At 39.1% G+C, this 72089-nt stretch overlaps 1 protein-coding gene across 2 annotated transcripts; it reads left to right on the forward strand.

Annotated features, from left to right (window-relative positions):
* Positions 1–42628: 42628 nt before the first annotated feature.
* On the forward strand, positions 42629–49463 carry LOC129248044 (uncharacterized). 2 transcript variants are annotated; one of them, XM_054887456.1, is made up of 2 exons: positions 42629–42817; positions 44565–49463. In XM_054887456.1, exon 2 carries the CDS (start codon positions 45059–45061, stop codon positions 48116–48118), a length of 3060 nt encoding a protein of 1019 aa, XP_054743431.1. In that variant the 5' UTR covers positions 42629–42817; positions 44565–45058; the 3' UTR covers positions 48119–49463. The 2 variants fall into 2 exon arrangements, with proteins under 2 accessions (XP_054743431.1, XP_054743432.1); XM_054887457.1 differs by having other exon boundaries at positions 42631–42707.
* Positions 49464–72089: the final 22626 nt, after the last annotated feature.

Consider the following 72089-nt stretch of genomic DNA (forward strand, 5'->3'; position numbering starts at 1 on the left):
GCGGACCGGCTAACTGCGAATACAACCATCTGGACGGTAGATAAGGCCATCCATTCGCATAGTGACCATCTGGCTATTATGATACAAACGTACAGCATAGTACGTAGATACAAAACGAGTGTCCGCAAATGGAAAAAATCAGCTTTCAACACTGAAACTTTTAAAAATGCTTGGGAAAGTGTTCATATTGACGGAGTTAATGCAGAAATTCTGGCGGAACAAATTGCCTCTCAAATGGAAGCTTCCTGTGACGCAACCATGCCCAGGTGCGGAGTCGGTAGGCACAAACAAGCAGTCTACTGGTGGACCGATGAAATTGCATCAATCCGGAGGAAATGCCTAATGGCAAGAAGAAAGGCACAAAGAGCACGGCGCCGATCATCGTATGAAGATCTTTATGCATCCTATAAGGCTCGTAAACGCGATCTGAAGTTAGCAATCCAGCAAAGCAAAATCAGAAGTCTTAGAGAAATGGTAGACGCGGCAAATGTAGATCCATGGGGCTTAGCGTATAAAACTGTCATGCGGAAAGTGAAGGGACCGCAATCATCTCAACCAACGTGCCCACGGCTATTACAACAAGTGGTTGTAACGCTCTTTCCGCCGCAGAAAGACAGTGATAACTCAGCGGACAACTACGAGTTAGAGCCGAATATACCTTCAGTAACAACAGATGAAGTTCTAGGTACACTGAACCGCATTAAAGACAGAAAGGCCCCAGGACCAGATGGTATACCTAATGCTGCCTTTAAGACAGCTGTACAGACGAAACCACACCTTTTTGCGAGCTTGTACGAAAGTTGTCTTAGAGAGGGAACTTTCCCAAATAGATGGAAGATTCAACGACTTGTGCTGCTCCTCAAACCAGGAAAGCAACCTGATGAACCATCAGCGTACAGACCGCTGTGCATGCTCGATACGATAGGAAAAGTATTCGAACGTATCATATGCGACCGACTACAAGCCTATCTCGAATGCCCATCTGGTCTATCGGACAATCAGTATGGTTTTCGAAGGGCGAGGTCAACGGTAGATGCAATCAAGACGGTGACAGACATTGCGCACGAAGCAATCAGCGGTGGGCACTTGCATATGAAGTACTGCGCTATCATCACATTGGACATCAAAAACGCGTTCAACTCTGCAAAGTGGAGCAATATTTTAATGTCTCTCAAAGAATTAAGAGTGCCGGGTTATCTACTGTGCATAATCCGTAGCTACTTCACCAACAGAATTCTGCAATACGATACAGACGGTGGCCAAAAAACATATCAAATCACTGGCGGGGTCCCCCAAGGATCTGTCCTTGGTCCAACACTATGGAATGTCATGTACGACGGGGTCCTCAAACTAAAACTACCAGACGGTGCTACTATCGTAGGCTATGCAGATGATATTGCGCTTGTAGTTACGGATAGAAATATAGACCACCTGGAAGCAAAAAGCAATGACGCAGCAGCAAGGGTAAGGCTATGGTTGGCAAAATCCGGATTGGAATTGGCAGCCCAAAAAACCGAGGCGGTACTCATCAGTGGGCGGAGAAAAAAGGAGGAAATAAAAGTACGTATCGGCACCCATGAAATATCCTCTAAGGCGTCGATAAAGTATCTTGGCGTGATAATAGACAGGCGACTTAGCTACAAGCAGCACCTATCTGCAGTAAGCGCAAGAGCTGATGCCATCAATGGAGCGCTAACACGAATGTTGCCTAATATTGGTGGCCCGCAAGGCAGCAGAAGGCGTGTCTTATCGACAGTGGTAGACTCCGTACTCTTTTACGCTGCCCCGATATGGGCAGGAGCTAAATCGTCCAGCATACATTATGCAGCACAGGTACTTCGCCGAAGTGCAATAAGGGTAGCTTGTGGCTACAGAACGGTCTCGAGAGACGCGATAGGCGTAATCGCGAGCAAACTACCAGCTGACATTCAGGCAAAGGAATTGAGCCGTCTCTATGGCAGGCGACGGGCTAAGCCGTCATTAGAAGAAAAAGCTGAAGAGAGACTTCATTCGATAGAAGAATGGCAAATCAGATGGGATTCGTCAACTAACGGACGTTGGACTCATAGGCTTATCTCAAATATTAGCCAATGGGTGACCAGGAAACACGGAGACGTTGACTATTATCTCACTCAAATACTGAGTGGCCACGGTTGTTTTTTGGAGTACCTCCATCGGTTTAATCTGGAGGACACCCCATTCTGCCCAAACTGCAACAACGCGATAGAAAATGCGGAACACGTATTCTTCTACTGCGATCGTTTCAGAGAGGAGCGCCTAACGCTTGAAGCATTTCTGGGTGGACAGCTGTGCCCGGAAAATCTGATCACCAAGATGCTCGCATCAAATGCTTGGTGGAATGCAGTGACAAATTTTGCAACAATGATAGGGCTATATCTTCAACGCGCAGAGTGGCAACGCAACATGCAGCGAAGAATTCACCAGCAGCTTTTGACCGGAGGTTGACTGCCTACGAACTGACGACAAATCACAGACGCCTGTGCTTAGTGCTCAAGACGGTATCAGACTACGACATGTCGGTAATACTTACGACACCTTTTCCGATGTTCCATTTGCTGCAGCACCACTTGTGATGTGAAAGCAATGGATATTATCGATAGCGTATAACCTCCATACGCCCATGAAAGAGGAACCTGGACGCAGGTACCTGTTGTGTCAATAGACATACACGCGGCTCCACCTTGACGTAATGTTACCACGGTCCCAGGGTGGAACTCAGCCGATAAGGAGGGTTGTTATAGTGTTAGTGGGAGCATGCCCCACATACCACTGGTGCGACGGCACCTGTGATGATGTTTCTGACATTTTGATTTTAACCTCCCTAAAAAAAAAAAAAAAAAAAAAAAAAAACCCTTTTCAAGCCATTGCTTCGCTTAAAATGGTATTTTCCCCATCAAGAAGCAGTGCAAAATTAAAACACGAAATTACTTTTGATGCATTGTTTTGAAAATAACAAAAGTTGGCTCCCTCTTAAGAAAATAACTAATGAAATAACTTACTATGAAGGAATTTTAACAGCTATCTTCTTAAGGTTAGTACTAACTGAAAAAGAGGTGAATCCAATGATACTAGGTTTTTCAGCGCATGTGTTACATAGTCACAACTTATCAATATATGCTTTACCCCCTCTTTTGTCGCTGACTGTACTAAATATAACAAATAAGTAATGCATTGAGGTTGAATTTAAAAAAGAAACATGAATTCGAAAGGCCCTGTACACACATACATATTTAATGGGCAATTTCCACTACAGTTTATCAATCAAGCATTTAGGTACATTTTCTATGGCACTTTCACTGCTCCCTTACATCGTAAAACTTAACAAACACTATTCATAACCAAATTGTTTTTGCCTTTACATGGCCATTGTAGAATTTGTGAAACAACGGCAAATTTAATAGCGTATGAAAATTTTTCAACTGTAAAAATTGAAATTATTTTCTGATTTAACAGCTTCATTCAAATGGGTTGTTTCCTTTCAATACTTGTTTTTGCTTCGTTTTTTTTTTGGCTTAGCAAATTTTCCAGCAATTTGCACAAAACTTTCACTTTTCCTAATTTCTTAAAAACAACAACAAATAATATATGTAAATACATACATATGGCTTTTGTAGCGCTATTAGATGCATATGAAAATGCTGATGCCTGTGTGTGTGCTTGTGCATGTTTGTGTATTGCTAATGCTCATTTTATGGTTTCTTATGTTATAGCTTTGCTTTATATTATATGAATGTGCGCTTCTCTTTGTTATTGTTTTTCCGTTTTTTGTGCTCTTATATTAATTATTTGTAAGCATATCGTTTTCTTGGTTTATTTTTTTTTTCTTATTTTGTTATTTATTCCATTGCTCAGGGCGTTCTCCGTTTCCGCGAAGCCAGTCATCATGGTCACGGTCTGTAAATTCGTATAACTGACCTTAGTAAATTGAATATGAAGTGTGTAGTGTTGCGAAATCTTTTTAAATTTGTTAAGTAGTGAAAATATAAACTACATTATAAAAATGAAGGTACAACAAAAACGAAAAAGCTGGCTTGGATATAATTTGTGTAATGATGCAAAGGGTGTAGCTGGTCTATGTTAAGTTTAAATTATGCTATTTTAATTCTTAATCAACTGTGTGTATGAACAAATCTATAAAAGAAAAGTCAAGAAGGAGAAAAAATTTACTTCACTACACCCATTTGAAACAGAAATTCCTGCCAGACTCATATAACAGATTCTGGATATTCCAATATCTGCTAACGCAAAATAAAAATAAAAAACAAATTGCTGATTGTGCGATTCTGATTTGTTCTTCTTTTTCTTAGCAGTCCTTGGTAAACCATTGCTTCTTTCACAACCTTGCTCTTTTGTCTCTAAGACTACCTCCTTCTACCGCAGAACGTTTAGCTTTTCAAGGTCAACTTCGACGTCTTCGAGCCATTTCTTCTGTTCTTCCATTTTTTAACTTCGACCCATCAGTAAACCATGTCTGGGAGGCTCTGGGAGGACGTATGTTCATTAATAAGAACTTGAAAGTTCCTGAAGACAATGGGTTTGAGTGAGAGTATATCAACTCTATGAAGAATAGGATTATGTCTAAAGTTTTCTTAGATCTTGAAGTGTCCTTTCATATCCCCACTGTTTAGATCGGATATGCCTTTTAATCTTAAAGCGCTCAAGCGAGCTTCTTTTTCAATTAAAGTGGGAAACGGGGATATGCTTAAACGTACATCTAATGCATCAGTTGGGCATATTTTTCTTTTCTTTTGCTCTTTTTGCAGTTAGGGATGGTTTCCTCATGCCAGCCTACTATGTATACTACCAGGTTACCACCTCGAGTGTAAAATTCTTGATTGTTTAGTTTGTAGAGAATTTCATTGAGAGAGGGTAGTACTTATTTTTTTTGTTTTTGTTTTAAGAAGTCAAGAATAATGAAATTGTATACTTAATTAAATTTAAGAATTACGTCTCACTAAACTAAAAGATAGAGTTCAATAGTACAGAAAATCCTTTCATTGAAACTGAGAAATATAGGAAGTAAAAATTGGAGATCTCATTAAAATCACGAAGTTACGTTCAACAGGAGCACTAGGGGGATTATTTGTAATGAACTTTAAGCCACAAAGAAAAAGCGTTACGAAGAATTCGGGAAGGTATAAGAAAATTTATATTTTGAAGCAGAAATGGGCAATCAATGTCACCTTTTATAAATGCCTCAAGTTGATCAGTAGTAAATAGGATGTGTAAGAGGGGATATGATCAGAAAATTTTACTGATCTTGGCATAAATTTCAGGTACACCTTTTGCAGACGCTCGAGTCTACCAATTAAACATTTAAAAGCTCATATTAGAAATAAAATCTCGGCCTAAGCAACGAAATGGTTCATTAAGGTCTTAATTAGCCTGAGTGTTTTAAATGTTTTTTTTTTCAAATTTCAATTCAAGGTCTTAATTTCTTTTACATTCTTCTGACTAAGGAGCCTTCATAGTGGAGATTACCTAAAGAAAAATACATTTATCAAAAGATACAAGCTACAAAAAAGTTACTTTATTTTATTGAAGAAAAATTCCACACTCAAAAATTAAAAATTAAAATTTTTAAAATACCTCTCTTTGATGCAAAATATTCTTACATTCATGTATAATCACAATATGGGGGAAAAAATGTTTGCTGTCACCAGGGCAGGCCAAAATACGCTCTGAAAACATTAGCGCAACCTTGTACGTATAGTGAGTTCAATAGTTCTAGCGAAAGGATTTATTCCCGGTTTTGACATTTTATTTTTTTCTTATTTCGTTTTAATAATTTTTTATGAAAACGTAATTCATTCTCTTGCAAAAACTATATAAATGCAAATTTTTATAATTTTGTGCATAAAAAGTAAAATTAAAAAATTAAAGAAAGGATAAAAAGAAAAAAAATCAACAAATCTGCATTAAAATTTGAAACTTTTTTAATCAGATCAATCAAAATTTCGTGTGAGCGGATTACTAGGCAATTAAATTTTCTTACAATAAAGTGTTGAAAATTTTTAAAGTTTTTATTTTCACTTGGGGAAATTAACAGGCATCATAAAATTAGCTAATTACCTAGTTTTCTTTCAAACAAGAAAAATATAAAAATAGAAGTAAACAAAATAGAACATCTTAAAAATTATTATCATCTCATATGTTTGTGTATAGCACAAAAATAATCGTCCAATTTGGTTTGCGCTGCCTAAAAATTTCACTAAATTTATTTTCTAAATAAAATTCTGTATTTATTTTCTTTTTGCTTTAAGTCATTAATTTTACGGTTCGCAGTCACACTTCACCATTTATTATTGTCGAAGCAGTTTTTTCCCCTTGGCTAACATCTTTGAAAAATTCTTACACAACCTTATTTTTAATGGATTTTGCAAGATTTTTCCATTTTCGTATTACTTCCTGGCTTAGATCTAATGAGCAGATTTAACATTAATCTGCTTTATCTTAATTATTTAAGCCACTTAAGCAGCCGACATTTGCGACCTTGCTGTTGCATCTCTTCCTTACCTAACTACACACCTACCTACATACCTTAAATAACACCAGACAATTGTTGCGCTCTTGATTTTATACTCATTTGCAGCGAATTATCCAACATCTTGGCCGGCGCTGTGCTGAACAGATCTTCTCCAATGCCAGCGAGTATTGTTTCCTTTTGTTGCGTTCACTGTTGCCGTCGCCTTCGAAGGCTGCGCAGCTGTCAGCCAGATAATTTGATTCCCTTTTACTGCTGTTGTCTCCATCAGGTCGTCGCTCGTCGTGTCCGCCCACCTACTCAGCGTGGCTACCAGCGTCCGGCTGCTGACGATTTTCTAATTATTCAAAGCATCTAAATTGGTTAATTGCGCCTTGTGATGTACGATTTCGCCGTAAATGTTGCTGAGTTAAGCGAAATTGCTGTAAATGCGGTGCGCGGCTGGATGCGATGGCCTGGGTGCTTATTTGCCGACCATTTGTGGCCTTGATTAATTGTCCTTTTTCGAGGGCGTTTGGTTACCGCTAAAAGGGATGGCAAAGTTCGACCATCCGTGGGCAGCTAAGGTGTGGGTCAGCTACTCTTTGGCTAAGATCACTTAACATGTCAGTTTTGGCTTTACTCCTTGGCTGTTGGCTGTTACAAATTTATTTTCTCTTCTGACTCCGTAACGGATGTTAACTGACCGCTAACGCTGGCTGTGTGCATTTTATGGTAAGTTGTTGAGTGATGTCAAGGCAGGCTTGATGAATGGATGAGAAATGAATGAGTTGTTTTCCTTAAAATGTAATTAGTCATTCAAAATACACCGTTTCAATTGATCAGTTTTGTGAGCTACTTTTGTCTATGTTGTATGGGCAGTAAGTTTTCTTGTCCTTCTATTAGAGGGAATGTTTGCATGCCACAAGAGAGGCGATTGCTGGTTATTTCACTTGTTTGTGCCTGCTAATTTTCTATAAAATAATTTACATAAAATATCGAATTAAATAAAAATTTAGTAGGCAACTCTTATATTATCATTACTTATAAAGTTTGTTGAATTCCAAATTAAATAACTATATTTAGAAGGTATAAGAAGGATGGATGTGAGGTTAGTAGACGAAATCGTGGAGGAAAAGGAAATGTTAAACTAAGTGATGAGATTTTAAACTATGTGGAGAAATTAATTGAAGAAAATCCATGAATTACTTAAAAAAAAATTTTTTTAAATAAAAACCGCCACAATCAACCCGGACCGTTTATACTCAAAATCAACAAGTGAACAACGCAAAAATTATGCACTAAATTTTTCACAAAATGCCACACAAACACATGAAAAAATAATAAATCCTATTCATGAATCCGATTTCAACCATCATCTTCGCAGAAATAAAGCTCGATCGAGGATAAGTACTTCAGCCCATATAATAGTTCCAACAACAAGAGGAAGGAATATTTCATTAATTTTAGCCATCAATGTATTATATGTACATTAGGCCGGGTCGATTTGTGGGGAGGCAAAAAAAATCGCCCACTGCTCTGTGAAAATCATATTCTAGGGATCAAAATAAGAAACTTTGCCGAAGAAACCATACCTCTGAAACGAATTCTGATGTCCCCCAGAAGCAGAAGATAGAAGAAGGTTCAATATTTTAGAAAAAAGTTCCCTGAATAACTTGACAGAAGCAGCCAATATAAAAATAACAAGTCTGGTTAGATATATCAAAGCCACAGGTTGGTTCAATGACGACAATGTAGAGTGAGGAGAGGGGACAGCCCTGGTGGTATCGCTATAGCAGGTCTAGGGCAACCTACCTACCTACCTACATCGTAGAAGCATGGTTGGTTTTGGGCAATGCCAGAATCCATAAAACTCGAGAAGTATGCGAAAAGATTAGTGTGACTAATCATACGTTAATTTTTCCATCACCATATTCCCCCATAGTAAATCCTAAAGAAAAGGTAAATTTGCTGACCGATCCATAAAATAATCAAAATTTGGTACAGATTATTGAAGAATTAATGGCCACTGTTACTTCTACTGATTGTAACAACTATTACGTTGACATGTCTAGGAAACTACCGTTGGCTGTAGCAGAACAACCGTTGCATTAAATGCTTTGTCCAAATTGTTTTATTTAATTTTCTTGATTCTTATTCTTGTTAGTATTCATTTTTTATTGTAAACATTCAATGTTACATTAAAAAACTTTCATTTGAAATTAAAAAAACTTCAATGTGCTTTTAAAAAAAATTTAATTTGAAATAAAAAAACTATATGTTATTTTGCGTTATAATATTTTCTGATATGCTGTGAAGTTTTGTCTCGTTCAAGTTTATACTACGTTTGTGTTATATTGTATTTATGTTTTGTTATGTTTCATTGTGCTCAGTTATGTCTATGATTTGCAATGTTATATTATTATATAAAATTATGCTATGCTAATTTTTTTATTTATGTTACGATTTCATGTTAAGCTAAACAAGTTTTTTTTCGGTATTTTATTTTATTTATTTCATTTGATTATCTATTACTTTATTCCATTTAATTTTATCAAATTACACGTAACTTTATTACATTTTCTTACTGCATTTGCTTCATTTCCATAGTCTGTTCACCGTTGCTTTTGACAAACTGCACTGATTCAATCAGATTAATCGCTAGGGTATACGATTTCCGATGTTCTTTAATAGGATACCAGTTACGTGAACGTAAATTGCCACACGAATGAGAACACATGCACATACATACACACATATAAGTACATGCGTACCTGTAAACACAGCCCATGGGCTTAACTGTGTGCTGAACCTGAAGTCCATTGACATTTAATAGCCAAGGCATTGATTATATCCGATGTTCCCGCCAATGATTAGCCGCAGTGTGGTGGTGATGCTAACAGAGAGTCAAAATAAAAAATCGAAACAATGCAGAGAGACGACTAAGCCATAAGCCGGTGTAGGCAATCGCCGCCACAAAGCAAACGGCTGACGGTGATATAACAAATTTATTTTGTTTTATTTATTCATTCATCTTTCTTAGGTTTTTGTTCTTATTGTCTTGCTACGTCCGGGGGCACTGACGAATGAATATCCAAAGTAACAAAAACAGCTGCGAAAAATGGTACCGGGCGGTATTAAGTATTGTAATTTAAGACGCACGCAAACAATGTGGCGAGCTCGCACCTAAATGTTGCATGAATGAATAGCCAGCAGGTAGTGCAGGTACCTGCAACCCGAAGCCGGTGAATTGTGGTGTGTCACAAGTGGTAGAGCGGCAAAGGTGTGCGCACATGAGTCAACAATGGAAACATACAAACAAACAAGAATTAGCACACACACACATGCACGTTTGAGTGTTCAAATGTTGCTATGCAGTTCTATTCAGTAAGCTACGAATTCATGAAATGTGAAATTTATTTGAACAAATAAAAAGTGGATGAAGAATATCAACAAATAAAATCAAATACAAGCTGAACAAATAAAAGATGTGACTATTTATGTATGTGTGATAATGTGTGCAACGCTGTATGTATGTATGGGAGCATGTAGAAATACACACAAAGGTCGCCATAAAAAACGAAAGAACTAAGAGCCGAACAAAAAAGCGATTTATGTACATGCATCTGGGGATTTAAAGTGTGAATGTGAAATTAGAAGTGGAATAAACAAAAAAGCAGTAATGGCCGCAACAACAGCAGCAGTTAGAGCAGTAGCAAAGGAAGTGGCCAGCAATTCTAATAGGATTATGGCGTTAACATAAATTTGTATTTATGTATGTTGGTGCTTAAAGATCAGGTGGATTTCAGGAGATTTCAAAGCGCGTTTGCTCATGCATTTGCTGCTCCAATGAGCTGAACAAATTTTTGAATAATTACCAAAGATCACGAGTTCGGGCATTCATATTCTAATAAGGGCAAGCAGGAAAAATGTGTATGCAAATGGAAATAATAATAGATAAAAGTATATTATAAAATATGGCACACAAGTACATAAATAGCCAGATATTTGGTGAGTAAAGTTTGAGAAACGACACATTTCTGATAGGAAGTAAGCAGCTGGCGGTGCTGAAATCGAATGCAGGGACATAAATAAATAATAGACTGATGGATTATTGTCACTGAGATTTCATAAACTTTTATATTGGAATTTCATAGATACATTCATAAAAAACAAATAAAAAAACATCTTTGCATAAAAAAAAATAAAAAATATATATTATTTTTTTGTAATAAAGAGTGGTTAAGTTTCAAGGGCCGGTATTGATTTTGAATCAAATACAATGTTTTTAGAAAATTATTGTCATTTCCCCTTATTATGATAATATTGGTATGGCTCAATTACGTATAGAACAAAATATTTTCCAAATCGCCGCCGCGGCCTCGGCAGCACACATCCATCGATAAGCCAAATTTTTGATGACGCTGAGGCAAAATTGAGGTTCTATGCTGTTAATGTGCCAAATTATCTCATCTTTTAGCTGTTGAATTGTTGTTGGCTTATCGACGTACACCTTTTCTTTCAAATAATCCCAAAAAAAAAGAAGTCACATGATCTTGGCGGCCAATTGACATCGCCGCGACGTGAGATTATTCGGCCATCAAATTTTTCGCGCAAAAGAGTCATTGTTTCGTTAGCTGTGAGACAAGTGGCACCGTCCTGTTGAAACCACATATCGCCCAGATCCATATCTTCCAATTCGGGCCATAAAAAGTTCGTTATCACCTATCATTATCTATCACAATAGCGAATACTAATCACAGTAACTGCCTGGCCGGCCTCATTTTGGAAAAAATACGGCCCAATGATGCCGCCGGCCCATAAACTGCAATCGGCAATCACTCTTGGATTATCATTCGCCCAAATGCGGCAATTCTGCTTATTGTAAATCCACTGAAGTGAAAATATGCCTCATCACTGAAGATGATTTTCTTCACGAAGTGCGCGATATGCATTTTAATTTGAACGCCCGTTTTCATAATAAGCCTGAATAACTTTAACGCGTCGCTCGATTGTGTGTCTTTCTATGGTTCAAATTGAGTTAATCTGAAATTGAAAAATGTCTATTGAAATGTTGAAAATAACTGGACGTTTAGGTGTGGTTAACATTCAATCTTATTTTCGAATTTATTCTTTATTGTAATTTTATTTTATTGCATTAAAAATTAATTTGAGAGACGGAAATCTTCATGTTATTTATTTATTTCTTTGGATATTTAATCTATGAAGCAATAATTTCTTACAGACTAATTAACAATACTACTCAAACTATGACAACAATTTAAAAATATAAATAGTAAAAATTGTTTTAGCGTAAAAAGCCCTTCCAATAGGTAGGTCATCATTTGTTCTATCATCTACTGCATAGAAAGGCAACGAATACGAAGATACTTTTGAAAATATATCATTAAAATTTATTCTTTCTAAAAGCGATCGACAGTCATAAACTCCAAGGATAATGCAAAAAAATAAAAGGTAAAGATTGACCGAGAGATTGAAATATTGACCTTCTTTTGTCGAACGATTTCAAATTGAGCAGCGCTAAACGTGCAATATACACGTGCAATGTACGAACGCATAGCATCCGAGTAACCCAATGAACCTAAAGTAAATTTTAGGAACACCTTCTTCACGCGTTCCTTGCTATCAATGTGCAAAGGGCGCCACATTATTGCAGCGCACTCCAGATGCGTGCGAACAAATTAGTTACATTTCAGTGGCACACAATGGACGTTTCAACAAGACTCTGCACCATCTCATAAAACTCGAGTGAACCAAGAATGGTTAAAAAATAACGTTCCGAACTTCACAACGTCCACACAATGGCTCTCAAATGCACCAGACGCGAATCCGATGGATTATTCTCTGTGGGCAATTTTGGCGACCACCGTAGCCGAATGGGTTGCTGCGTGATTACCATTCGCAATTCAGAGAGAGAACGTAAGTCCGAATCTCGGTGAAACACCAAAATTAAGGAAAAGATTTTTCTAATAGCGGTCGCCCCTTGGCAGGCAATGGCAAACCTCCGAGAGTATTTCTGCCATGAAAAAGCTCCTCATAAAAAAAAATATCTGCCGTTCGGAGTCGGCTTGAAACTGTAGGTCCCTCCATTTGTGGAACAACATCAAGACGCACACCACAAATAGGAGGAGAAGCTCTGCCAAACACCCAAAAAGGGTGTAGACTGCAATTATGTTATATATATAATATTTATATACATGCCTTGACAAGTGTTTTATCTAACAACCACCTTTGTTGGTGTTATGTTTTGCAGAATTAATTAACGAAATGTTCTTGGCGCCTGTCAACTCTTTAAACATAATTCATACTGACGCCAAATTGCTTCATCTACAAAATGTCTTACTAACTTTGTTGTTGTCTCTTTGCACTCTATGTTTAAAGAATAATAGAATTTTTCATAAAGGCATTAAAATACAGCCAAAAACTTATGTAGAATTAGCATTCAGTTAAAAAAAAGTTATTTTATGTTAGTTTGCCAAAAGAAACCACTTCAGTGCGCTGCGACAGGCACTAAAAAAACAAACAGAAATGTGTCCAAAATGAAGTGGCGCTGCCATGCAAACTGGATTACTCTCATAAATACTATGTAGACGCGGCATAGAGTGAGAGTAGAATACCCTTAATAGTGGCGGCTGTCACACGGTTCGTTCCTCTAGCTGGTGGCCGAGCGCTGTCTGCTTGGCACTTCACAAGCACTTCATTCGCTCATTTATTCATTCATGAAAATGAAAATTAAAAACAAACAATAACAAAAATATTTTAATAATGATACCAAAACCAAACACGAAAAGCGAAATAAGAACATGCCACAGAGAAAAAAAAATCTATTAAAACACTCAGGTTGACTACTTTCTGCCTCGGTCGAGGATATTGTCACGGCTGCGACCTCTTTGAATTCACTGCAGGCTGCTACAATTGCCGCCTGAGCTGTCACACTGACGGGCACTTCCCTTTCCATTTTATTTGCTGCCTTTAACGCTTCTTAATGCCTGCTCAAGTCGAATCGTAGCAATTCTCGAGCAATGCAGGTTGTCGCACTCATCTTTGGACTTGAGAAGCTGACCTGACTGGACACAGACGTCACTGCCACCCTTCGGTGCCATCATTTGTGCTGCTTTGCACTGCTTGGTGTGGCGCCGCCTTGGCCACTACTTGTGTATCATTGTCAGCTTGACCTTCTCCCTTTCTCCCTCTCTCTCTCTCCAACTGCATGCGCTGCTATCGAAAGTACTTACATTAATTTACAAATTTGAGCAAACCGACGTACAGGTAGTAGTCGTAAAAATCGAAATTAAACATAAAAAAGCAATGAAATGAAAAAAACGAAATGCATAAAACTACTATGCGACTTAAAATGAGAAGATAAAAACCAAAGAGGAAGAGGAAGAACGAAAAAAAACGGAAAAAACAAGCAACTGACATTGGCATTGTGGCATCATTTCTGCACAGAACTAACTAATGAAGCAAAGACGCAAGTGAAAGCCAAACAACTATCAAAGAAACAACAACTTACATATGTATGTATGTGTGTATGTATGTAGCTATAGAATTGCCATCACTGCAAAAAAGTGGAACTATAAAAATGAATTTTTATATAGCTCTTAGTTTGGACATTATTGCTGTTGTCGTTGTTGTAAATGTATCTGTTTTAACTTCTTTTCGGCTTTGCGTGAATCTTCCGTACTTGTTTTTGTTTGCTTGTTTATGTGCTTTTTGTTCTATCAGACCGTGAGACCGAATGCCCATGCCCACTCTACTGTTCTACTTCATTTGACTGACGCTCTGTTGGGGCCACCCATCCGGCAGCGGAACATTCGCTGACTCTATTTTATATTTCTATTTATTACCGCGTGCAAGTTTGGGTTGTGTGTACATTGAGATCTGCGGGCACAAAAGCTTCCACAGTCATAACAAATTCAAGTGTTTTTTACACTGGAGTAAAAATTGAGACAGCCTTATAAATTAATTAGGCCTGCACTATGCTTGCCTTGGCTGTCTTTTGGGTCGTTGCAAAGCCAAAGCAAAACATGGAAGTAGTGGAATTAATACGAGTATTAGCGCCTAATGGAGTCCAGCTCGCAACTGTTAATGGATAGATGAAATTTTTAGTGTTTGGCAGAGCTAATGACATCAACTTTTGAGGTGGGGAATATCTTTGGATATATGGTTTGATTCATCACTCACTACGGGGAAATTCATAGCACTTGGACTTGATGAAAGGGCAAAGAAGCTGTCTGGATCTGGTAAGAATATAACTGACAGAAAAGAAGAGGCAGCTGCTGACAGTTTTGTGTTTAAGACCTTAAAGCCGGATAATAAGCAGAAAAAGCAGAGGTATTTTATATAACGGGTGATTTTTAAAGAGCTATAGGAAAGTTTTTCAAAAAAACACACGTAAAATTCAGAAAAATGCATGAAATTTTTTTTTAAATCGTTAGTACAGTCCAAATAATTTAATGTTTGAAGATTTTTTCATGCAAATGTTGACCGCGACTGCGCTTCAAATGGTCCATTCGCTTGGTCCAATTTTTGCATACTCTTTCCAATGTTGCGGCCGGTATCTCACATATAAATGCTTTGATGTGGTCTTCCAATGCGTTAATTGAAGCAGGCTTGTCTGAATAGACATGAGCTTTAACATGGCCCCACAAAAAATAATCAGAATGCGTTATATCGCACGATCTGGCTGGCCAATTGACAGGTCCCGAACGCGAAATAAAATGTTTACCGAACTCGCCTCTCAACAAGTCCATTGTTACGCGTGCTGTGTGGCGTGTGGCACCGTCTTGCTGAAACCACATGTCGTGCAAGTCAAGATCTTGCATTTTGGGCAAAAGAAAGTTGGATATCATTTCGCGGTAGCGCTCACCATTCACAGTTACGTTACGATTCGCAGCATCTTTGAAGAAGTACGGCCCAATAATACCTCCAGCCCATAAACCGCACCAAACTGTGACCTTTTCTGGATACATTGGTAGCTCTTGCAATTCTTCTGGCTGATCTTCACTCCAAAATCGACAATTCTGCTTATTTACGTATCCTACGTACCCATTGATCCAAAAATGAGCTTCGTCGCTGAACAAAATTTTTCGATAAAAAAGTGGATCTTAAACTTTCTTAACAGAACACGCATTTTTATAATAGAGTTCAACGATTTGCAAGCGTTGTTCGTTTGTAAGACGATTCAAGGTTAAATTATAGACCAAACTGAAAATGTTTGACAGTGAAACAAAACACGAAACGTGCGTCAGCTGTTTAAATCAACTGTTTAAAAAGATAATAGCTAAAAAATATCCCGTTATAATAATAATTTAAAAATGATAAATGAAAATATATCTCTGGATTTTTATTCAGCTGATGAAAGTTTTTCTGCAGCCCAACATTAAAATGTTAATAAGTAAATACTTTCCTAAATCTGCCGTAAAAATAAGCGCTTTTAAGTCTACCACCGCTACACTAAGCAATACAAGAGGAAGCTGATATGAAGAAATATGCAAACCAGGAGGTCTTACTGGACACCTCAATAGGGTTGAACATGCAGTATGCATGACTCAGATAAATGACCACATAGATCCCGTACTCAATTTTACTACCAGATACAAGGTTATCTTTCCGTCTCGGGAAGAGTGGAACACTAACCCAACATTGCTGTCAGTCATCATGGCAAAAATGGATGGATCCAAAATGCTCCCAGAGGCAGAATCAGGCATAGTGGGGACTAGAACACACACATCTTTAACACTGAGTACAGATACTACAATTTTCCATACGGAGCTTTTCGCTGTAATGGAAACAGTGGAAATGGCATCCAAACGAGGGTTCGAAAAAAGTAAAAATTAAAACGCTTTCGAACAGTTAATCAGTCCTCAAAGCCTTAAACAGCTTTACATTTAACTCAAAAGTTCTTATAGAGTTAATAATGCACTCAACAGGCTGGTGACTCTCAATAAAGTTTCCCCGGACATGGAGGAAACAAGAAGGCCGACTTTTATGCCAGCTTTAACAAAAACAACTAAGAAATGGACCCAAATTAAAACCAATGAACACTGAAACGGCACAAATGGCCTTAATCATTTCAAAAAGTTCCTGAACTTTAATACCAACAGAGCAAAATCTGTTCTAACCCTAGCCTCAGATTACAGGCCAGTTACAGGCCACTTTGCCTGCAATAAACATTTCAATGCAATTGGACTTTCTAGCGCTAATTCATGTAGGTTCTGCTGTGATAAAGAGGAGTCCATGGAACACTTAACCACCAATTGTGAGGCATTAGGCCACAGGAGGCACAGAACCCTGGCTCGTACCTACGAGAGGATAAGTAAGTTGCCTCTAAAGTCTCTGCTAAGGAGTTGGTTCGATTCCTCGCATTAATAAATAATTAAAATTAAGCACTTAGGGGCGCACAATAAATTGAACTGGCCGTAGTGCATAAAGACCTCAGCCTAACTCGTACAACCATTACCATTACCATCCCAAAACCGCTGAAAGATACTCGAAACTCTTCTCCATTATTTGATACAGAAGGCGAACTTTGTTTAAACTAATTTGCTTTATGTTCATTCGAAGGAAATGCCTACATATTTACGTGATTTATATTCAACTATTTGAAATTATGGTGAAGCCAGTTAACCTGACAGCCTCTAATTGACTCACCTCAAATTTCAATCAGTTCGCTGGAAGAAAGCGTCCAACTCCGTTTGTTTGATGGAAATTCATTTTATGAAACTTCTGGTTATTTTCACACGATCAGCATGAATGACTTCAACTAATGCATTAGATGCATTACTCGTGCAACAACAAATGTATGTGCATGAGACCGGTTTGCAATGGATGAATATAAACAACTTTACACTTGAATTTCCGCTGCCATTCATGCAACACTAAACCGTTTCTGCAGCGCACACAAACAAAACAAAACAAAACATAAAAATAAGACCAATTGCGATAAATACCTAACTAAATACAATGAATGTACACATTAAATACACATACACACATATTTACACACACATGCGAGTACATCGACCAGAGGATGCTGCTCGAAAGATGTGTTCCATTACGCCGAGCTACTGGAGTATACACAGATGGCATTCTGGGAATTTTCTAAGCGACTGGACTGCTTAGAACTTGAATGTGACACATAGGAAACTACACACACAAGCGCACACGAGGAACGAGCAGTAGTTAGCTGGAATTACTGAATGCCACTGCATGATGCCACACAGTGTGATGACTCTCTCTCCGCATAACTGTCGCCAGGTAACGCCAAGGGTGTCGGACAGCGAGTGGGACATTCACAAATATGCAGCTGGCAGTGTATTAAACAAAGGCTTGAGTGGCTTAGAATGAAGAGGACACATTCTATTGCCACTCTGCTGCTGCTGCAGTTCACCCTTAATGATAAAAGCGAAGACGCTTGTCGCAACAATAGGATGGTCTGGCAACAAAATTAACACGAGCACTAGAAGAGATGAAAACAATGGTAAAGTTCAGCACAAACGGCTGCGGATTTCATAAACTAAACACAAGACGCACTTAAAGATAGCCACGCTAGACGATACTCGTACAACTTTTGATGCAATTAGAAATGTGATGCTGCCAGAGTAGAGGCTGTGAAGCAAAATTGTTGCAACTTCAGTCCATCTGTGGCAATAAAGTTGATTTAACAAAAAAAAAGAAGGAAAATGAAGAAAAAAAAAACACATCGCAAAACAAACAAGACAAACGCACGAATTAGAGTACGAAACGAGGACCGGTAAAGTGTGCGTATATGGATGTGTGTGTGTTTATATGTATACCTATATGGGAAAACACCAACTGTGAAAATTACTTTTTACAATGAGAAACAAGTTACTTGAAGAACACAAACACTAAAGTTGCTTCGGTGTTGCAGGAGAGCAGCTCGAAGCTTGGTTCACATGATGCTGCAACTTTAACGGGCCGTATGTGTATGTATGTAAGGATGTAAGTATGTATGCTGGTGGATGCATGTGCTCGTGTGCAATAGCATATGCGTTCAGTAGCGCAGTTATGCCTCAGAGGTGATTAAAAGGGCTTTCGCATTTGAAGTCAGCCAGCTTCATTTTCAAATTCATCATTCATTATCATTCATCATAAATAATATCGTCGACTTCATCATCGGCATCAGAATTATCTACATCACTAAAACTGTTATCATCAACTTTTTCATCACCATCATCAGAATCATCATCAGCTTCATCATTAGAACCACGTCGTTAGCACCATCGCGCAACATCGGCCTTTGCCAAGTGATATTTGGCACACAAAGAACGAGACTCTGCTCCCTTGCGGGTTACAGTTCAGTGCCACTCTCGTGATGCTAGTGGTGGTTTTCTCAGCGTGTGACCTATGCATCGCCACTTTCTGGGTTTGATTTGTCATAGGATGGGCTCCACATTCATTGATCTGCACATGGTGAAGGTGTTCGCCCAGAATAATATAGGGATGCTGCGGAGGCATTTATTGACGAAAGATTGTAGACTCTGTGAGTTGGAGTGTTGGAGACCAGCCATGTTTCACTCTCGTACAACAATACTGACTTCCCACATGAGCTGAATATTCGCAGCTTAGAGCGCCTGGAGATTTGCGAGCTTGCCCCTACTATATGCTTTCCGCCTTGCTTTGTTTAACCTGCAGTTAACATCTTCATTTACTCCGCCATCAGCCAAGATAGCGCAGCCGAGGTAGCAGAAGCTTTCGACAAATTCCACTCCTCAACCACTATATGTCTTGCTTTATTGTGGTTGATTCTCTTAGTCTTCGTCTTGCCGATTTTGATCTCCAGTCCGACAATGCGTACTAGCATGACTACTCTGTCTGCCTTCACTTGCATGCCAGTGAGTTTGTAGGAGAGGAGGCGAAGTCCAGGTCGTCAAAATGTTTGGTGAAACTCCATAAGATGCCTCTTTTGTGCAGTGTCAATTGGCTTATAATGACGTCTGGAACAATGCTTTACGCCTGCGTTGGTGGTGAAAGGGTCGCTGATGTTGCCGTTGTGCAGTTGGGCAGTGCTCCGCCAGTTCGGAGTTCTCATAAAGGGCTTTGATGAAGCGGTCATATTGGATCTCATTTGATTGTGTCGAATGTTTTCTGAAAGTCGACTTACAGCAAATAAAGCGGGGAGTGCCACTTAACTAGCTGCTCAACTATGATGAGAAGAGTGTTGGTTGGGTCAAAACAGCTTCGATGAGGCTTAAATCTAGCTTCTTAGTCCCTTAAGCAGCATTCCCTCCATTGGAGTCTGCCTTGAATGATCGTGGTTAGAATTTTGTAGATGGCGTCGAGCAGGGTTAGTCCTCGCCAGTTGGCGCAGCCACGCAAATCGCCTTTCTTGGGCAGCTTCACGGCGATGCCTTTTGTTCCAGATGGCGGTGATGCAGAATTTCCATTGAAATTTGCGGGTCGGCCGTCGGTAGTTCTGGCTGGATGCCATCCTCGTTCGCGGCTTTGTTGAGCTCCAGCTTATTTATTGTATCCTATGGAAAGATGTTGTTATGTTGCTGCTGATTGTTGTACTGTCCACTTCGCAGCTAGATTCACTGCTAAGAACGATGTTGCTAATTGTTTTAATGTGTTCTTTCCATCTGGAAAGTATAATTAAAATAGAAAAAGAAAGAATTTTGAGAAACTAAGTTAAGTTAAACTGGGAGTTAATTACTTGGGGTCTAGTTTGTCTCAATACAGGTCGCAAGCTTAAAAAATCGTAAGAATCGGAGGCGGGGAAAGAGAGCTTCAAAACCAGCCAGGTATCCGAATACTCGAACTTCGGTGCGCAGCCTCGCCATACAAGTATTCGGAGTTGTATCTTCGGAACTATTCCAAATTAGTATCCTTAACCTGGAGTATATATTCCACGATGCCTGAAATGTAGATTTAAGCAAAGAAAGAAAGAGCAAATAAACCAAGAAAGAGCTTAGAAGCGAAGAGCTAAGGCTACGAGATATAAAGTGACATAAAATTATGAGACTACACCGAGCTAAGTTCTTATTGGGAGGGTACAACCTAAGGAGATTGACTCCCTAAACTGGCGTTCTCACAGGCCATTACAGAGTACGCAGCCAAACTACCGATTCCTGACGTTTCTGTGACCAATGTGAAACCATTGTGAAACACGGTAGCCTCAGTATTTATTTATTCTGGAACCATTTAGACACTCTTATGAAGTACAGGATTGGTTTTATCCCAACATCGGATAGTTCCGTAAGATAGTCAAAATGGTACTTTCCTAACAACCTGGACCTACTCCTACCTGAGTCTGATCCATTACAGAGGAAGAGTTCTACTGTTTCTTCCACTTCCTCGTCTCTAGAACTTCTGCCGTATTCATGAGACAATACTCATAGCCCAGAAGAGTGCCTACCTAACAGCCAATGACAGGTGACACAAGCCACGACCTTCGAGATGATCTCCTTTGAGAGGCTGAGCAGTTCGTCTACCCTTTTCTCATCTATTTGCGACCAAATCAGCCTGGTTGTAACACAAGTATTTTCTTCTCTCCATGAGCTATTGGACTCCTTGAAGAATATTGTCTTTTATCGTTAATTAGCAGGTTTTCATAGGGAATCGCGTAGTGCCAGAGACCCCAACACAGCTTATTTTCGAATGCGATGGCATAGCGCGAAAAAAAGCGGACACATACGCCCAGCTTAATCCAGCTGAACTCTAAGCGTGTAGCGTGGACAGGGCTTGAATGAGTTTCCGAGATAAATAGCGAGCACTAAGGGTATTTAGGTCGAAGTGCAAAACTCCCTTCTTGATAGTAAAATGGAGCCGCAAAAAAAGGAAAAAATCGACCCAGCATGCAAAGGGAATGGGCGACGATCGGTTGGCAAAGTTTGTGATGCAAGGTCAGCTTAAAACGCCGCGATTTCCAGGAAGCCCACCACAGCGTTGACCCGTCCAGAACCCGATCAGAATTATGCAATAATTATATTTCTGTTTTAAAATATTGTAATTTTTTCGTTGCAAAAACTGGACTTAGTCCCACAATAAAAATGAAGAAGAGTAGCTAAACTCCCACGATTCTAATTCTATTGCTCTTCTTCTAGAGTACTTTAAAGTATGTTTGGGAAAGTTGAAAGAGGCTGCTCCACACTCCTATCCATTTATTCGACAAATGATTGATTCCTCAAATATAACTTGAAAGTTTCTGAAACCAAATGCTTACTCCGTGAAACCTACGCAAACACTCAGTTTAGAGATCCCCTCAAATTTCGCCCATTCACCCATTCACTCAAGCATTCACACACACACACATGTCCATCGTAAGATGCCAGTTCGTATGTCCATTTATTTTGTGTATAACAAGAAGAAGAAGAAGAAACAAGTTATGCTATACCTTAGAGTTACTGGCTCGCAACAATTGTGGCACATTCTAATCCGAACTAACTAAGCGGCAATGTGCGCAATGCGAGCTGCACCAAACAACCTGAAATGCTATCCGAGATATCCAAGATTTCCAAGACACTGCGCTGCAAGTGCAAGTGCTGTGGGCAAAGTTATGATGATATGCCGACATGCCACACAACGTACATTGCACAATGTTGGTTGCATGCTGTGCGTACATACCTACATACAAACATACGCATGTGAATGCGGCACAAAAGTGAGCGGCGCAAGGCGGACAGGCTCCAATTGCCGCTACGTCGCTGCAGTTGGTCGTTTAATCAGAGCTGCCAAAGCAATAAGATGCTCTGAATTTCAATGCACACCTACCTCTGCGCTTATCCGGTCCAACGTCTTGCACTTTCCGCCTGCTGCGCCAGCCAGCCAGCCAGCCAGCCAACGGATGTTTGCTTGTTTGTTTGTTGTGTGCCGCTCTATGCGCTAAGGTAAGTTGCAGCTGCACAATGTTTGGCCTTTATTTATTTTCATTTTCCAGCTCATATGCAGTTCCGCGAACAGGCAAACTCACTTACAAGCGAGCCACCACCACCACCACCACCACCGATCTCTATGCAACTGAAGTGCACGTACGTGCAGTTATGCCAGTCAGTAGGGAACCGTCAGTAGTCAGCTGTGAGTTGCAAGTGGCGAGCGCAGAGTGGAGCGCAGTGAGCTGGATGCTCGTGTAATGGCTCAGTCAGCATGCAACAAGAGCATTGCCGCAGAAAAACAACATCAACTGCATCCGTTTGGCTGTCTTCGTATCAGCCGCAATCGGCTTGGTTAGTCTGACTCTGCTTGTTTCCATCGGCTTAGTTGGCACAGAGCAAAACTCAGCTGTACATAGTAACGTTGCCATTGTGGCATGCACTTCAATAGCTGGCACAACGGCACCGGTAGCAAGAGTGACAATGCGAGCAACCTGAAATGTTCTTTCATAAATTTGCTGCGTCTCTATAATCAACCGCATCCTCTTGCGCTTGCCACTTACGGTGTTGCTAACAAATTTATGAATCTTTGCGTACATTTGTGCATTAATAGTTATTTTAAGACACATGCATTCACATGTGCTGGTGTGTGTGTGTGTGTGTGTGTGAGCGTGTGGCACGTTGTCTGCATGATGATTTGCTATTTCTGGTTGCACTGACCCTTGATGAGAAATCTCGGTTAGTTTTGTTTTCTTTGGCACTTCATTTATTGCTTCATTCTTCTTGCCACCTCTTGCTCATACAGCTGTGCATGTGCATGTATGCGCGTGTGAGTGTATGAATGACTTGCAGTGAAAATAAATAAACTGTGGGTATTTTATTGTTTGTAAATGATGTTATTGTATTTGCGTCTGAGGTGTTGCTATTGCATTACACTCCATAAATGAGCAGAGATATGTGCGTGTGTATAGTATGTTCTTTATTGTGAAATATGTGGCGTGGAAAAATGAGGAGCGAGTAGGTTTTAAAGAAAACTTATCGTAATGGAATGAATATTTAAAATTCTTTCAAATCATACCAAGTTAGGTATTTTTGAAATTATTTACTCAAACGCGCAGTTATTATTACTTAATAAAATTATAATGGAGGCATTCACAAGGAGTGCGTATGTGTCGCATTTATGTATATCGTAAATTTTGCATGGCTTAATATGATGTATAAGAAAGATTCGCAAGCAACCATAAAAAAGAGTTGCTTGTAGTTTCGAATCACCTACACACTTATTAAGACTTTAAGATACAAGAGAATACCCTGGTGAAAAGATTTTTAGAGGTGTGCTATTTAGCGGACCATTATTCGGCTCTGAGCGAATTTGACAGAATCAGCTGGTGCGCTGACGTCACTTGGGATGTGTTTAACAAAATTTTGCTTGTGTTAGTGATATACGAAAAAAATCAACCAATGACACTTTGTTGTCCTCTGAACAACGACTGCTAGGACGAGTGTATGAATACATGTGAAATGATCGAGCAGAGATCGGCTGCCCAAATTCCCGAAAGACATGGCAGTTTCCCAAAAGACATGGCAAGTTCCCCTCACTTTGATTTTCCTTTCACCATAGCTAAATAACAAACCTGGTAAACTGTCATTCTGAAATACCTAAGTAACTACCCAGTCCATATGCCAAAATACAGGTAATTAGAAAGGTCAAATTGAAGTTCATGAAAATACAAACAAGTAAAAAACACAATTTCTCACTTTCTTCGTAAAAATGGCGCGCAAAACTTTATATCAATTACTCTGCAACTGGCAATCCTCTAGATCTTTTAAATCTTCTACATCGATCCGCATTTTGGCCTAGATTCCTCCGCCATCGGTTGAAATATACGAGATGTGTTCAAAAAGTATCGCGAATTTTGTGTTTTTTCAAAACTTATTTATTTATTCATTAATATCTATTTTGTCCCCTTCAAATTAATCCTCATGGAATATTATGCACTTGTGCCAACTTTTTTTTCGAATCTTCGGAGCACTTCAAAAAATCATTTTTTTTATATTATCTCGTTCAGCTCTTCCTAGTCTTTATCTCGTCAATCGTAGCGTAGCGTCGTCCTTTCACGGGCCTCTTGAGTTTCGGGAATAAGAAAAAGAGTCACAAGGGGCCAGATTTGGGGAATACGGTAGCTGTGGCATAATTAGTGTGTTGTTTTTGGCCAAAAAGTCGCGCACAAGCAACGATGTGTGAGCAGGAGCCAATTTTTGTTCTTCCACAAATCCGGGCGTTTCTGGCGGATTGCTTCTCGCAAATTGAGCATAATTTGCAGGTAATATTCCTTATTTACCAGTTTACCTTGGGGCAAGAACTCATAATGCACAATGCCCCTACAATCGAAGAAAACGGTAAGCACAACTTTTACATTCGACCGAACTTGGCGCTCTTTTTCCCATCTTGGTTCGTGCGGAAGCTTTCATTGAGATGGTTGAGCTTTGGTTTCTACGTCATAACCATAAATTCACGATTCGTCACCAGTTATGACCTTCTGGAGCAAATTTGGGTCGTCGCGGACAGAGTTCAACATATCATTAGCGATGTTCATGCGATGCTGCTTTTGGTCGAAATTGAGCACTTTTGGTACGATTTCTGCGGCGATCCGTCTCATGCCATAATCACTGAAAAAAAATCGAATGGCTCTATTGGTAGCCAATCGATATGTCTAGGTCCTCAGCAACTTCTCTAACGCTGATTCAACGATTGGCCAATACCATTTTCTTCACTTACACTTTCTTTGATCCATCTTTTTGAATAGATATAAATCGAAGACGAGCCGAAACCCGCGCAAGCAAAGCACCTGTCAACAATTAACTGAACATTCAAAATGGCCGAACTCGTAGGCATTAGTGAGAGACATGAGTACCAACATATCGCCACAAAAAAATCGAAATTCGAATAAACGTAACCTGCGAAAATTCAAAATTCGCGATACTTTTTGAACACACCTCGTATATGTCGTAAAATAAATTTTAAGTTGCTAAAAATATCTATAGAGGATTCTCAAGGTGCTACAAACATGAGGATATGAAGTTTCTCACAGTTAAAAAATAGTTGGATATAAAACAATTTGACACTTATGACACCTCGATAATCACTTAAATAACTAGGAATACCCGGTGCAGGTGCAAAAATATGTAACTAGAAATTGTAAGTAAAATCTTTTATTGACGAAAATACGAGAAAGCAAAAAATTGACTTTTCTTCTTTCTTAGTAAAAATTTTGCAAAAAATTGTATACCAAAGCTGGTAGGTTGTTCAATAAGTTTTGTGGTTCTATAAGAAAAACATGGTTTAAAATACACTTCATTATTCACTATGGCCTCCCTGAACATCAACCCGCTTCTTCCAACGAGCTTCCAATTTATGAACTCCATCCCCGAAATGAAAATCTGGAAACAGTCAGAGGCCGCAAGAGGCCAAATCTGGTCGATCTCCAACAATTCGAAATGTCATTCATGGGTTTTAATCATTGTCAAGCCGCTCTTGTGGCGCGGTGGAACATCCTGATGAAAAAGAAATTTTTTCTTTTGCAAACTGGGTCTTCCCTTACGAATTTTTTCCTTCAGCTGATCATTATTTTACGAGTTTGCAAGTAATAAACGTACGAAATTCGTTTCGCTTTCTTATTTTTTCAACAGTTTCCTTCTCTAAAAGGTACCCACAGCTTCTGCAATCTGGAATAAATGGAAAACCTAGCTTTTCTACGTGTATGTTGATCGTTCATTGAGCAGTAAGCGCAGGCAGCTACAAGCTTAGAAATCTAATTGCGTGGAGCCCCCATGAAGCTCATAAAGAAGTGGGGTTCCATCTTTTTTGTGCTTTCCTGAGAAATAACTGGTGCAATTCTCCTTTAAAAATAGTCTGGGTGACGCCGATGACCGGGAGGGATATCTCTGAGGCCAATGTAGTCCCTTTCCTAGCAAGCTTCTTAGCAATTCCAATTCCGTCTATGTTCTAGGTCCTGGATCCCACATCAGAGAAATGTTACCTGCACACCCAAAAGATTTGATCTCCTCCTTACAGAAGTTGATCAATTTAGATCGGCAAAAAAGCATCGTCAGGGCCTTGATCACGGCTTGACTATCTGAAAAACTTTTAATATTATATCTCCCTCGCTCTCACGTTCTCCAAGCATTCTGCATGCCTCGCTGGATGGCCAGGCCTTCTGCCTGAAAAACACTAGCAGCACTTGAAAGTTTTAAGGAAAAATATGTATATATTGACTGATTTAGATATATTCACTCCCAACTCTATCTTGGAGCCGTCAATTAAGGCAGGGATGCCAGCATCGCTACAGATTTTCCCCTCGTTCCAACCCTGCCTACTTGAAATGACTGCGCTGGCATAACCCTCAAACTCCAGTGTGCGAATAGAGAGATCTGTCCGAAGTTCGGAGAAATACGATGTGAACAGCCTTAAAAAGCTGCCGTGTCCGTTGAAAGATTGTCTCCAGAGGCCAGCCTTCTTTGACATGATTGCAGTTTGAGCAGCGAAGGAAATAACGTGAAAGATAGATGGCGAAAAATTCGGAGCTTTGCCGAGATCAAAGTAAATGAATGGTTTTAAGTTATTTCTTCAGAAAATAGTATGTAAAATAGTATTGAAATAAATCTGTCGCATCTAGAAATTCTTCCTTAGATTTAGACTCGAACAATGTCTTGTTCATATGAGGTTAATCCTTTTCCTAAGTCCTCTAAGTCCTTTTCCGCGAGCGAAACTTGCGTTTATTTCTCCTAAAACCAATGCGAACTTTTAAAAGGATTTTGGAAGACCCTTGATTTCCACAGTCCTGAGAAGTTCTAACTCCCTCATGTAGTGAATCTACATCTGGGTAGATCAGGTCAGTCGCACAGGTGCGAGCATTAAAAGTGGGCCACATAATTGTGAGACGATTCGGCAGGTAGTTTCATGATGCCATCTCTCATCCGCTGCTCTTACAGTTTCTCAAAAATAAGTATTTTACAAGTCTGTAAGGTTATGCCTATGTCCTTAACTGTGCTGGTGTCAAACGTCGCAAGTTCATTGGTCCTGCAGTTCCCTTTCATGTCGCAATGGCCAGCAACTGATGTTACTTTTGGGTGAAATGACTTAGCCAACACGTGAAGAGAAGTTGTCGACTGCTTTGTGAGAAATATTAACGCCACTTGGCTATCAGTGCAAATGTGGATATCAACTCCAGGTATCGCATCAAACTTCCAGCCTGAAGGGCACTAGAGTAGTCGGAGAGCCAAAATCTAAAGGTAATTCCCAGATGTTCGGAATATACACCATTGTTCACGCTACCCTCGAGCTTTGGAGCCATCTGTCACACATTGTGGCATTCCCATTTTCTCTTTGAGGGTAGAGGGGTGGTGGTTATTGAAGGCACACGGTGGTGGTAATTGCAGGCGAGAGTGAATAGTCCACCAGTCCGGTAAGCTCCGAAATACCAGTTGGTATCTGACTGTAAAGTAGATCGTGTTTATTTGTCCACTTACTTAAGATGTTCAGTGTTATTGCCGCACTGCTAGCGATATATTTTGCATGCAGATCTAGTGGAACGAAGTTTGTGTCGCATACTACTGTGGGCAAAAAGTAAGGGGAATTTATTTGTCAAACTTCGCGGGATTAAAATTTCGATCTAGTTATTTTTTTCATGAGTTGGCAGCACTGTTAATAACATCTGGGCCAACTTTCATGTGATGTCATTACGAGTATCAGTAATATATTTTCGCTTGTGTTTACCAAACGACCAAGAGTACATTTTTCGATTTTTACAATGTCTGATTTGATTGAGCAGAGAAGTGCCATCAAATTTTGTTTGCGGAATGAAATTTCGGCTGCGGAAACATTTAGCATGTTGCAGAAGGCATTTGGTGATTCGACCATGTCGCAGAAAAATGTTTATAGGTGGTACAAAGACTTCAAAGAGGGTCGAGAACGTGTTGATGACTTGGAGCGCTCCGGACGACCATCGACGTCAACAGTTGACCAACACGTCAATAAAGTGAAGGAGTTAGTGCTCAAAAATCGTCGGTTGACTGTTAAAGACCTTACTGATATGATCGGAATAACAGAAGGATCTGTGAAAGCCATTTTTAAAGACCATTTGGGCCTACGAAAAGTCAAATCTCGTTTGGTACCGAAAACTCTCAATTTCTTGGAAAAAAGTCGTCGCGTTGATGTGTGTGAAACAATGCTTTCAGACTATCAGGACAAGCTCAAGTGCATCATTACGGGAGATGAGACTTGAATTTATGCTTACGACCCTGAAACAACCGACCAATCAAGCGAATATCATGCTAAAGGCGAGGCCAGACCGAAAAGAGCTCGTCAAAGTCGTTCAAAAATAAAGGTCATGATGACAGTTTTTTTCGATTTTCGTGGTGTGGTGCACTATGAATTCCTTTCATCTGGCCAAACTGTTAATAAGGAATATTATTTGAGCGTTATGCGTCGTTTATGTGAAGCAATTCGTCTAAAAAGACCAGAATTATGGGCCAACAACTCTTGGTTTTTGCATCACGATAATGCACCGTCTCACACTGCACTCGTTCTTCGTGACCATTTCGCCAAAAATTTCACGCATATCTTTCCGCAACCACAGTATTCACCTGATTTGGCTCTGTGTGACTTCTGGCTATTCCCAAAGCTCAAGAGACCACTCCGGGGAACGCGTTTCGAGTCGATTGAGGAGATAAAAGCTGAATCAAAGAAGGTGCTGATGGCTATATCGGAAATTGACTATTTGGCATGTTTCGGGGATTGGAAAAATCGTTGGCATAAGTGTATTTCCTCGAGAGGGGATTATTTTGAAGGGGATGAAATTGATTTACAAGAATAAATAAAGATTTTTCATTTTACAACCAAATTCCCCTTACTTTTTGCCCACAGTAGTATAATACTTTTGTTCAACGTTGGATGAAGCCACTTCTTTTCGTTAAATCCCCCTATTTCTCTCTTCTCTAACCTCGAACTGTATCTAACAGTGAACTACATAGGAAGGCTAACCAATCCGGTGCGGCAACAGAAATCCCCGGAAGGAAATGGTAATGGCTCGGCCACATCCTGCGGAAGAGTGACGACAACTTCGCCCAACATGTGCTTGATGGAACCCCTTCCAACAGGCGGGACGAGATGTAGACAGACCATCAACTACCTAGCGCCGGTCTTTGAATAAGACTTGGAATGAAATTGGACGAAATTGGAGCCCTTGCACAAAACCGTGGAGTTAGAGGATCTTATATTCCTTAGTATTTTTGAAACATTTGGAAACTAAAGTAATAACAAAAAATATTCAGAAATAAGAAAGAAATCGAAATGCTTTTCCGCAAGGCGCGGCAGATTTGCTGTGACACTTTATTTGTTTGCTTGGCAAGAAGCTTCGTCGGAGGCAAGGATTTTAAGGAAAATGTGTGGCAACTATTGTACTTTTCCCATTTCGACACAATACTGGTAATGAATTTTAGTTATTTTTATGCGGTTATCGAAAAATATTCGGATAATTTTAATAAATTTTTAATTTTCTGCTTCTTTTCTGCTTTCTATCAAAAAAGACGCCATCCAATTATAACAGCGTTCGAAGCGAAAGACTTTTAAAATAAAATAAAAAATAAAAACTAAAAAAAATTGAAAAAACTTGTACTTTTTGCCAGCCGCTTGTAAAACTTTGAAATCTGATATTTTAGTTTTGCAAAAATTTTATATTTTCTAATTTACTCCCTTTTTAATGCAAATTCTGTTTATATTCATTTGAGGAAAATATAATATAGTTCATTGTAATCGATGTGAAATTAATTTCCACAAACTTGTCTAAAAAATTCCTTACTTGAAATCTCCAATTACTGTCAAAACGAAATTGGTCTGCTCAAAAATACAATGCAAGCATATTTCGGTCGTTTCAAAGCAAATGCACGTGTATGTGTGTGCATTTGCATGCATGTTCGTGGTAAAACAGTTATTGCAATCTGTAATCTATCTTAATTAATTAATGAAGAGACGAATTCGAAGCTAGCAGTCGGTGCCCTTTCGAGGCATCTTTGCCATTTGTTTCATTCAACTTTTGGCAGCAAAGACTGTAATTACTCGGCTTTTCGTGTGTGTCTGTATGTTGCTAGGCATTGGGCTGCCAAAGAGCTAAGCCGAAAACTATACATACATACATACAAACAAATATTTGTATGTATGTGTAACCAGCTATGCACCTATGTGGAGGTATGTGTAATGCTGCCAAACGAGCGGCTTAAATCAATCAATGATTTGTAGACTCTTGGAAAAAATTGTAAAAAATCACCATTAGAGCGCAGCACATTGAACCCAGCCGCTTACCTGTGCACCAAGCCACACATGCACTAGTCATTACCTGCATAAGTCTATAAGTATATGCACATATACATGCAAACCCACGTACGAGTATGTGTAGCCGCGCCAGCCGGCAGGCGAATTAGAGCCAAAAATCAAGATAAGCCTTCGTATTCATTCATGGAAAGGCACAAGCTAAAATAATCGAGCTATTGGCAAGAAGAAAATTAGGAATTTTGCATGGAAGCAGATTAAAAAGTAAAAAGAGATTAACACACAAATATATGGAGGTACCAAGAAAATGCAAAATTCAATGGAAAGTGAAAAAAGTGTACGGGTATAAAATGAAAATGAACTGCCGGCTGAGTTGGTTCGTTGCAGATAATTCGCTTGCATTGTAAGTGAACTTTTGTGAACTCATCAAAGGTTGGTTGTACTTTGGCTAATAGCTATTTTTCTCTAAGCAGTTCACATATGCAGCGCACTCTAATAGCTACATATGAGCCTCGAAGCATGAAAAACTAGCAGAAAATTGGGGGTAGAGAATGAGATTAAAAAAAAAAATGGAAAATAGAGTAACAATAGAGAAATTTGAGAATTTGTTCAGGTGATGTATGGCAAAAGTTTCAAAATACGTTGGAAAAAATATGTATCTCTTGCCATGAGGCAAGTACAGAGTGGCTTACATTGCAGCTGAACATTTATGCATACAAAGCAGTGTAAGAAAATCAGAAGTTTGATTCAACACGCTGTGGTCCACGCGAGTGAAAGGAGTGATTGATTGCCGTGTATACCTTGGAAGTGGTCAACGGGTATTGCAGGTCTGGGCCAATTCAGTATGCGATTTTGGGCAAGAGAAAAAAACGTTGCCCATGCAAGTTATAACCTCTCTATAATTCACTTTACAGCGAAGTTCGTCAAACTCACGATTAATCGCTGCTTCACACAGTATGACTATGACCATGACTGTGACTGTGACTGCGCCTATGACTACAACTTTAATTTTGACTATGATTACGACTTTGACTGTGATTATAAATTTGATTATGACTATCATCATGACTACGACTGTAACTTTGACTATAACTATGATAATGACTGTGCCAAAGAATTTGACAATGACTTTGATTTTGATTTTGATTTTGATTTTGATTTTGATTTTGATTTTGATTTTGATTTTGATTTTGATTTTGATTTTGATTTTGATTTTGATTTTGATTTTGATTTTGATTTTGATTTTGATTTTGATTTTGATTTTGATTTTGATTTTGATTTTGATTTTGATTTTGATTTTGATTTTGATTTTGATTTTGATTTTGATTTTGATTTTGATTTTGATTTTGATTTTGATTTTGATTTTGATTTTGATTTTGATTTTGATTTTGATTTTGATTTTGATTTTGATTTTGATTTTGATTTTGATTTTGATTTTGATTTTGATTTTGATTTTGATTTTGATTTTGATTTTGATTTTGATTTTGATTTTGATTTTGATTTTGATTTTGATTTTGATTTTGATTTTGATTTTGATTTTGATTTTGATTTTGATTTTGATTTTGATTTTGATTTTGATTTTTACTCTGACTTCGACCATTCCCATGACTATAACTATGACTGTGAATTTGATATTGAATATAATTTTCAATCTTGGTGGCCACGATGTAGAATCCCAGAAGTATATAAAATATCTTGGAACGTACACTGATTCCATACTAACATTCAGGTAGCATCTTATGTACAGCTGTTAGTGTGAAGGCAACAAAGGTTAACACTGCACTTATGGGTTATTTTTTTGTTGGAGGATGGAAAGTATCAAAAGCCTATGACCGAAGCCGTGGTGTGGGACTTTAACCCAACTAAATCCCCCCTCATGTCTTATGGTATATCCTTCTGGAACTTCACCATTAAGTCGAACGTCAGGAGGCCGTTGTGAGTATATTATTACTCAATCGTCCGTTATTGTCATTCTGTTCTGTACATTGTGTTAAGGAGTTCTTTCTAGGGACCTACGTGCATATTCCGCGTATTGAAGGTTCTTCATGATATTTGCGGCCACTACACATGTAATTTTCCAGTTTTCTTCGGTTTCGCACATATGTGGGATAAGATTTGTCTTACTTATGTTTTCACCAAACGCTCTCTCACACATATTTCGCTCATAAATGAACTGCGGGCATTGGAACAAGATATGCGCGCCGTTTCTTGTTCTTCGCGGCACTGCGGGCAGTACAGGTCGTTCTCGTGTCCAGTAAGCAACTGTGTGATACAAAAATAAATTTCTCCGTGTTTTTGTTCAATTCACCTCGCAATGTTTGGAATCTGTTCAAAGATCCGCCTACCTTTCTCGGATTGCTCCTATCGTATCTGCCATTCTTGAATTGTTCGCAGCCTTTCTTCTTTTTTAGCCACAATCGACGGTTTCTGCCTAATGGTGTTATGTAGCCTATACATCTCAACCGCGAGAAGGTCGATAGGCACCATTCCCGTTATCGCATGGATTGCGTCATCTGAGACAGTGCGATAGGCACTGGCTACTCGCAGGGCGCCAAGTCTGTATGTGGCTCGTATGTGTTGGAGGTACGATGGCTGCGTGTTTGCCCAGATTGGTGCTGCGTACAGAATCACTGAGCTCGTGTCTGTTAACAGGAGTTTCCGTATACTTGCGCGAGGACTGCCAATATTACGCATTAGTCTAGTCAACGCGTTATTTATTCTTACGGCTTTTTCACTGACTGACTGTAAATGATGCTGAAAGGTCATTTTCGAGCCAATGAGTACTCCCAGATATTTGATATATGGCTTCCACCTTATATCATGGTCAGCTACCGTCGTGTTGTCAGTAATACGACTTCAGTTTTTTGAGCTGCAAGTTCTAACTTCACATTTTTAAGCCATCTTCTAATTCTTACAATTGCATCGTTGCATAACGCTTGCAACACGTCCAGATGCTTTCCCACTACCACCAACGCAATGTCGTCTGCGTATCCAATGAGGGTAGCATCTTCAGACAGCTCAAGTTTGAGGATACCGTCATACGTAGCATTCCAAAGTGTTGGACCAAGCACCGAGCGTTGTGGAGCACGGCCAGTTATTTTATATAGTATGTGTCCATTTCGTTATTAGTATCATAAAGCAAGAGCCTGTTTTCAAAGTATATAGCTTGATATGATTTTTTGCAGGTTTATCGGCACCATAAATCCTCTGAGTGCACTCATAATCTGGGGCCAGCTTGCGGAGTTGAACGCACTTTTATGTCTAAGGTAACAACAGCGCAGTATTTCTTCGTGCCACCTTTCCATTTCGTGCCGCTAGTGGCTTGACAAGCAATACTCATTACTGCTTGTATTGCGTCCACGGTTGAACGCCCTTTTTTAAAGCCGTATTGGTTTGGGGAAAGCCCTGTTGGTTTCTAGTGTTTTGCCGAGTGTATCTAGCATACACAGTGGACGATGTGACGATGGATGGTCCTGCGGCTTTCCTGATTTGAGTACCTCTGATTCTCCCACATTTTTGGAAAAACACCTTCGTTCAGGCATATGTTGTACTTATGTGTATGCCACCGACCACAGGAGCACCACAGTGCGCCAGTGGCGGACTCTATAATGTCGTATGCCTCCACAATCTGGGTTGAAACAAAAAAGTGTCATTTTAAGGAAGTACTTCAGATCCGTAGAACAAGTACGTTGAGGACCGCATGTGCCTATAGGATGGAGTCCGACGATGCAATCTGCGTCACAGCTAGCAAAATGCCTATAAACATCCGGGCAAATGAACAGAGGATACCAAGCCGACAGAGGAACGCAAACAGATAGCTGAATCACAACTAAAATGAGACAAGTCATCTAAAGGCCGGTCGCATAGGTTGGTCCCACGGATTAACGAGTGGATCTGTCGAAATCACGGAGACGTTGACTTTTACCTGACGCAGCTTTTAAGCGGTAACGGATGTGGTTCTAAAAATATCTGCAACGCCTAGACTTGTCTGGTAGCCCATATTGCCCGGAATGTTTGGGCGAAAAGGAGCCTACGGAATATGTGACCTTTTATTGCAGCAGCTTCGCTAAAGAACGCGATGGCCTAGCAAACAAAATGGATGTATTTCTAACGACCAATAATCTAGTCCCACAAATACTCGGGTCGGATGAAAAGTTGGGGGCGGCGCAAGTTTTTGCCATACGAATTAATTATAGTGGAACTTTGCAACATGGATTGGAGGCGAAGGAATGCTGCTAAGCAAACGCAGCAGCAGCAAGAACAACTACTGTATTGATGAAATGGAGCAAGAGGTACAACGAATATAACTGACGATTGAGCTTATTACTCACGACGGCCTCCAGACGTAATTACCAAATTGGCGCTCCTGTCGGATGAACCGTCAGACTTGTGGTGTTTTTAGTGGTGTTAAAGTGCCATCCTGATTAAGACTTTGGATTACTTCCACACGTCGTAAAAAAACTTGCTTTGGCTATGAATACGACTATGACTATCATCATGATTGTGGTTAGGTTAGGTTTTTTGCTCCAGTCAGTTTTAAAAATAACAATCTCACTTAGACCCTGTAGGTCCATTGTGTTACCACTGTGAAACACGGGAGCCTCAGTATTTATTTATCATGGAACCAGTTAGACATTCTTATGAAGCATAGGGTAGATTTTATCCCTACATCGGATAGTTCCGTAAGAAGAGGGCCTAGAAGAGTGCCTACTTAACAGCCAATGCCCGGTGAACGAAGCCACGAACTGCGAGATGTTCTTGAGAGGTTAAGCGATTCTCCTGATATTTTCTTATTTATTTGCGGCCAATTTAGACTGATTGTAACACACGTATTTTCTTCTCTCCGTGACCTATTGGCCTCATGGAGAATATTATTTTTTAAAGAGGGAAGATTAGTACACTTTATGGTTACCTCGTCGCCTTTGAAATTTCCTTCAATATCTCTATGTCCCGGAACCCATATAAGGCTAACTTTGAGGAGGGTGCTAACATCACTTAGAGCTGTCAGGCAATCCTAAGCAACCTTTGATCTTAGTATAACTGCCCCCATTGATTTGATGACCGCCTGGCTATTCGAGAAGATATTTATCGTAGTTTTTGTAACGGCGAGCGTGTTAAGGTACGCAGTTACCTCTTTTGTGGCTAAGGCTTATGCCTGGTAAACGCTACAGTAGTGGGGAAGTTGATAATCTAATAAGTCTTTCGAAAAACTCCGTAGCTTACTTTATTTTCTAGTTACGGGGTAGAAATTTATTTCCCCACTTCGCCTTGGAGTTTGAGTTAAAAACTCTTTTCTGGACGGGATGATAGTGTTGACGAGCCTGTTGCAGGTGGGTTTAGGGTAAAAGTAGTCAATTTCCTGGTTATAACTACTCACAGTTTGTAGTATAGAAGCGTGGCGAAACCGTCATGTCTTCCATAGCGCCATACTGTTAAGTCGAAACGCTGAAGCGGCGGCCACGTGTTTTCCTACCACATTTCGAGCAGGTAAGTTGACTAGCACCTCCAGTGCTTTATTCGGGCTGGTCCTTGAAGCGCCGGTGATGCATAAAAATGCAGTTCTTTGGATTTTGCTCAGCAAGTCTGCCTGCCTTGGCTTGTGGCAGTCTATGTTTCCTTGTGAAGAGAATTAGTTTAGTTTTATCGGGGTTTATTTCGAGTCCCCTACTCTGTCCAGTTACTAGGCATTAAGCCCTACATTGTTGTCAAAAGCATCTTTCTCACCGATGTAAACGGTAAAACAGATTAAATAGTAATACAAATTTATTTGCAAGTTTGTAGGGACCATAAAAGCGTTTGCCTTTAATCACCGTTTGAAATAACTGTAATTGTCTTTCCATGATTTACCGCTCCAAAAGTAAGAAACACCTCGTAGGTCCACAGTCGTCAGCAGTTATCATAAAAATTTTCATCTCCTGCAGTTCTAATTAAAAACCAGCGCATTTTTTTGCTGCTAAATCTTTTAAGTGCAAATGCGCTCGTCCGCTGTTACTCATTCAATGCAACGCTCGTTTTGCACGTGCAACAAAAGAGTTTACAGCAACAATTAAAAGTTCGTTCGCCCAATTTAGCGCAGCCAGCAATGAATTGAAAAAAGGAAACACATTTGTTGTTGGTTTTGTTTTGCTAAACGCCACACCCACCAACCAACGCGGCTATAATATTTTTCTTGGTTGGCTGCAGTTTATCTGTGTACTTTTTTCGTAAGCTTATTATTGTTGGTGTTCTTGGTGTTGTTGCTATTGTTGTGCACAATGTTGACACAGATTTTCAATTAAAGTGATTTTAACCTGTTCTACGTGCTTTGTGAGCGTTTCGTGCAAAGTGTTGTTGTATTCATTATTATTGCAGTGTTTTCGCATTTGCAGCTGCATTGTTGTTGTTGTCGCGATTTCCGCAGCAGCAGCAGCTAAAGCTACAATGTACTGACAGTTGTTGACCTTTTTCCCATGTTTTACCACTTTACGTTTGTGCCGAAACTAAAAAAATAAAAAGCCAAATAAAGCAAAAAAAAACTCCACAACAGAAAATAAGCGCATTTAAAGGAAAGCAAAAGAAAAAAACCAGTGCAGCGAAGAAATGAGGCAGAAAAAAGTGAGTTGAGAAAGTCATGAATAGATAGATTGGCTGTGAGATGTAATTGAAAACTGCAAAAAGCGTTACAGCAACAACAAACGCACAGTGCGATTGTGCACTATCGGCAATAGGAACACCATCATCACCACCACCAACAACAACAACAATAACTATGTCAGCGACACAACTTCATTTTGCCAAACAATCAATGGGGAATCACTAAAAACACAGAGGCAAGATGAAAGAGACTAAAGAATGGCATAAAGAATGACACACAGAGTGGCAAAAAAGTCTGAGGCTGCTGCTTTGTTGCTTTGCTGCTCTGTTGTGTTGCTATTCTTCGCATGCACACCCCACCATTTCTGTTCTGTTGTGAGTATGGCCACAAAAGCGTTGATCCCTACACTAAATCGATTAGCCCAGTTGCCTAGAAAATATGAAAACAACAAGTAGTGTTGTTGCCTCCTTCACCTCAAATGGGGGAAAAAGTGGGGAAAAAGAATAAACAAACCTCAAACGAGCAAGTAAGGAGGGACAAATTCGATTCGGACCGAACTGCATATACTTGGGTATATTTTAGTAAAATTGTATTTGGACTGAAAGTTAACTCGTAAAAGTGGGCGTGGTTTTTAGCGCAGATCTATAATAATTAAGTCGGATCTAAATGAGGAGGAGGGAGTTACGTGCACCAAGATTGGGCAAGTTTTGTTAAGATGTTATCAAGATACGCGCATTTACTCAAAAGTGGGGGTGACGCTGCCCAATTTGCAAGAATTTTACTTGGGTTTTTTTTTTCTTTTATTAGGTTGGGTTTCAGCATTTGCGCTGAATTTGAGTAATGTTGCTTTGTTTATCGCGTTTTTTTCGTCTTTGGCCGGATATAAATCCGCGTTGTTCTGGTAACGTAGGACTGCCTGTCGGGAACGACCGTTATATGGTTGTTGTAGCAGCTTATAACAACAACAATAACAACTATAACAAAAACAGCAACAACAAGAATAAAAACAACAACTATAACAAGAAAAGCAACAACAAGAATAAAAACAACAACAAGAAGAATAAAAAAGAACAACAAGAATAAAAACAACAACAACAAGAATAAAACAACAACAACAAAACAATAATAACAAACAACAACAACCACCGTTATATGGTAGGTGGGCGTGGTTAATGACCGATTTCACCTACTTTCAAAACCAGTAAAGCGTAAAAATACAAAGTTGTTGCTCGAGTTATCGTACGGGCGGCTGGACTTACAGACATGCACAGCTATATCGACTCCACTCAACATGCTGAGCATTTTCGTATATATACGTCTATATCTATTTCGATTCCCTTGTGCTGTTATATTTAACCGTTATGTGAAGAAAATCATAATACCCTTGGGCCCAAATGCGCGGGTATACAAATCGACGAGAGAAAAGCACAACACAGAAGAACAACAGTAACAGCTTTACAAATACAACCATACACACACATACATATGTATGTATGCAATAGTAGACTAGCAACAAATATTGACGGCTGATGGAGCAACAGCAACAGCAACAGCGGCAGCAACAACTGTGGGAGTAAGTCAAGTGGCTGTGGTAACTGCAACATGCAACAGCGGTTCACAAATTCTTGCCACATTTTGGCTCAGCTGCTCTACACAAACGCACACACACACACACATACAAATCTTTTGCACTGTGCGGGGTGGCCGACAGGTTGCTATAACGGTTTCATTTGCAACACGGAAAACTTTTTTTGCCTACGGCCTCTCCCCTTTCGCGTTGGTTCCCTCGGCGGTCAAATATAGGTTTGTTGTAGTGGGTGTTGAATTCGGTTGAGATTTATGAACTGATGCGTGAAATTGGTTGCCCACCTCAAATATACAGCTAGTCGCTCATTTTTTCTCCTCTCTCTCTCTCTCTCTGGCTCACTTCGTTCGGTACTCTGAGTACATTTGAACGTACCGTAGAAATGTGTGTAGCAATGTTCGTTTAAGATTTCAATCACACAACGCGCTGGAGTCGTGAATTAATTTATAATCTCCGTTTTTCAAAGTTGGCGCTAATAAAATAAATTAAGAATTGTAAAGTTTTAGTAGAAGAGTTTCACTAGTATTTTTAATATCGCAATTTTTAGTTTTACACTCATTTTGATTTATTGGCCTAAGTTTTTGGATGGGAAAAATATTTTTTTAAAACATAACTTCTTAATTATATTTAATTTAATTCTTTAAATTTAATTTGATTCTAATTAATTATTATAAAAATAAATGCGCAAACCGAAAAGAGTGTCAACAATTCTAAACAATTTTGTCTACTTTTTGATGCGAAACGGTTAATGTATCTAAGCAACTCTAGCAACAATGTAACGAACCGGTTCGAGCACATGTTGCATTCGAAGAAACGGAGCAGAAACCAAATCAACAGCAGCTACTATACTGGGTAGCCAATATATGTACATACAATATTTGTGCTTTAATTTTATTTCCTCTGAGCTTGTGATTTTTTAGATTCTGCGTAAGATTTTTGGACCTTTGCACGCTGGCAACAGTGAATATCGCCGGTGATGGAACGATGAGCTGTATGAGCTTTACGACGTCATAGACATAGTGCAGCGAATAAAGATACAGCGGCTACGTTGGCTGGGTCATATCGCCCGAATGGATACAAACGCTCCGGCTTTGACAGTATTCGATGCGGTACCAGCTGGTGGTAGCAGAGGAAGAGGAAGGCCTTCTCTGCGTTGGAAAGATCAGGTGGAGAAGGACTTGGCTTCACTTGGTGTGTCCAATTGGCGCCGGTTAGCACGAGAAAGAAGCAACTGGCGCACTTTGTCAAGCTCGGCCGAAATCGCGTAAGCGATTATGGTGCCAATTAAGAAGAAGAAGAGCTTGTGATTTTTAATCAATGGTTATTTAAGATTTATTTCACAAATCCATAAAAAATAGGAACTGCAAAAGCAATAAGTCAATAAAATATCTTTCTCAGAAGGAAACTTTTTCTTGAAAAATATATATTATTAAAAGAGTTAATGAAATATTACTGCAAAGAAGAATAATAAAGAAATTTTACGATCATCACTTACGCCGATAATTTGCGTAGAGAATATCCCGAGGTAATGTTTTAAGCAAACCTCTGAGCAAACTTGTTTAAAAATTAAAGGCCTAAAATAAGTTTCCAGCTCATCAAATCGCAAAAATAATTTTTTATAAAAACTCAGTGACTATAGGTGACTTAGAACACCTCTCAATTCTTCCTTTTTTCTAAGACTGAGGCCGCAAAATTATAAAATTTTCGCATTTTTCAATATGTATTTCCTTATACTAACTTTAAATTTTTCATATTCCTAATATTGATATTTTCTATATTATAAAAGAGTAAGCAAATAAATAGTTTATTCTCAGGTATGCAAATAAAAATTCTGGCTCAAAATAGCGATTGTTGCATGAGTAGCTATTTTCGCCAAACCCTGTCGTAAGCGTCCGTTATGTCAATAAAAATCGCGACTACCGGCTCAGTTAATTCGGATTAAAATTGTAGTGTTGCAGTCTGTTGTTACGCGGATTAGTGAAGCGCTGATTTGTTTATTGGAGAGTTTTGTCAGTAAAAGATCGACCACAGACAACAAATATTGGTATTAACTGCGCTGATATTAAGAAAAAATGATTTATTAAACAAAAATTTTAATTGCAGCTTCTCAAACTGCTCCGAAATATTAAAACAACTAATGTAATTTCGCAGTGTTAGTGTAAACAAGCATTGCATCCAGTCCTTTTTATTATTCTCTTTAAAAATTGGATTATTTTTCATGCGCAATAGATATTAACTGTAATTTTTCTGCAATGGTGCCATTGAAAAATCTCCTAATCCGCTTAAATTATAAGAATTAAGTCTAGTTGGCAATTCGCATTTAATGTCTGAGATAATTTCGCATCAAGTCGTTAACCCCGATTAACGCCACCATCTGGCTAGGCTATTATGGCCACAATGAGATCAGAACCCAGGCTCCACCATCGGATATAATCATAATGCTTAAGGGGGGAGCTTGCTTTAGAGGCTTCAAAAAATCGATTTTTTTCTGCATAAATATCTTCCCAAACTGTCCAAGAATGTGTCCTCAGAAGCAAATTCAAAATATTTTCGGAGTTACAGAAGAAATTGTGAGCAAGCGTGGAGCAGCAGGTATACGAGCGGCCGGATCGCTCGAAGTGCGATTTCTCGGTTTTTTTATTTTTGCGATTTTTCCTAATTGGCGGGAAAGATAGGGAAAAAGTTAAACATCCTATCGAAACGAGACAACATTGATAAAAAACCTTAAGAAAGTTATGATTAACCCACTTTTTAAACAATCTAAAGTGAATTTGTTTTTCCAAAAAAATGATTTTTTTTTTTAATTAGCGAAAAATTGTTGAATTTCTCACTTTTTGTTTAATTTTCCTGGTTTAACTAGAAGCTATACTATACCAAAATAAAAACTTTTTGGGTTTTTGGTTTGAGATGAAAATTGCGACCTGCATCTTTCCCGATCACGACACATGCATACTCGAGGAGCCTCGGAAAAATGCTTGTACCAGACATAATATTACATATATTTTAATGAAAAAATTTGAGAAGACTGTTGAAATATATAGCAATAAAACCAGAAAGTTTCGTTTTAATCGAATATTTCTTTCCTTCCCAAAAAAATTCACGAAAAAATCGATTTTTTGAAGCCTCTAAAGCAGGCTCCCCCTTAAGTAATATACAACTTTTCTAAAACGAACTGTCCAACTTGTTAATAATTTTAGTGCCATTCATAAATATAATTCACTGAAGTAACCAGAAAAATATTCAAATATTATAAATTAAAAGTGAAATTAGCACATTTTACACACGAAAGTCATCTACTATTACTTATCATATACATGTTTCGGCAACAAGTTGCTACACATTTCTAAGCCATTCTGCCACCACTGCCCACAACCACCACTAACATCACCAAATTAGCTTTCCGACTTTTCCAGTGAGCGTATGCTCTCCACTGAATTCACTTTCTGCTTCGTTAAAAAATTTCAAACCCAGAGAGAAATCTCCAATTGGTATACTCACTAGCGCAAAAACACACGCACAAAAAACCCACAGCACTTCACTTCGTACGAACCAGCGGCAGCATAGAGAGCTCGAATATCCTGCTGTTTGTGAGCGGCTTATGTTTGGAGTAACATATGTATGAGCACCTGTGTGCGGCAGCAATTGCTACGCTTTGTTATTGCCCTCTTTCGACTCAGCCACATTTCGTTGATTCGTGCTCCATCCGGTTCGTCGCTGCAATCGGTGACGATGTCGTATAGCGTAGTGGTATAGCACATTTTGAGTTTGCGTTTAATTCATTTTTCTTCAGTCCACGACGATTAACCATGACGAGCGGTTGGGTGTATTCGTGAAAGCGGCGTTATTAAATTTTTATTGCCAATTGAAATGAAATCATTATACAAGTGAGCCAATTAATATTGCAAAAAATTTTGAAATTTATCAAATGCAAGCCAAAGCCTTGTAAATGAAGTGAAGCGCACGAATAATTAGCGGCTTTAGGGGTGAAAAAGAAGTAATTAATTCGTATAAATGTGGAAATTTTCAAATATAAGTGCGTTGATCGAAAATTATTGCAAGTGAATGCTGTGCAAATTGTGCAAAATTTTCGTGAATATTCGTGCAATTTACTGAATGAAATAAACGACAGCGTGTCGAAGTAAAAATCGTTAAAGGCGAAATTGTGCCAAACGAAGCAAATAGCCGAAGTTGAAAGGCAAATAGGCTGGCAGGCTGTTAGGCAGTCCGTTAGCCAGTCAACAAGCTAGTAAAGTAAAGCGCATCCTTTTTCGGGCAATGAATTCTCAAGCGCGCTGACGTCGGCGGCAAGCGGAAGGCGTGCAGGCAGCGGAAGTGAAAATTTTGCTGCTATCAGTGTAGCGCGTTACCTAGGTGTGTGCGTGTGTGTGTACGCTAGCAAACAACTGTGTCGCAGAAAACGCATGAAAGTTGTATGCCTCAAATCCTTTGAACAATCGTAACCAAAATTCACGTACAGCAACAGCAACAACACAGAAAATTAAATATAATTTCGCGTGTTTTGGACCACAGCAAAACAAAAAATTAAGTGTTGGCACGCGCGACACCAACAAATCGAATCAAGTGAGCTGGTCACCTATAGACTGTTTCGAATTTTGGCTGCCAAAAATAGCCGAGCGTTGGCAATCCGTTTGGCAGGATTATCGTGATTAATTTGTGCTGTTGTAGCGTGGCAGGAGCGCGAATCTTAGCGCTAAAGTTTTTGGTTTGAAAATTCGTTAATTACGCCGAAACATGAAATTTGCAAGTTGCTACGGATGACGGACACTGCGCCACGCTCGTGCGGGCTGACCGTCGTGACTTTGTTATACGCGTGCAAAGCAGGTCACTCACGAAATCGACCAAATTAATCAATTACACAAATTATTTGCCAAAAGTGGGCAAACAAACAAAAAAAAAATTCTAAGAATTAAAAAAATTAAATTGAACTAATTTTTTTTGCAGCAAAAGCAAATGAAAAAGAAAAATTGAAGGTGTGAAAATCATGTCAGACGCACATAAAGTCAGACAGCTCATGACTATTGTGTAAAGCGTAAAATACTAAAAACTCATCACACTCGCCTGAACACACACTCATACACACCCACACTTACAAACACACAACTACGTACTTACATATCCAACGCACATATCGCCAGCTATCAGCAAAAAAACTGGCACAAAATTTAAACAAAAGCGAACCCACAAAGCAAAAAAGTAAATGAAATTGAAAGAAAATCTGTGGCAAGGACACGCACGAAAACAAGCAACGCGTGATTTGTGTTAATTAGTAGTGAGACGCGTAAGCGCTGTGAAAAGTGTGTTTGAAAGCAAACAGAAACCTCAGCATAAACTACTTTGCAGGGCAATCCTTTAACAGCGGCAAAGGCAGCAACAAATGCCCACTAAAAATAATGCGAAGAAAAGACAAAAAATCATACGAAGCGAGCAACGCATAAATCATTTGCTTTGATTCTGTTTGTCCACTTTGTTGTGAATATGTGAGTGTTCTGGACATTCGCGTGGGCAGCGGTCAACAACAACTTAGGTGCTGCCATAAACAGAGAAAATATAAACTTTTATACTGAAACCAAACCTGTAAAAAGCGCTTGGAAAAGATAAACCAAAACAAAAGCAAAAACAATTTTTAATTTTCATACCAGCTCGAAATTATATTTATTTTCGATCTTAATTTGACGTACATAGTTACTTACACGCTCCACCCTTTACTTTCCCCCACACAGCAGGCGCACACGAGTAAATTGCGTGCAGAACATTTTGAGTGGAAAAATATATTAGTAATGAATTAGAATTCCAGTAAGTGGGCGGAGTGAGTTTGACAGTCTGTGATTAACTCACGCAAAGCAAAAATGAAAAAATCTAAAAATATACAAAAATAATACAAAAAAATTCAAAGCAGAAAATGAAACGAATAAAACGACCTATGACCGCGCGCATACTCAAGTAGGTCTGTAGACAAAAATATCTTCTGCATATCGAAAGAAAACGTGAACACAGCCAAAAAATACTTAGGCTACTCAAATACTCAACCAAGTGAAATTCAAGAGCGCTCCTACGCTTAACCCTTCAAAACTAAAAAAACAGAAAAAATAAAAAGAAAAAAGGGAACATAAACCAACAAACGACTCAACATGCATTTGTGCGTGCACACAAAGCCCTAAACCTAACCAACTACTATTTGGCACAGCTGAGGCAGCAGTTACAATATCGGAAAAAAATGCAAAATCAACAAAAACAGTGCTATACCACCTGCCGCTGCAGGCACCAGCAGCAGCGCTTACATTCGCCTACACCTTCTCAGCAACAACATCAGCATAAACATCAACATCAACATCACCTATGTCGAAAGACACCACAGCCACAAGGGCGCGTCAAATTTCATACTGTGCCTCGCTTGCTGTCGCCCCTGTGGCTCCTACTCATCTCTCTGCTCCTGCTCACCGGTCAATCACCCGTGTCGCTGGCCACACGCTACAACCGCCAAAGTCAGGGCCACATATCGTATGGTGCCGCAAGTGGCGGCAACAGCCTGCCCTCGCCGCACTTTCCTCTCGATGCCAATACGATGTATCCCGGTGGCGCTGCTGGCAAACATCACGCCAACATCAATAACGACGTGTACTCGGTGGCCGACAGCCAGGCCATGACCGACGATTATATGGCGCAATTCGGTAAGCCACCTGCTCCGCCACCACCGGTGCTGCCACCATACCACACGCACTCGCACGCCTCCGCTGTCGATAATACGCTAATCATACACCAACAGCCGCAGTTGAGCAGCTGTCAGACGGTGTGTGCATGCAAGTGGAAGGGCGGCAAACAGACGGTGGAGTGTATCGACCGTCAGCTCATACAAATACCCGAAAATATCGATCCGTCGACACAGGTGTTGGACATGTCGGGTAATAAGCTGCAAACGCTGTCGAATGAGAAATTCATACGCGCCAATCTGCTGAATCTACAGAAGTTGTATTTGCGCAGTTGCAAGATAGGCGAAATCGAACCGGCAACGTTTAAGGGCCTAACTAATTTGGTTGAACTAGACTTGTCGCATAATTTGCTGGTGGTTGTACCTTCGCTGGCACTTAGTTATATATCATCGTTACGCGAACTGACGCTGGCCTCTAATCACATACACAAGATCGAGTCGAACTCATTTGCCAGCACACCTGCGCTACACAAACTGGATTTGTCGCACTGTGACATTCAGTCTGTGGCACCACTGGCCTTTGATGGTCTGGAAAGTCTGACGCTTCTGCGACTTAATGGCAACAAGTTGAGTGTATTGCTGCCACGCACCATCGAGACGTTGAGCAAACTGCATGGCATCGAGCTACATGACAATCCTTGGCTCTGTGACTGTCGCATGCGCGACGCGAAACTTTGGTTGACCCAGAAGAACATACCCTATCCGGTGGCCCCGCTATGCTCGGGTGGACCCGAACGTGTAATTGATCGTACCTTCTCCGATCTGCAAGTAGAAGATTTTGCCTGCCGGCCGGAAATGTTGCCCATCAGCCACTATGTGGAGGCAACGATGGGCGAGAATGCTTCGGTAGTGTGCCGTGCAAAGGCCATACCTGCGGCGGTCATTAATTGGTACTGGAATGGCAGGCTGCTAACGAACAACAGCGCTTTCAGTTCCTATCAACGCGTGCATATCTACGATGATGGACACTTTGAGAAACATTCGCGCCTAGTGCTTACTAACGCGCAGGAGACGGACTCTAGCGAATTTTACTGCGTGGCGGAGAACCGCGCTGGCACAGCAGAGGCCAATTTCACGCTGCATGTAAGTATGCGCGCCGCAGGCATGGCATCGCTGGGCAGCGGGCAAATTGTCGGCCTTAGCGCAGCACTCGTGGTGTTAATTGTATGCATTTTGCTGGCGGTTATGTTTCTGCTTATGCGCGTGAAGCGCCAGCCGTACACGGAAAGCAAGACCCCTAACCACATGGAGGTGGTGACGAGTGTCAATCATCAGAATTCCATAACGAACAAAACTCAACCCATAACCGGAAACGGCAGCATAGGTGGCGTGGTCATTGCGAATGGCGCTATACCGAATTGTATTGACACAGCTGGCACATTGGAGCGGAAGAGCAGCGCGGCAATGTTAGCAAATGAAGCAGGTTTTGCCAACCCAGTGCAAAAACCACCGCGCCTCACCGATCTGCCCTATTCAGCTACTGGATACGACAACAACGGCAGCGTGCTGTCGACTGCACCGTGTTTTCTCTCCCCCACGGCATCGGCTGGCAACAATCCGGATCTCATAAATGACACAAAACGTTTTGGCAGCGATGAATTCGCCGATCTGAAAATACCAGCAATACTAACGGCAAACTTGGGCACCGAGCTGGGTAGCTCGAGTGGCGAATATAGTCGCGCGGGCGGTTGTGACTCACTTTATCCTTCGGGCTTGTGGGAGAATGCGCCAACGGGCACCTCCTCGGCGGATGATCTCTTCCTGAAGCGTTACACCGACAAAACGCCCATTATTGAATCGAATCAACTCTACGATCTGCACGAACGCACCATCGACTACTTTAGCAAGACATTTCCGCGCACGCACTATAACAACCTGCAACTGGCCGGCGGCTGTGGGACGACCAACAGCAATATTGGCAATGACACCAACGGTATGATGCACAATCCATCCACCTCATCGGCAGCACTGTTGCATAACTCAAACGGCGGCATGGGCGGCATGAGTGGTGGCACACATTCGACCGCTTCGACAACCACCACTAATCTTTCGGGTTCGTCAAGCGCTGGTGTGGGTGGCGGCTATCCCAACGACTATGGCTTACCGTTGGTACCAGGCGCCGAACACCAACACAATCATCACCTGCAAATGCATCCACTACAGCAGTTGCAACAGCATATGGCAGCAGCAGCGACGAACCAGCACAACAGTAGCAATAGCAACCACAGTAGTCCACATTTCAGTAGCAGAACATTGCCTCGCCTGCACGAGCACAGCAACAGCGGCAGTAGCAGCAGCGGTGCAGGACTCAGCAGCTCAAGATCTTCACCCACACCGGCGGCTGCGACGCCCACAGTGGCGACTACAGTGACGCAAAGCGCAACGGGACAAGCGCATACCTCCATACTTCCGAACGGACAGCCGGTGAATGCCAAGACAATACGCGTGTGGCAGAAGGGCGGAGTGCCAGTACTGCCGCCGGTGACGGCGCTAAAACGAGCATTGACGAGCAATAGTCGCAACTCACCGGACGAGGGCTATCAGGAGGGATGCGGCACCGATGTGTAAAACGAGAAAGCGAGCGGGACAGCGGCGTCCATGGCGTTGTAGACAAACGAAATTTGTAATTGCTAATTTTGGTATAGCGGAAACACATCGCAAAATTCTTGTACATATGAAGTTTGAGCTGCGTCTGTCTGTTTATTTGATGGCAGAGTACGATTTCACTTTTTATTTAAGGCTTTAAAATAGACATTTATTCTTTGAATTCTTGAGCACTTTTGTTAAATTTTGTAAATAGATCGATTTTATATTATATTTTATACCTGTATAGAGCAACAACAACTAGCACAGCTCCATCAATGTTTTAAGAAACCTTCTTACTTTTAGATTATTTCCCAAGTGTGTTGTTTATATATTTTTGTATTTTTTATTATTAATTTTTTTACTTTTTGTTTTTGTTAAAAATTATGTCTAATTTGCACCAACAACTCATCAGCAGACTGCGTGGAAGGAGGGTAAAATGACGAATAGATTTTTGTACTGAGCAGCTGCGCTCCCAACTCACTCGCAAGCATACGAGTGTGCGTGCGTGTGTGGGAGCGTGGCATCGCGTAACTACTACTACTGCAGCTGGCAAGTAGTATAAAACATGAATGTGATAGTGTTTGATTAATTCATAACTGAAGATAATAATTGGAAAAAGCAAAAAGTACGACTATGTTTTGTCACAAGCAACATATAAACGCATAAGTCACATAGTAAATGAATTTCGAATGCATAACTACGAGTATACTTTTAGGATTAGTGTAAATAATTAATTGTAATAATCTAAGTAACCTACGTAATTGAAAAATATTATATGAATAAGTTGTATTAAAAAAAGAAAACAAAAAACCAAAAAACAAAAAAAATATGAATCGCAGTGTTTCAAAGTTGTGAGAAATACTTATGTATATACAAAAACAAAACAAAAACAAAAAAAATTAAATAAAATAAAATCGCGAAATATAGAAAATTAAAAAGAAACACTTGAGTAATCAATAATCACCACATACTGACTGAAATTGTTGTATATTAGGAAACTTTAAATGTTTATGAAAATAAAAATTTATGTGGCAACAAATTTTCGGACACCCATTGAGCGCCTCAACAGCGACAACAGAGCTGCGCGCGTTGTTCGAGTTGGGCCCTGGGTGTTCAAATGGTTGTGGGAACGACGAAAGACCGAGGCGCAGTGTAAGTTAAAAACAATAAAACAATAAATTCTGGCAATAGAAGTATATTGTTTGAATTTCATTTGTATATTTTGAAAGCAAAGTTTTCTTGATAGTTCTTTAATTTGCCAAGTGAAGTTTGAGAGGTCATTTGATGTACGCACCAATGATAAGTGAAAGTTAATAGAGCCCTTCAAGGAAGTAAAAGTAAAATTTGGTTAAAAAACACGTGAATAGACGCACCCTTTGCTGTATGAAGAAGTCATATTTAGGGGCATTTGAGAGCATAACGTAGTAGTAGTAGTCTGGTCAAATACTAATTTTTTATAGATATGTTTTAGGAAAATAAAATGCGATCGTTTTGATTTTTATAGTATGTTATTATTGACATCAAATATTATATTTAGTGTACAAAAACATTGTTTTTAACGTCTTAAAAAAAGATAGCTGGCTTGTCAACAGGATTTTGGCTCTTCAGAACATCTGAAACGAAAAAGTTACGCTGATTATTATTATGTAGGCTTGTCATTCTGGCAGGTGCTACTTTCGTTTCTTTTCAGCACAAACTTTTTATACTACAGTCATACCCTGTTTTTCAAAAGTGCGCCGTTTTGTTATTTTTCAAAAAATTTTTCCCATTTTCAAAAAAAAAAAATCCTAAAAAATATCTATAAGAAATGAATATTTGACCAGACTACTACCATAAAGCGAAGTATTCACTTTCTTCTACTAATTAACCGAACCATTAACCAAACCGAAATTTTCCTGTAAATGCTTGATTTAAACCGAAAATCGAATCACATTTTTTATGTAGATACATTTTTTTCACCTTTTTATTTTCTCTTTCGTTAACGCTTTGCGATCGCCAAATTTCTCTTATGGGCGTACTAGCTTGTCGGAGCAAATTTAGCTTTTTATATTGTAATATTTTACCTTAGCAGTTTTGTCCTTGTTTTCGTATTTGTCCCTTACTGATTTGGCTCTTGGTGTGCTTTGAAACACAGAATTCATACTGATTTTATTGTGCTTAATAGCATAGCTTTCTACTGATCTCAATTCAACTGATCCCGTAAATCTTTACTTTCTTCTTAACGGCATCTTACCGCCAGACTGGCGGCACCGACTCTTACGACGACTTGCGAATCGTAACCTCGACAATCGGTTCTACGTAATCAGAACGACTCGGATTTATAACCGGCCAAGGACTGTCGCTTCAGCATTGCTTTTTTGGTGTTCTGACCTGGGTTGGTTTTGGTAGAGGGCGCATTTATCGCCCTGAAATTTATTTTCTCGAAACTAAAAGGCACCGATTTGTTATAAAATATTCTTCTCATTAGCCTTAATTGGTTTACAAATTATTAATGATTTCTTTCAGCCAGGCTCCCAGTAAAAGCCAGCAAGTAAAACCATAATATATTATTTTTTTTTTGTCATGCACTTTTTGGGAAAATGCCAAATATCAATTTTGGATTAAAGAAAAAAAATTAGATCACGTAAATTTCTCATTTCTAAGAAATGCGTTAATCGCTGAAAATAACTCATACATCAAATTAACGGCAATATGGCAATGAAATTTACTCTTTTCCATTAAAGCCTCATTTCTTCGTCAAAATTAAACGTTTTCAAGATATTTGCAAAGTTTAAAAAACTTTTTTTTGTTTTTTTTTTGTTTTTTTGCAAAAATATAAAAAGTTTGACTTAAATAAGAAAGGAAATATTAAAACATGATTTTTGAAAAAAAAAAATGTTTTCATTTTCTTTTTTGTTTTTATATTTTAATTTCTTAAACCTAAAATTTTTAGATAAAATTTAAAGAATAAATGAAAAAAATAATACAAATTTTAAATTATTCAAATGTGCACAAAATTACTCTTTTTTTTCCTTACCCAAATTTGCGTAAATTTTAAAATCTTTAAACATATTTTTCAGCTAGCAATAGGTTAAGTTAGGTTGCTTAGCCAGGTGGCTAGTCTAAGACAAGCCACTCGGTGGTCCTAATGCGCTTTGAGATACCTACATCTGGTTTCCATTCCCTAACTAAGTTGCTTAAACCACTTACATCAGTTTAAAAAGTTAATTAATTCCCCCCCCCCCCCAGTGATGTTTTCAAGGTCTTAGGTCTTCTTCTTCTTCAAAGGCTTATTAGGTCTGCAAAGAAATAATCGCCAAAATATTTGGTACGGCTGCTTTGCAGCGCAGAACAGTCACAGAGGAGGTGCTGTACCGCCTCAATTTCTTCTTCACCTCCGCAGCTCCTGCAGAAGTCATTGGAGGTACACCCATTCTACTGGTTAGGGTGCCAATAGTGCTGTAACCCTCTTGAATCCAAGCAGACATTTTCTTCTAAGTTGCAGTTTTGGCCAGAGCGCTTTGCGGGATAGCAATAACTCGATTAATAAACTTGAAAGGCCAGCTAAAAGCATTCCTTGAAAATTAAAAAAAGGACAAGCAAAGTTAATTTGAAATTTTACTTTTGCTTATTTGCAAAAGCTAAAGCCTTTCAAAAAGTATATGAAATGAATCAGCTACCTTAAAAAAATACATAAATTATTGTACAAACAGAAAATGATTTCGCATAGGGTAAAAAGTTTGTAATTTTTTAAAAGAAAAATCGGTTCTTTACCTTAATTTTTATTTTGTTAGTTTCACAACTCCTCCATTTCTTCGTCCAAGAAACCTTGGCAATGTTGCTCTATTATCTTTATTTTTTATCGAAATCCTTTGTCACCACTTTCAGTTCTGCGATCATATGGAAATAAGAAATTAATTTTCAAAAACGCATTTACTCCTGCAAAATACACTGATTTTATTACCAAAAATAATATATTAATTTTTTCTTTCATATTTAAATTCTGCTCCAACATCTCTCCAATTAAACTTTTGCACTTCAATGTCAAAAAAAGTTTTGTCTAACGAATCCAAAGGTGCAAAAATAGTTCGAACAACAGCAGCGAACCGATCAAATTCTTCTTCCGTTTCATGCCTTAGATTTAACGCCCACTGAAATCAGCCGTTGTGGGACTTTCGAGTTCAAAGGCATTTACATAATTTTTGTGTAAACTTTTATTTTTATATTTTTACTTTTTAAGTACAGTAGGTTCTGTTTTTATGCGGCTTTTTTTTATGCGGTTTTGAAATAGTGCGGTTTTTTTTTGAATTACAAAATGCATGTCGACCTATGGGGAATTGTACATATAAACAAGATTCTAAACCAGCTAAGCAAAAACTCATCACAGATTTCATCAGAAATGCTAACCCTACAAGTATGGAAGATATATAAAGATATAATTTTCAAAGATACAATATTTTGTTTATGCGATTTTATTTAATTATTTCAGATTCATGCGGTCTATGGAACGTATCTATAGTAATAATATGGGACTAGTGCCCTTTTTTATGCGATTATTTCAGATTTATGCGGTTTTAGCATTTGAAACGTATCTATAGTTTTACTATAGAACTAGTAGCTTTTTTTATGCTGTTTTTTCTTTATGCTGTTTCTTGCGGAACGTATCTACCGCATAAAAACAGAACCTACTGTACTGGCTTTTTTTTTCCTTGATAAATTATGCATGTAGATAATTCCGTTTCTTGGATGTATTAATTTTTCCGGTTGGGTTACTAGCCCGACGCAACCTGGTTTTCGAAAACAGGAAAGTGGTGTAATTTTAGGTGTCCACGCTCAACTCATTGTTGCCTTTTCGCATTAGTTCATTTCATGAGGGTTATCAGAAGCTATCCAGGGAGCACCTAGCAGCCGAAGCTGCAGGTTGTGAGCTGCTTGGACTGTCCAACAGAGAAATCGTTTGTGATCATGAAAAAGTGCATAGCAAAAAGAGAGCTTTCCGCAATTTGCTCCTCCGTGAATAGCCCCGTCCGTCTAGTGACGGGCCGTCCTCACCATTCCTGTAGTTAGTCTTCATTTACTATCAGTTCTGGATACCTTTTATTTAAAATATAAAAATATATATATCCAAAAATTCATATACATACATATAAGCCTATAGTTTCAGAGAGGAAGAAAGGTCAATAATAGACTCATGAGTTCTCTTGATATTTCAACTCAGGTGTTTGAGTGCTTGTACAATTGTTTTGGGTAGTAAAGTTCAAAGATTTCGAAAAAGTGTAGAACTCGAAATGCTTAATTCTTCCAATTAGAAAAGCAAAGTTTGCATTAATATTTTTAACAATTAAAGAGTTAAGAGTAAACAGTTTTTTGAATCATCTTCAATTTCTGAGCAATAAAGTTACTGTTTACATGCCAAACTGACTCGACAATTCTCGTGATTCTATAAATTCATTTCACGATTGACTATCAGAAGGTGTTTCATCTTAAAAGAACAGAATCGTTGGAATGACTGCAATGCTATGGCGTTGAAGACGTTCAGATGCATACAACTAATTAATTTTATTTCGAGCGCCTACTCCGACTTTCACTTTGAAAAATTTGACGATTCGGAACGCATCAACTCACAACTGACTGCGCTAAATACAAATCTGTCAAATAGATTTTTTTGGCGCCTAATATGACTTGAATCACCGTAAAAATTGGTCCAATGCAACTTAAACATCACGAGATGTGACCCAGCAAAGACATACAGCTTGAAGTGCTGTCAACTTTTTACTTCAAAATATTTGTATAAAGAAATTGCGTAAATGGTGCAGTCGATTGATCTTAATCAGAAAATTTACTTAATACACAATCCCTTCTGCAGCCATCAAAGTCACGGTTATCAAACGGCTTACTCTAACCCACAAGCGAGCTTGGCAGGCTGAGAGAGGCTGCAGATGGACAAAACTGATGTTACCTGTCATGTTCGACCAACTATCGCAGTTCCTCCTGTCACTAAGCAGAAGGGACTGTAGGAGGCTGGTTGGACTGATGACGGGCCACATTATATGGGCAAAACACATGGAAAAGGTAAACAACATCTCAGACAATGCACTCTGCCTAGCATTTGGAGAGGAGGATGCGAGGGCGGACCACTTTCTGTGCGTCTGCACAGCCTTCGCTCGAATCAGGTCTTTGGCATTGATGTGTTAAGAAGCGACCACCTTGACTCTTTGTCACCACATGAAATACTCAGATTTCTTCGGAGGTCGAGTAGATTTAAAGAAAATTAAAAAGGGAATCCGTGTGCAGTACAATGGACCAAATTGTGTCTGAGTGCTGTACTTGCTAGTCTGCCCCGACAAAAAAAAAATAATAATAATAAACAGTTGCCTGAATTGTTGATCTTAACAAGAATTCCTAAAAAACTTCTTCAAACTGAGCCTCAGTAAAAAAAAAAAGGTTTTTCAAAACCCTAAAATTGGTTTCGAGCTGGAATAGGCCTACAACTTTTAATATTTTTATTTATCACTCTAAGCCTATTTCACAATTTTCAATGCTTTCCCTCCCTGTTCATTTCTCTTTATACTTCATAAAGAGCCACACAAAACCAGTGATTTACTTAATTTTAAAGCTTTGCGCTTTAAGTACATATTTATTGTGGATACTGTTGCTTTGGGGCTTTTTGTTGTTGTTTTTTTCATATCAATAGAATGTTTTTTCACCTACGACCGTATTAAAAGGTGACTTTCTCAATAAAACTTTTAGGGCATATCGATTGAGAAACATTTTTTTTGTTTTTGGGTTGATAGTACTGGCATTATATTACACAGTGCAACAAAATGAATTTTTGTTTTTATTGCGAGTAGTTCATAAATATTTAAAAATGACTAAGAAGCAACTGAAATAGGACAAAAACTTCAATTTTTGAATTCTTAAATTTTTCAAATTTCAATTAAAAAACAAACAATAAATTTTTTCCTCTACATAACATAAAGTACTTTTTTGGAAGTAAGAGATCGCTAGGCTTAGTGCATATGAGCCTTCGTATTAATCCGTCGGTTTCACTTAAATTATGCGCTGCTTCATTGATGTGGTTTATTAGTCTTTCTTTAAGGGCCACGGCAATCTCTGCGATTTCAGTGTTGACGGAGTTTATTTGAAGGTCACAATGTCAAAACTTTGCAACTCTATGGTGCGTTAGGACCTAAGGACCTTATTCTGCGCACCCATAGTTGCACACCGTAACTCCATACTGGTTGTTGTTGTTGTAGAAGCAATACAAGCCCTGTCAGAGTTGTGTATATTACCGGTCGTCCTCGTCTAAGTCATGCTGTTTCGAAGGGTTGGGTCCAGACCGAGAAGGATGTTAGATGAATGGGTTTAGAGGTGCTTGTGAAAAGGTGGTTGGTGTCGAACGGGGTTCCTTCACATGCAGGACATAGGTTTAGTATGTGGGGATCAATTTGGATGAGTAGAAGTTTAACCTGCTACAATATCCGAAACGTAATTGTGCCAGTGTTACGCGGGTCTCACGGCGAAGCTGGAGCTCTTCATCTGCTGTAGGTGGTGGTTGGGCTCCGATTACGGCATTCGTTGGACGGGAGCTTAAGAAGTAGGTGATGGTCTCCCGATGAATGTTATTTATTGTCTATCTAAACACTGTCTGGTCCAGTAGATGTCCGTTCGTTTTGTCTTGGATCTCGTCGGAGTAATTGAGGAGGTGTCTCCTGATGTATCTGGAAGGCAGCACTCGCTCAAGCAGGTGTCTGCAAGGGTAAAACCTGCGCCTAAGTAAACTAGCCCTGTCTAGTAAACCGTTTATCATAATGAACTCCATACCGCTCTTAGTATCTGCTTGTCGATTAAAAGTTTATTTTCTATAGTTAGGGCTGATCTGCTGCCAATGAGCCATTGTATGTTTTTGAGTTTGATGTCCAATTATTCCACGAATGAAAATAAAATCAAAATAAAATAAAAATTTAAGCGGTTTATGATTATAAATTTGAAACGATAGTTAGAGAGATAAATAACATGTCAAATAAAATGTATAAATAATTGAAATAGTTGTGGATGATTTCAGTTAAGATTTTTGCCATAATATCCCAGAATTTCATACAAAATGGGAACTGTAAACTTTGTGGTAGCATAAAATGGCAAAAACCACTGGTAGGTCGGTCGATGAAATGGCTGAAGTACGGTTCTGCTACTTCCCAAGTAGCACTCAAGCGCCGTTTTGATACCATTATGAGACCTCCAACAGGCAGATATTTACAGCCAGCCAGAGCTGTTGATATAATGGCGAAGATTGATGGGATATAGGTTGACGCACTGGCCTTAATCGTCTAGCTGGCAATCCTGGACATTTACTGAGAGAGTGTTCAACAGGATCCTTCTCTGAAAGGTCGCCACAGCTTTTGTAATGGGGTTATATGGTAATCCTAGCTTTTCCGTGTGTGATTGGTAAACACAGCTACTAGTTTGGAAATTGAATAGCGTGGAGTCCCTAGGGCTATCTGAGTCCTCCTTCCATTGTACTGGGAGTTCTCACAGGATCTCCATTTATTTCTCCCTGTGCTACTAATACAAATATTTGGTAAACATTTTTGGTATTCTCAAAAATTTATTTAGTAAAAGTATTTGTTAAAAAAAATCGTCTTTATTTTTTATAATCTATAAGTAAAATGCTATGAGAGTCCATTAACTTTTTTGCATTTTCCATATTTTGTTTTCATTTTGTTGCACTGTGCTATCTGGATTAGTCGTTTGTCGTCTAAAGCTATTCACAGAACTAGGCTTGATTCTCATCAGTCGTTTATTTTGATAGATTTTATTACATTTTTATAAAAATATAGCTCTTTCTACAACAAATCGAAATTTCAAACTTTGCACAAGTCATATAAAAAACTAACAAATTTCCATCAAAATTTCAAACTTTGGGATAAAACTTATAGCTAATCTAAATTTGACAAAAAGGAAGAGTAAGGAAAGTTTAATAACTCATTTAAAGGGGTATTCTAGCGTAGAATTTCTATCGAAAATCTATTTTTTGTTGCATATTTTCAAAGTTTAGACATTTAGGAATACGTCATTAAAATGATTTTTTTAAAGTCCTATTATTTCATGAGTTCTAGCCTTTTTCGCTGCCGCATTATTGCAGAAATTATTTCCCAATCATTTCGTTTCATTTCAACTTAATTTCGCGCTGAAAATAATAAATAAAGAGCACTAAACTTCAAGGTCTTCATTTAAAAATATTAAATTAAATAAAATATTTATTGAAAATATTTATTAAATAAAAATATTTAATAAATAAAGACTTTGTTTTATGCTTCCATTTCCACGCCGCAGCGAAAACTTGTATACTGTACTGACTCGACTAAGTTGTCGAAAAATTTGAATGTGAAAGCAACAACAAAATTATCGAACAAGATTCGCCGCTAGCTCATTAGACTAGTATAACTCACTATCTTACAAATAGTCCGAGAGCCAGGGGTGATTTTGACCTCAGCATTTCATGCCGATTGATTTTAATACCGAAGGCAGACGCCATCCAACGGATGACGAAACCAACCGTGAGCTGGTCCAGTCGCGGTGGGTACGTGCGTGGGATGCTGCGAAACGTGTCGAAAAAAAATGTTTAACAACTCACTTAATACCCTCTGAAATTTGTTTTGTGTATTGTTGACATTTAGTAGAATAAAAACCAAATAGTCAGCGGCATGGTAGAGGAGGGAAAACACATCAGGCGCTAAATAGAAGTTAGTACCAAGCAAATGCAATTTAAATATTGGATATGGTAATAAGTTTCCGCCCTTTCTTAGCCAAAGTTACGAATTATTTAAACAATTAAATAATACAGGATATTGCGTGAAGTATGTACCAATCGAAGCTACAACTCTATTTCGTCTTTCAGGCAGCATAAGAATTCCTCTGACGAAAAATTCGAGTTCTTTTGACATTAAGCCAGTTTGCGATGGTATCGTAAGAAGTGAACCGCTCTCCAATAAGGGCTAACTGCATTGATCGGAACAGATGGTAATCCGAAGGTGCAATCTCTATAAATATTTCTGAACCTATTAAGCAACGTGTGGCCTGGCGTTGTCAGGCAGCACTGACTTTGCTGATTTTTTCATGTCTACCGTCCATGTCCCATTCCGGCCGCTTTTCTTTGAGAGCTCGATTCAAACGAATTAGCTGCAGTCGGTAACGATCGCCATTGATGATTTCAGATGGTTTTAGGAGTTCATAATAGATGACACCATTCTGATCCCAACAGTTGCACAACATAACCTTTGAAGCATGAATATTTGTTTTCGCTGTCGATGGAGCTGGTGGTTCACTTGGCAGGCTCCAACGGTTAAGGTTATCATAATAGATCAATTTTTCATCGCCAGTGATGAGGCGATGCAGAAAACCTTTTCTTTCCTGCCATTCAAGCAGCATATCACACGTCACCAAACGTCTCTCGATATCCCGCTCCTTCAATTGATGTAACACCCAGGAACTACTGCGATCGATACCTCACATATACACCTTCAAATTACCAGGATATTACTAAAGCGAACAGAAAGATGGTATCAGCAGCTCTTTTACGAGGGCGGCAACTTATTCACATACCCAATATTTGACGCGACAAACAGTTACGGTTGTTGAGTTCAGTATTCAAACTGCCTTCCAACGAAAAGCATATGCGGAGTATCAAGTTGCCACCGTAGATTAGTGCATGACTACCATTCGGAGGTGCACAGTTTCCCCGGACTCGAAACACTAAATGATAGAAAACATTTTTTCTAATGGCGATCGCACCTAGGCGTAGGCAGGTAGGTAGATAGTGATGGTTGCCCAGAGAGTGGGCTCACTTGGACGAAAGAGTTTGGTTCATCCTTTGTGATACCATTGCAAGAGGGGAAAAAGAGGTGAAGGAAAAGGACGATAGGACGAAAGGGAAAGGGTTGGGGAGGGTTGTGTGTTTGTGGACTATGAACGGTGACTGGTCTGCGGTTGTGTTAACCTCTCTATGGTGCTGATGAAGTTCATCAGTTTTTTGTTATCAAGACCCGCTATATCAGCAGGCACAGACAAGAAGTGAGAACCAAGATGCTTGAATCTTAGCTCCGCGAGGGCTGGGCAGCTGAGGAGCAGGTGCTGAGATGATTCCACCTCATCCTCCATACAGCTGATGCAAAAAGGACTCGAAGTGATTCCGAGTCCCACGGCATGTGTACCCCGCGGGCAGTGCCCTTAGGCAGACAATGCCAATCTCCTCTTCATAGAAAAACCATCTGCCGTTCGGAGGCCTAATATATCAAAACATTGAAGCTAAGTGTGAATAATTTTGGTTTCCAATCGCCTAATATCCCAGAAGTTAAAATCAGATATATATTTCGAAAAGTTTTCATTCACAGTTTCGAATCCATTTGACAAGTAAGTCAAGGCTTCTTATTTCATCACCATTGAAGTGAAGTGCGAGAATTACTGCTGATGAAGAGGTCTAAGTACATATTTAAATTTGTCAACCCTCTAAATGCATTCACCATCGATTTCAATGTGTGCAGCATCACTCAGTTTCCCTGCGAAGTGCGTATATTTCGTTTTCTCTATGTTTAGACGTAGACCCACTTCTAAAATTGCATTTTTCATGCGCCAATGTATTTTGCTAAGCTCTATTTCATTTTGCGACTGGGGCACTAGCTGTTGGTAACACAGGAAGAGAAAGGCCTCCTCTGCATTGGAAAGATCAGGTGGAGAAGGACTCGGCTCAACTGGCTTAGCTAAACTCAGCAAAATCACTTAATGTCAAGAAGAAGAAGAATAACGCGATGATCCGCCCCTTAGGTCATTATATTCTCAGTAGCTCTTCGTTTAATCAATTTTTCTGACTGGTGTTTTTAGCTGCATGAAAATAATCGATGTCGATCACTATGGTTCGACAGCTAAAAATGGCAAACTGCGTTAACGTTTCTGTTCAGTAAGGTTTGATAAGTCATCATGAACAACGCTTTGAAAATGCGGAAACTTACTTAAAAAACAAATGCGTGTAGCGTAGGACACATAACAGAAGTGAAACTTTCAAGGCAGACAAGGAACGAGGAAAAATAGCCTAAGGTGTGTCTAAGATAACTATAAGGTATACCTCTGTCTCTCCTTTTCCTCTACGTTATACCTTTTTTCTCTCTCGCGGAACGAAAATGCCCAAAACGTTGCATGGCCTTGAAATTTTACTTTCCATTCTCGCTCGTCCATCGACGCCTAAGAAGTTTCATTAAAAAAAAACAAAAAACAAAAATGAAAAAAATACAAAAATGAAAATAAAAAAATTGAGGGGGAAATGTCGATTCGTCCTCGTTCTGAACTTGCTGATCTTTGTACTTCGCCTGCGTGAAAAATTTTATGTGAAGATCTTGGCTTATGCGCCTATAAAAGAAATGAAGCCAAATGGCCATAGTTTGCGTCACATTTTTTGCGGGCTATTTAAATTTATTATTCAGATTTATTGGGAAAAGTTATCGAAAAGTAGAGAGGATGTTGAGGAAACTTCTGTGCGTTTGTCCGGCATTATTAAAAACGCGTTTAAAATGCCTGGGAGCCCCATTGTTTGAGGGTCTTGAGGACGTCTCAAAAGCGGATATCCCAGAGCTGCTTAGATTCACCAAAAGCGCTGACATCCTACAGGAGGTCTACTTTCTGTATTCATAGAGGTCGGTCTCCATCTGGTATCGCTAGGGACCAAAAGGTCTATGAGTGACTTGTTGCAAACCAGTCTAACCTAACCTATCCTATCGAAAAGTGCACGGATCGAATGGACCATGTAACTCGTAATCAAGGCGGAATTATGCCGGATTTTATATCATATTCAATAATAAATGCCATGAAATTTCCTACCAGATTGTAATAAAAAAACATCTTCTAACAATATTTCTGTTTTGTGTTAACATTTTAAGTTTTGAAGCTCTTAGAAAAATGTACCTTACTTTGAATATTTTAATTTTTTACTCGACCTGAGGAAAAATCGAAAACCAAACGCAATGCAGCTGAGCTATAGGGACCAATTTTAGTGGTAGTACTAAAATTTTTGATATTAATTTTTTTATATTTTTTTCTTTTGCTTTGCTTAACTAGGCTCTATTGACTTTCACTTCTCATTGTGGCTAGATTTGAATGTTAGCCTGTTCTTCTTGCATACCTTTAAATTCAAGCATATATACATACACATATACACGCATACACACCTATACACATATAAATGAATGCAGTTGCGCATGAAAATTTACGAATTTGATTCCTATTAAAACTAAGCAGTCTAGAGCAGAAAGTGCACAAAAACCAACAACAATAAATGAGTAACTTATGTACAGCACTGACATTGATTCTTAAGTTAACGCAACAAACTATGTATGTATTAAAAATAATAATAACAATTAAAAAAATAATGGCAGAAGAAGAAAAATGATAGTTGACTCTTTTTATATTTTTATACACACATTTGAGAGTAAATACGATAAAATAATTTAATTAGAGGTAATATTTGTTTATTTTTATTTAACAAAATGAAATTTTGTGAGCAAACACGAGAAGGGCACACATACAAATACACCTAGAAACTTGCAAAGTAAGCATAGCTCATAACTAAAAATATTTAACTACAAAAACCAGAACATTTCCACACACCTACACATATGAACATATGCGGGATGTGAAAGAAAAACCTGGAGAAACTGGAAAAATGAAAATGTAAAAATAAAATATTTTTATAGTTATACTTAATAGGTAAAGCCAACAAGCTAGTAAAATAAAAATATATAACATTGTAAGTGCTATGGTAAACAAATGAAGATACAGAGAGAGAGCGAGAGGGAGAGTTTAATGCTCTTCAACTGAAATAGCCTGTAGAGTGGGAGAAGAGGTAAATGGAAGCAGCACAAGTATAGGCAACTCAGATGTGGACTGTGTTGAATGCAGGAGAGTTGAGCAGGCAAAACTTATCTATAGACAACTACTGAAAAGGCAAACGAACACACATATACGCACACACATACACTTAAATGTGAAATATATAGCGGGAAACGCAAGAATTTATGGTTTAGTGCAAGAAATCGAGCAGCATTTCTAAGTAATAAATATACGATGTACACACACATACAAACACACACACACAAGCACACACACATACACATACATGTAAAAAACACACTGAATTTACATGCGAAAATTTAAATAAGTTACAAAAATTATAAATACCGGTAACGCAACCATTTTTACGCACATTCCAAATTCTGCCTAAATCAGCGAATGGAAAAGCGAAAATAAAACGAGTAAAATTTCTTAAGCAGCAATAAATGTGCGCTGACGTCGTCGTACTTCCCCTAAAATGGTGTATAAAGATATGAAACTTAAATTTGAAGCTGCCCACACATTTAACGTTTTATGTGCCATGTGTGTGCTGATAAATGAATAATAAAAAACAAAAAAATATAGACCTACTGAGAGACAAAAAAATATACAAAAAAAAAAAACAAAAAAATAAAAAAAAAATATTAAAAGGCGAATACCTACAATAATTGTGACTTTAAACTGTTAAGAGTCCCCCAAAAATGTAAAAAATCGAAGAAATACCTGCGCATAGAAAAACAGTATGAAGGTAAAAATTTTGTAAAGCTGTGTTAGGACAAAAAAAAAACGGACGCCAGCTAATTTCTTGCGCTCAAATTAATTGTCACATATAACATAAAGCAAACGCTCATTTAAATACAGGTAAAAAAAAACAAAAAAAAAATAACTAACTAAAAAAAACTCAGTACTTCTGTACATTCAGTTTGCAGCCTAAATTTGTTTGTATATGAAATGCAATCGCTCGCCCTCATGTAAATACAACTACTCACACATACATACACGCAGTATGTTGCCACCCATTTAGCCCACATCCACAATAACATTTCCAAATTAAATTTAAGAAATGTCAATTTTTCACTGATTTTCTTCTTGTGTGTGTGTCTGTCTGTTATCAACGTATATTCGTAAGTGACCATTACTGTTTTTGGCGCCATTGTTATTTAAATTATATTTAAAAGCGGAGCGAGTGTGGGAGAGAGGGGAGAGAGCGCACTACCCAAAGACAAAAGACAAAAAAACAAAAAAAAAAACACTAAATCGTATAATTAAACAGAAAACATAGAACGAAACATTTAAAAAAAGCCAACATCGTCACAAAAGTTATTGGCGTCTCATTCGGCAGAGCATAGCAATAAAGTCGCCTGAAAGTAGGCTAGTACAGGAAACTCTCTCCCCAACGCAATTCTATAAAACCTGCTGCTGCTGCTGCTTAGTAAGGCGTTGGCACATATTTAGCGTGGCGTGCTTTCAGCGGTTAATTTCTCCACTCTAGTTGTGAAACGTAGAATCCACTCCTCCAAATGGGCGTCAAAGTTATTAAAAACATACACAAACATACATATCCACACATGTCTATACATATCCACACATATCTACACATATCCACACATATCTACATACATATATGAGTACACATAAACGAACCATAAACGAAACACTATAGTGTAGCTGCATATACACACACGTACATATTCATATATACATACATATATACGCATATATAATAAGAACATTTCCCTGCACATGTAAGAAACCATTAACGACTAATACATATACATGCATATATACATAAATGAATATATATATATACATAGTACATAGGAATACGTCTATATAAATAGTAGCTAAGTATGTATAAGAATATGAAATGCTCTAACTAAAACATTGTATGTATTTATGCATCTGTATTTGTAACTGTAAGGTAAACCAAAGACTTTTTTCTTTGAAATAAAAACCTAAGTTAAGTAAGAAGATAAAACTAAAAAACAACAACAAAATAAACCACACGAGGGAAAATGCAAATTCAAATAAAGAATAAAGAAATCAACGTATATATGAGCTGTAAATCCCATATATATAAGAGAATATAAAACGAAAAAATAATCAAAATGTGTGTTATTACTCATAAAATGGCGAATGTGTAGGTGACGGAATGTATTTCCGCAAGCAGGAGCAGGTGCCACAACGGATGTCGTAAAGTAAGTACGGTAGAGAAGTAAAAGGCGTTTAAAATGTTGACAAACAGTAAAGTAAGTAAAGAAAAACAATAAAGCGGAAAGTTACAGGACCTGCCTTATGGTAATAAAAGTGATATTTAAAATATATGTCCAAAGAATAACGAACCGTAAGAAAATATAACAAGCTCTTACTTCGACTAGCAATAAATAGCAGAAGTATTGGAATAAGTCTAAAATTTTTCATATTTTATTTGCGTCTTATGTCCGTTTCAAAAACAAAAAAACAAAAACAAAAATGTTTGCACTATACTAACTTCAGAAAACAGAAAATTAGCTGCCGCATCGAGCTACTGCTGTTATATATTCACCCTCTTCGATTCGCCAAACGTTTGCAACTGGCGCATAGATGAAGCAAGTATAGGGTGATTTTTTAAGAGCTATAGGAAAGTTTTTCAAAAAAACACACGTAAAATTCAGAAAAATGCATGAAACTTTTATTTAAATCGTTAATACAGTCCATATAATTTAATGTTTGAAGATTATTTCATGCAAATGTTGACCGCGACTGCGCTTCAAATGGCCCAGCCGCTTAGTTCAATTTTGGCATACTCTTTCTAGTGTTTCGGCCGGTATCTCACATATAAATGCTTTAATGTTGTCTTCCAATGCGTTAATTGAAGCAGGCTTGTCTGAATAGACATGAGCTTTAACATAGCCCCACAAAAAATAACCTAATCGAATTATATCGTACGATCTGGGTGGCGAATTAACAGGTCCCGAACGTGAAATAAAATGTTCACCGAACTCGCCTCTCAACAAGCCCATTGTTACGCATGCTGTGGCACCGCCTTGCTGAAACCACGTGAAACCACATGTCACGCAAGTCAAACTCTTGCATTGTGGGCAAAAAAAAGTTGGATATCATTTCACGGTAGCACTCACCATTCACAGTTACGTTACGATTCGAGCATCTTTGAAGAAGTACGGCCCAATGATACCTCCAGCCCATAAACCGCACCAAACTGTGACCTTTTCTGGATACATTGATACATTGGTAGCTCTTGCAATTCTTCTGTCTGATCTTCACTCCAAAATCGACAATTCTGCTTATTTACGTACCCTACGTATCCATTCATCCAAAAATGAGCTTCGTCGCTGAACACAATTTTTCGACTTTAAACCTTCTTAACAGAACACGCATTTTTATAATAAAATTCAATGATTTGCAAGCGTTGTTCGTTTGTAAGACGATTCATGGTTAAATTATAGAGCAAACTGAAGATGTTTGACAGTGAAACAAAACACGAAACGTGCGTCAGCTGTTTAAACCAACTGTTTAAAGAGATATGTATATATAATTGGCGCGTACACCCTTTTTGGGTGTTTGGAAAAGCTCCTCCTCCTATTTGTGGTGTGCGTCTTGTTGTTGTTCCATAAATGGAGGGATCTACAGTTTTAAGCCGACTCCGAACGGCAAATATTTTTATGAGGAGCTTTTTCATAGCAGAAATACACTCAGAGGTTTGCCATGCCTGCCGAGGGGCGACCGCTATTAGAAAAATGTTTTTCTTAGTTTTGGTGTTTTACCGAGATTTGAACCAACGTTCTCTCAAATGGTAGTCATGCACCAACGGCTACGGCGGCCGCGTTTAAAAAGATAGTAGCTAAAAATAACCCGTTAGTATAAATGAACAGATGTTGGTAGCACTGGAAGAGAGCTGTCAAAAATTACATATGTTTTGAAACACTTAATGAGTATTGGTAAAACCGCTTTTACACAGGGAAACATTTGTTGCATCAACTCCTTACTTGTGATGCTCTCGTTCTTTGACAATAGCCTTTGAGTTATTGTTCCTCTCAATGTGGTTGTTGACTGTGGACTAAAAACTAACACTAGTTAGGTTTGTGAACACGACGAGCAACACCAAAAGAGAATTCGGCAAGTTGAAACAACATAAGTTTGCCTATATGAACGTGGTCTAACGAAACATGCTTAATATGAGAAAAGAGTAAGAATATAGTATACACTAGTTTAAGGGGATATAACTGTACCCGCTACCATCGAATCTTACTCGATAGCTTTGTTGTTATATTCTCATGCAAGTTTTTCATCAAGTAGCGAGCAGAACAGTGGCGGTTCAAAGGTGCCTATACATTTTCAGTGCAGGCTTCATTCGTCTAATTCACCTAACCAAACGTTTCCTCAATGCATACATAATAAACAGCACTGCCCTTCTCTCCACAGAAGTGATTGGAACTTAGTCGCAAGATTTTTGAAAAAAAAAATGTAGTATCAAAAATATTCGAAAAATAATTATAATCTCAGAAACAAATGCAATTTAGTTTCTCAACCAGTAAAATATTAAAAAAATTAAAATCTCAATAAAAATTTTAAAAGTTTTTTCTACTACCAAAATAGTTGTACATCAGAAAAAAAATTAAAAAAGAAAAAATTATAATCTTTTAAATAATTCACTTATAATTTTCAACCATTAAAATAATTGAACATTCAAGCAAAAATTTAAAATTAAAATTAAATTAAAAAAAATTAAATTCACATCTTTTACTAAAAACCTTCAAAATTAACAATAACAAAAAATTAATATCTTGAAAAAAATTTGATAGAATCACCAAATGTATATGTGCCGCATTTTTGCCGCTCTATTTCACGAAACTTATATATAATTTTACAAAACACGGAGTTCGAAAGTGTCATAGCTAAAAAATAAATGCGTTTGAAAATATTTGTTTCCTTGATGGGTTCATCATAAAATTAAGAATATTTTTTTATATGCAAGCTATCTCAGCGTGCATTTTTACACACTCCTCGTCATATGGAAGATGAATAAAAATTGATCAGCAGTGGTCCGGGTATACAGCTGTATGGAGTGTTTTGCTGCTCAGCGACCTCGCAGACTTTAAGGCCATATTATGTGCAACCTTCCTTTACGAAAGGAACTTAGTGGTCCTTAGGTTTATGGAAGTATCCTATAAATGGCAACCAAATTTGTTTTCATTTCGCTTTGGTATGAATTATTGTGATTAAAAAATATGCCAACGTTTGATATAGAAACTTCTTCTTCTTCTTCTTAATTGGCGCGATAACCGCTTACGCGGTTTTTGGCCGAGCTTAACAAAGCGTGCCAGTCGTTTCTTTCTCGTGGTAACCGGCGCCAATTGGACACACCAAGTGAAGCCAAGTCCTTCTCCACCTGATCTTTCCAACGCAGTGGAGGCCGCCCTCTTCCTCTGCTCCCACCAGCTGGTACCGCATCGAATACTTTCAAAGCCGGAGCGTTTGTATCCATTCGGACGACATTACCCAGCCAACGTAGCCGCTGGATCTTTATTCGCTGTGCTATGTCTATGTCGTCGTAAAGCTCATACAGCTCATCGTTCCATCACCGGCGATATTCGCCGTTGCCGACGGGCAAAGGTTCAAAAATCTTACGCGGAATCTTTCTCTCGAACACTCCAAGCGTCGCCTCATCGGATGTTGTCATCGTCCAACCTTCTGCGCCATACGTTAGGACGGGCATGATGAGAGTCTTGTAGAGTGTTAGTTTTGTTCGTCGAGAGAGGTCTTTACTGCTCAGTTGCCTACTTAACCGAAAGTAGCACTTGTTGGCAAGAGAGATTCTACGTTGAATTTCATGGCTGACATTGTTATCGGTGTTAATGCTGGTTCCTAAATATACGAAGTCTCGAGATTATAACTGTCAACAGTGACGTGGGTGCCGATACGCGAGTGCGCCGACTGTTTGTTTGAAGACAGGACGCACTTCGTTTTGCCCTCGTTCACCACCAAACCCATTCGCTTTGCCTCTTTATCCAGTTTGGAGAAGGCAGAACTAACAGCGCGGTTGTTAAGGCCGATGATATCGATATCATCGGCATACGCCAACAATTGTACGCACTTATAAAATATTGTGCCTGAGCGATTAAGTTCTGCGGCTCGTACGATGCTCTCCAACATCAGGTTAAAGAAGTCACACGACAGCGAGTCACCCTGTCTGAAACCTCGTTTCGTATCAAACGGCTCGGAGAGGTCCTTCCCAATTCTGACGGCGCTGCTGGTGTTGAGCAACGTCATCTTACATAGCCGGATTAGTTTTGCGGGGATACGAAATTCAGACATAGCGGCATACAAGTAACTCCTTTCCGTACTGTCGAATGCAGCTTTGAAGTCGACGAAAAGGTGGTGTGTGTCGATTCTCCTTTCATGGGTCTTTTCCAAGATTTGGCGTATTGTGAATATTTGGTCGATGGTAGACTTTCCAGGTCTAAAGCCACACTGATAAGGTCCAATCAATTGGTTGACGGTGGGCTTCAACCTTTCACACAATACGCTCGCTAGAACCTTTTAGGCGATATTTAGAAGACTAATCCCGCGATAATTGGCACAGGTTGCAGGATCACCCTTCTTATGGATTGGGCAGAGCACACTTAAATTCCAATCGGTAGGCATGCTTTCATCCGACCATATTTTGCATAGGAGCTGATGCATGCACCTTACCAGCTCCTCGCCGCCATCTTTGAATAGCTCACCCGGTAGTCCGTCGGCGCCCGCAGCTTTGTTGTTCTTTAGCCGCGTTATCGCTATTCTCACCTTGTCATGATCGGGTAGCGGAACGACAATTCCGTCGTCAACGATTGGGGTTTCGGGATCTTCACTTTCTCGGTGACATGCGCACCTGTCACTGTTTAACATGTTCGAGAAGTGTTTTCTCCATAATTTCAGATTGTTCTGTACGTCAGTCACCAGATCGCCGTCTTTGTTCTTACCGGAAAACGCCCCGGTCTTAAAACCTTCTGTAAGCCGCCGAACTTTCTGGTAGAATTTTCGGGCGTTGTTCCTATTGGCCAGCATCTCAAGCTCCTCGCACTCACGTATTTCGGCCTCTCGTTTCTTCTGTCGGATAATACGTCTCTCTTCCTTTTTCAGCTCTCTGTAGCGATCCCACATGGCTCGCGTTGCGCCCGATCGCAGCGTGGCTCTATAGGCGGCATCCTTTCTTTCTGCGGCAGCATGACATTCCTCGTCGTACCAACTGTTTTTTGGGGCTCACCAGAATACGATTTCTTCTTCGGCGGCGGTACGTAGGGAACGAGAAATGTTGCTGCATTGCTCGCGTATGCCGATTTGTTGGGCAGTGCTTTCGGAGAGCAGGAGTGAGAGTCAAGTGGCGAATCTTCTGGCTGTCTGTTGTGATTGCAGCTTTTCGATGTCGAACATTCTTTGCGTAGGTAGATGCACGTTTTTTGCTGCACAGAGGCGGGTGCGCAGTTTGGCTGCAACAAGGTAATGATCCGAGTCAATGTTGGGTCCTCGGATCGTACGTACATCTAATACACTAGAAGCGTGTCTTCTATCTATCACAACATGATCGATCTGGTTTCGCGTTTTTCGATCAGGAGACAGCCAGGTAGCTTGGTGTATTTTCTTATGCTGGAATCTGGTGCTGCAGACTACCATTTTTCGGGCCCCGGCGAAGTCGATCAGCCTCTGTCCGTTACCGGATGTTTCGTTGTGCAGGCTGAATTTTCCGGCTGTGGGACCAAAAATTCCCTCCTTGCCCACGCTGGCGTTGAAGTCGCCAAGCACGATTTTTATGTCGTGGCGGGGGCAGCGCTCATAGGAACGTTCCAGGCGCTCATAGAAGGAATCTTTGGTCGCATCGTCCTGCTCTTCCGTCAGGGCGTGGGCGCAAATTAGCGAGATGTTAAAAAATCGCGCTTTGATGCGGATTATTGCGAGACGCTCGTCCACCGGAGTGAACGACAGTACTTGGCGACGAAGTCTCTCTCCCACAACAAATCCGACACCGAATTTGCGCTCCTTTATATGGCAGCTGCCGCAGGGTCCTATTTTTTTCTTGATATTCTTGATATAGAAACTGCACTCTTCTAAATATTAAGGCTCTCCATTTTGTTTGCACATCTTTGAATAGCTCGGGCAAATGAACAACGAGCATTCGTACAACTGCTTGATGCTCATTACACGACAATTTTCGAGTAGGAGTTCGAGTATTTAGGTATATCAAGTTTTTTCTAGTAATTCAAGCAATACTTTTGATCGACCATCTTTTTTGTCAGCATCTCTTTTAAGTTTTACAATCTATTTGTACACTTTTCGAATTCTAAAGAAATGCCAATAACTATTTAAAATTATGCCTTATGTTAAGATGCTCAAGTTGTTCAAAAGCTTGAGAATCTCAAACAAACATTTGGTCACTTGAGCTGGTTTCGAGCGGGTATCTGGAGTTCTTAAAAGAAATTCATACTCTAACAAAAAAAATGTTCTCTATAAAGCAGACAAAATAATTGCGTGCATAAAAAATTGCCAAATGTCGCGTGTGTCTGTTATTAGAGGTCGCTTTTTCAAGTGTTTGATTAAAAGCAAAACAATTAACTTTTTCCCTTTAATGGCAAATAATTTAGTTTGTTATCAAATATATGAAAATAAGTAAAAAATGTGTTCGTTTGAATTTTATTTACGGCCAAAGCGTGCGACAGGCGAGCAGCCAAATAGATAATCAGTAAACAATTGCTTTTTAATTTTTGTCGCTATGCAAATATTAAGTTAAGCCGCAATCAAAATCCAATTGTGTGGGATAATATATTTTATTATGCTTATTCCGAATGCGAAATTGATCAAATCGAACTCAATGCACCTATACATACCTACATATTTTATGTACATGCGGGAGTGTATTCATAGCAACCCACCAGGAAATTGAACAAATTGGTCTGCATTGAAGGCCACGCAAATATATGTAAGCTTGAACAGTTTTTATTATTCCAAAATAGTAATTAAATATGAAGAAAAATGTATTACAAAGTTCATTAAAAAAAATGATGGGAAAAAAATGACTACTGTTACTGCTGAGGTTACGCTGACGACTGACTCTTTCCTTCTTCGTACTGGGGTGTTACATACGATTCAGGGCTGCCATCTTACATATATGACTTTGATACTGAATGACAATTGCTTCCACCAATATTTGCATGCATCGTCAAATATTTAACGGCTGAAAAATTAAAAAAAAAATAAAAAATACCCATCTGGTATTTATAATAAAGGGTCGTTAAATTTCAAGGGCTGATGTTGAATGTAAACCAGACCTAAACGTCAAGCGTTTTTCTGCATTTTATATGACATTTTTCAATATCAGACTAACTCAATTTGAACCATGGAAAGGCACATAATCAAACAACGCGTTAAAGTTATTCAGGCTTATTATGAAACCGGGCAAAAGTGAATGACCAATTTTCGAAGAAAATCATCATCTTCAGTGATGAGGCACATTTTCACCCCAGTGGATTCGTCAATAATCAGAATTGCCGCATTTGGGCGAATGATAATCCAAGAGTGATTGCCGAAAAACCTATGTACCCACAAAGAGTGACAGTTTGGTGCGGTTTATGGGCCGGCGGCATCATTGGGCCGTATTTTTTCCAAAATAAGGCCAATCAGGCAGTTACTTTGAATAGTGTTCGCTATCGTGAGATGATAACGAACTTTTTATGGCCTGAATTGGAAGATATGGATGTGGACGATATGTGGTTTCAACAGGACGGCACCTCTTGTCACACAGCTAACGAAACCATGGCTATTTTACGCGAAAAGTTTGATGGCCGAATAATCTCACGTCGCGGCGATGTCAATTGGCCGCCAAGATCATGTGATTTGACACCGTTGGACTTCTTTCTTTGGGGTTGTTTGAAAGAAAAGGTGTACATCGATAAGCCAGCAACAATTCATGAGCTAAAGGATGAGATAATTCGGCACAATAACGGCATAGAACCCCAATTATGCCTCAGCGTCATCGAAAATTTGGACCATCGGATAGAGGTGTGCCGCCGAGTTTGAGCGGAATCGAGCTATACCAGTAGTATCACAAGAGAGAGAAACAACAATA

The sequence above is a fragment of the Anastrepha obliqua genome, chromosome 5, assembly GCF_027943255.1.
Source record: "Anastrepha obliqua isolate idAnaObli1 chromosome 5, idAnaObli1_1.0, whole genome shotgun sequence".
NCBI classification, from domain to species: Eukaryota; Metazoa; Arthropoda; class Insecta; order Diptera; family Tephritidae; genus Anastrepha; species Anastrepha obliqua.

What these genes read in the sequence shown, in the direction of transcription:
- LOC129248044 (XM_054887456.1), top strand. Translation starts at nt 45,059, where the DNA reads ATGCAAAATCAACAAAAACAGTGCTATACCACCTGCCGCTGCAGGCAC.